The 72,089-nt window shown below is 35.7% G+C and overlaps 1 protein-coding gene across 1 annotated transcript; it reads right to left on the reverse strand.

Annotated features, from left to right (window-relative positions):
- Window positions 1-23,084: 23,084 nt before the first annotated feature.
- Window positions 23,085-54,073, reverse strand: LOC142340120 (calmodulin-like). Its single transcript, XM_075390569.1, has 4 exons — window positions 53,290-54,073; window positions 51,790-51,955; window positions 51,085-51,201; window positions 23,085-23,333 (listed from the first exon to the last, which is right to left on the reverse strand). Exons 1-4 carry the CDS (start codon window positions 53,347-53,349, stop codon window positions 23,185-23,187), a joined length of 492 nt encoding a protein of 163 aa, XP_075246684.1. The 5' UTR covers window positions 53,350-54,073; the 3' UTR covers window positions 23,085-23,184.
- Between the last annotated feature and the right edge of the window lie 18,016 nt (window positions 54,074-72,089).

A 72,089-nucleotide genomic window follows, 5' to 3' on the forward strand; every position in this document is an offset into this window, starting at 1 on the left:
TTTCTCGGTGGAAGGTCAGCAATAGCTAAAAATAGTGGCGAAGCGGATAACACCGGTGACTTAGAAACAACAGCACCGTCTGTATTTACAAGCAGCCTTATTGACAATTTTCCATCAGTAATTTTCAACTCAGGTAACAGAATATCTTCATTAACATCTTTGCTCCTTGCGTACAATAACATATCGGGAAGAGACTTAATAACTATGTCCATCAACAAGGATCGAAAATTCAATAAAATTAGTTCACCATTTGGAGAAACCTTCTTGCTCGATTGGTATTGCTGACATACTTCTTGAAATTGGCTCCTAACTGACCATGGCGTAAGAGCAGAATCGCCAAAAAGGGCTTGATCGCGCTTCAGCAAATCATTAAGCAGAGCATCTGACCCATTATGTTTTGCCACCAAAGCAACCAACGACGCTGCTAAATTAACTGGAAAGACGTCATTCACGTGATTTAACGGTTGAGAGCTTCGTTGATTAAAATTAAAGCTATATTTTTCGCTTGAACCAGAGGATGAGCTGCTGTTCCTGATGAGAGCAGCACTCGCGTCAACCTCACTTTCAAACAAATCCGTATCACACACATCAATATCTGAGAGTTGATCAAACTCAGGTTCAGAAACGACAATTCCTGGTATTTGTTCCCCAATATTGACGGGAAAATTTATTTCAAGGCTGCTTTCCAAGGAGGTAGTGCTTAAATTTGAACATTCGTCATAAAAGTTGATGAAACCCTCTAAAACAGTAGAACGCTCTTGAAATTTGATTCGTGGTAGGACGCGTCTTCGTTTCTTGCTTTCCGAGATTTGACTGCAACACAAAGTATCAGTTTCAACATCATTGACTTTCAGGCCATGCAAATCGTTATGTCCACAGAGGCAGTCAACATTATCTTCACCAAAATAGTTTGAACTGTAAAATGCCATCAACTGGGAACCGTCTGGAATTTCCTGAAGTGCTCGAAGTCGAACACAAGGCCTTCCATTAAAACCTCCACTCATGTAATAGTCGCAATTTGGTCGACAGGAATGGTTTACCCACCTAGCAACTCCAACCATAAGTCTTTCCCCTTCCATTATCGACCATTCATCAATTTCACGATTCGGTGGTTTTTTGGCAAGTAGTCCTACAGTGCTATCAATAACTCCAGATTTGATAGTGCGACCACTTCTATTAACCAGGCAGAACCCACCAAAGCTATCTGGTTCAATACGAAAGCCAGCCTCGTATGCTGCCGTATAAATACTTATCATATCGTTGTATAGTTTCAAGAACTGACGGTCAGATGCTTGGAGACGGCAGAAGTCTTCATCGGAAATCATTGATGTTAATGCATGTGGAACCACAACAGTATCACTGATAAAGCGCTTTGACACAGCGTCTTCGACTAGGCAAAATTTTTCACAAAAGTCCATATCTTAAAAACACTAAAATTAAAATTTGCGTTGAGTCACCCTTAATAGGAACCGTTATAAGAGAAACATTTCAGCTGAGTAACTGGCGACAAAACCAAAAGAAGAACACATTATGATTGAAAACTGCTAGAAAAACAGTCGATAAAACTCTCAATTAGATACTCGTTGATTTCTCCTATCAAAAAATCAGCACATCAACTGAAAAAGTAAATCTAATATCCAAAATTCATAAATACTTTGAACAGGTATATAAATATAAACAGCTCTCTGATTTCTTTATCCAAAAGATTAGCACATCACCTGTAGAATAACATCTAATATCCGAAACACATATACTTTAAACAATTAACTCAATATATACAACTCTGATTTCTCTATCAAAAAATCAGCACATCAACTGAAAATGTAAATCTAATATCCAAAATTCATAAATACTTTGAACAGGTATATCAATAAACAACTCTCTGATTTCTCTATCCAGAAAAATAGCACATCGCCTGAACAGATACATCTAATATCCGAAACACATGAACAGTTTAAACAAGTAAATCTATATAAACAACTCTCTGATTTCTCTATCAAAAAATTTGCACATCAACTGAAAAAGTACAGCTAATATCCAAAACACATAAAAACTTTAAACAAGTAAATCAAAAGATAAACAACCAGAAGGCTAAATCAAACGAAACTTTAAACCCCTATTTCATTCCACTCAAACACGAGATCAAATAACATAATGCAAGATAGATCACATCGTATCAAAAATTCATTTGAAGAGTAAAACCATTGAAACAAAATGTACAGGATTTAAGGAAATGAGGATACTTGAAATAAAGGAGCAAACAAGGTAAGAACATAAACGCTAAATGTCTACAGACAAAGTTTTTCTGCTTTAAAAATTGGAGTAGATAACGTAGTAATTAACTGCAGACGACGTCTAATTCATTATCTTCATCTTCCATCCTCTGTTCAGATTCATCTGCTACCAGATTGTCTTTTCGATTCAAAAAACTTTTTCTCTCCAAACCTGCTTGATTAGCTGCCATTTTTGCTTTCTTGTATGCCAGTCGGGGGGTCAGAGGGTATTTTTGCTCCACTAGATCTAAAAAAAATTAATGTGTGACAGAATTTGCAAAAAATCTTTCAATGGTTGGAGGACATCTAATCGCGAAAACTGGATTATTGTAAAAAAAATTAAAGGGTACAAATCCTTTACCTCTGAAAAGCATGCAGAGCTCTGTTTTCGCTTCTTTGCGATTGGGGGAATTCTCACTTTCTATCATATCTTCGGTCAGTCCGTCCTCTCCAAACAATGTCCTCCTCAAATTTCTACCGAGTGTCGAGGGATGTGCGCCAGCTTTGATGCTTTTGTTTAGATCGACTCCATTATGCTCAACCGATTTGGTAGGGTATAATGCCAGCAAGGCTGGGTTTTCGTCAACACTTTGAAATCCTTTCAGAGTCAGGGATCTGGCTTCGCGGAGGTCTTCTACCTTAATGAACAATAAACCTTTCAAAAAACAGATCGAATCAGAACAAATTCCACAGAATGAAAACATATCAAAACTAGTTTATGTTACTATATATATATACACCATAAAGAATTCTGATCAGAAAGAAAAAGCTATCTTACTAGTTCTTCTATCTCCTTCACAGCCTTGCGTCTCCTTTTGTCTGCGTTGTTTTTGAGGACGTCAGCAATTGCTCTAGAGCGGACCATTCTCTGCTCGTGTCCCACCAAAAACTTTTTGAAGTTGTCGCACACTTCACTGCACTGTGCCCTAGATTCTTCTTGCGTTGCAGTCGGCTCAGGTTCGTTGCTGACACCAGTTGGTGAATCGTCAAACAGAAGAGCTCTACATGGCTTCGAAGCCTTCTGTTTTCCCGAACTTTGTGTTGCCGTGGCCGTTTCACGAGCGCCATCTGCGGTATTCGAAGGCAAGGCAGCTGCACTCTTTTGAACCTGAGTCGGTACGTGAGTTGCGGGAAGCCCTCTTTTCAGTCTGTCCAATGTCTGTTTTTGGTGCTCAGACACGAGTTTTGATGGCCCCTTTCCCAAGAAGATACAATTCTGCGGCTTGGATCGATGCCACATGTCAGTCCTTTCTCCGGCCTTCAAAGACAGTTTGAAATCCGTGGTTGTCTTGGCTGGCCAGTTATCAGCGTTCAGATAGCAAGAGAATAAAGCTTGCGAATAATAGAAGAGGAACTTCGTATCTCTGTTCTCTTCTTGCAAAGATCTTTCAACAACTGTCTCAGGATCAGTTTCGAATTGTGTGCCTTTAATAGGACGGCCAGATGATGACCTTCCGGTATTTGACTTTCTGGTCTGAGACATGGTTCTGAAAAAAAACAAATTCCGTTTTAATTTGATCGGAGAAAAAATTAATTTTGTGAACAATTTTAACACCATGAAAACTAAACATTTGACAAGAACTAAATATGTTAATCTGGAACTACTACGCCTTTGCTGTGATTTGTCATGAAATGGTTTAAGAAAGAGACAAAAACTCTGCACAAGAATCAACTACAGAAAGTTCAAAAAAAATCTGATACAAAACTTAAACAAAACTGGAATTTCAAAGACATGCTTCTAATGGAGTACTTTCACAAGTGACAATATGAATACAAAATCTAAAGCTGTATAAAACAAAAACGTTCACATAATGAAGCTACAATTTAGGCTGCAATCAGGCATCAAGCAAAGTCAAAAATCATCACATGCAAGCTAATCTTGGTTCCCTGCACTTGCATCCTTTCCTTGAGCTCTTTTTGCTTTCTGAGATTTATTTCTCTCAGCTTTACCAGCCTCACTGTATTTGCCCGTCCCCAGCACCCGCTGTCTAGCATTGAGCCCTGTTCTATTAGCAGCGTTCTTTGCTTGCAGTTTTGCTTTTGGATACTTGTCTCTTGGGAACTTTCTTTCAACAGCTCCTAAAATTTAAAATAGCATTTCAACAACATAGAGAAAATATGTTAACTATGGGTTTGTACAGGTTATATTAGGCAAATATAAAAAAAACTAGTGGTCAAATTTTCCATTCATAAGTGCAAAGACATGTTGACTAATAGGTTGCATAACTTATATTTAGGATGCCTAAGATCAGGAAAAAGTAATTTTAAAATATTTGTAAAATCTCACGGAAGAACGTTAGCATGGATTCCTTTGAAGCGCATTTTCGACCTTCTTTAGTATGTTTTGCAGGCATGATCATTTCAAATGCCAGTCCATTAACTCCGAAAATCCATTTTCTAAGAGCAGTTCCATATTGTGAGGGTAAATGGCCATTGTACACCTTGTCCAAATTTTGACCATTTAATCCGTACTGAACCGGTGGATTCCTCTCTACAGCAAGAAACAAATTCGTATCATCGGCGTCTACAGCCGCAATTTCTTCATCCGAATCCCCGTTTTTGTCAGGAACACTTTCGGTTACATCAATGGAATGAAAAACGTCGTTCACCTAGTGAAAACAAAAACACTGAGAATCAGAAATGCGAACTCATACTTAAAACTTGAAATCTGCCTTACAATAGTGGCCACACTTTGCTTCAGGTTCACAAATTCCTCAGATGACTGGTTCGAGGACTTCTGCATCATATCCACGACCTCATAAAAACGTTTTTCGTTTTGTAAGAGTACTTCTGCAATTGCACGATGATCCTGGCAGCACTAAATCGATCAGAAATTGATGGTAAATAAAACAAACAAAAAATGAAAGACCTGCACTGATTAAAACATTTGCGCTCATTTTAAAACCACAATAGAACACGATAGTGACTAAATTACGACGATAATAACCAAATCTTTAGAATAATTTTAAATGACATTAAAATTACCGTTACGGAAACTGTGTCATCATTCAGGGGCAGCTGGGATGACGATGAGGATGAGTGCGGTTGCGGTAACAATTTAGCTCTCTCTTTCTGAGAAGTGGCATCATTAGATTCCATAAGATTCACGTTCGCTGAGGTAGGTTGAATAGACAGATCTTTTTTCAAATTCTCCAAATCCTTATCAAAGTTTGCCATCCCTTGCTTTACTACTATATAGGGAACTTCAGCGCCACCTATGAGAAGGTTTACTACTGTCCCTTCTGATTTCCTCAATTTCTCATAATATGATAGTGAGCCCCACAACGACGAATTTTTGTCAATTATCCTAGCATCATCTTTGTTTGCTGACATTACCAACCACACGAACGAACAATTCAGAGAAGTCATTTCAATGATCTGAAAAAGTCAAAATCAGCGTTAAACAGAATAAAACAAACTTCAGGGCGGATTATATCGAAAAGTGAGGCCAGGAAAAACGAGTTTATATCAGAATAAAATTGATTTGAAAATTGTCTGGATGTAAGTGCTTCTGAAAAAATCTAACATAGACTAATGACTTTAGCTAAATCAACCAATGATAACAAACAACATCAAGGCAAGAATAAGCCACGTTCACAACAAAACAAAAACTATATGTCTGATCTACTTGAATTTAGAGAAATTGACCTTCAAAAGCCATTTTCCACAGGACTCATATCTTCGGAATGAACAGAGACAGTTGTGCTAAAACTGTCGTCTCCAGTAAGATCGACAGTTTCAATGGCAGCTTGCTCGAGTTGTCTTACGCGCCTCGTAAGATCTTCTACTTTAGCCTTTAGTTCTTTCACTTGCTCTTCCAAACTACTGTCCTGAACTAACCCCTCAATTTGACGCAAGTTTGATGCACGAGGTCTTTCTGCAATAATTTCATTTTGCCTGACAACAATAGTTGTTTGTTGCAACATGTTCACTGAAAAGTATTTGAGAAAGTGTAAAAACTCTTCACCAGATAAAAAATAACTAGTTTGGAAAACAAAATAAGCAATGAGTGAAATAATAACTTTCTTCTAGGAACGCTAGGCGGATCATTCTTTCTATTATACAACTACACACTACTGGTATTCTGGGATAACAATTCGGTTCACTTTCAACAACTCTTTGATCCAGTAAAGTTTCTCTTTGAAAAAATAAAAGCGAAAAAGTCGAAGTCGAAATTTCCGAAAGACATATTTTTTGAAATTCAATAATCTAATTTGAAAAATTGCAATATTCCGTATGAAAAACTAACTTTTTTCCTAGGCAAGTAAAAGCAAAAATTCTTTAGGCTTTACACTCTAGGTACACACGGGATACTCTATATTGAGTTTGGTTAGATTTGAACAACTCCTTGACCCGATAAAATTTCTATATTTTTGAAAATATAATAAGCGAATAACTGGATATTTCCGATTGAAATACGAACTTTTTTTCTAGACAAGCTATAGCAAAAACTCTTTTTGTTCTAGACTCTAGGTACACACGGGATACTCTATACCGATTTTCGTTTGATTTGAACAACTCCTTGACCCAATGAAAACGGCCTATTTTTAAAATTCGTTATTTGCGAAATTCGCAAATTTCCGTATGAAAAACTAACTTTTTTCCTAGGCAAGCTATGACAAAAATTCTTTTTGCTTTAGACTCTAGGTACACACGGAATACTCTATACCGAGTTTGATTCGATTTGAACAACTCCTTGATCCGACGAAATAGACCAATTTTTAAAATTCAATAATCTCAAGTTATTCGAAATAATTGCAAAATTCCGTATGAAAAACTAACTTTTTTCCTAGGCAAGCTATAGCCAAAATTCTTTTTGTTTTAGACTCTGCTTGCCCATGGTATACTCCATACCCAGTTTGGTTAGATTTGAACAACTCCTTGACCCGATAAAATTTCTATATTTTTGAAAATATAATAAGCGAATAACTGGATATTTCCGATTGAAATACGAACTTTTTTCTAGACAAGCTATAGCAAAAACTCTTTTTGTTCTAGACTCTAGGTACACACGGGATACTCTATACCGAGTTTGGTTAGATTTGAACAACTCCTTGACCCGATAAAATTTCTATATTTTTTAAAATCGAATAAGCGAATAACTGGACATTTCCGATTGAAATACGAACTTTTTTCCTAGGCAAGCTATAGCAAAAATTCTTTTTGTTCTAGACTCTAGGTACACACGGAATACTCTATACCGAGTTTGGTTTGATTTGAACAACTCCTTGACCCGATAAAAATTCTATATTTTTGAAAATCGAATAAGCGAATAACTGGATATTTCCGATTGAAATACGAACTTTTTTCCTAGGCAAGCTATAGCAAAAATTCTTTTTGCTTTAGACTCTAGGTACACACGGGATACTCTATACCGAGTTTGGTTCACTTTGGACAACTCTAAGACCTAATCAAAAAGACCTATTTTTTAAAATTATTTAAAATAAAATAAGCGAATAACTGGATATTTCCGATTGAAATACGAACTTTTTTCCTAGGCAAGCTATAGCAAAAATTCTTTTTGTTCTAGACTCTAGGTACACACGGGATACTCCATACCCAGTTTGGTTAGATTTGAACAACTCCTTGACCCGATAAAATTTCTATATTTTTGAAAATAAAATAAGCGAATAACTCGATATTTCCGATTGCAAAACTAACTTTTTTCCTAGGCAAGCTAAAGCAACAATTCTTTTTGTTTTACCATCTAGATACCCATGGAAAACTCCATACCGAGTTTGGTTCACTTTGGACAACTCTAAGACCTAATCAAAACGACCTATTTTTTAAAATTATTTAAAATAAAATAAGCGAATAACTGGATATTTCCGATTGAAATACGAACTTTTTTCCTAGGCAAGCTATAGCAAAAACTCTTTTTGTTCTAGACTCTAGGTACACATGGTATACTCCATACCGAGTTTGGTTTGATTTGAACAACTCCTTGACCCGATGAAAAAGACCTATTTTTGAAATTAAATATTCGAAATATTCGCAAGTTTCCGATTGCAAAACTAACTTTTTTCCAAGGCAAGCTATAGCAAAAATTCTTTTTGTTTTAGACTCTACTTGCCCATGGTATACTCCATACCCAGATTGGTTAGATTTGAACAACTCCTTGACCCGATAAAATTTCTATATTTTTGAAAATAGAATAGGCGAATAACTGGATATTTCCGATTGCAAAACTAACTTTTTTCCTAGGCAAGCTATAGCAACAATTCTTTTTGTTTTACCATCTAGATACCCATGGAAAACTCCATACCGAGTTTGGTTCAGTTTGGACAACTCTAAGACCTAATCAAAAAGACCTATTTTTTAAAATTATTTAAAATAAAATAAGCGAATAACTGGATATTTCCGATTGAAATACGAACTTTTTTCCTAGGCAAGCTATAGCAAAAACTCTTTTTGTTCTAGACTCTAGGTACACATGGTATACTCCATACCGAGTTTGGTTTGATTTGAACAACTCCTTGACCCGATGAAAAAGACCTATTTTTGAAATTAAATATTCGAAATATTCGCAAATTTCCGATTGCAAAACTAACTTTTTTCCTAGGCAAGCTATAGCAAAAATTCTTTTTGTTTTAGACTCTACTTGCCCATCGTATACTCCATACCCAGTTTGGTTAGATTTGAACAACTCCTTGACCCGATAAAATTTCTATATTTTTGAAAATAGAATAGGCGAATAACTGGATATTTCCGATTGCAAAACTAACTTTTTTTCCTAGGCAAGCTATAGCAACAATTCTTTTTGTTTTACCATCTAGATACCCATGGAAAACTCCATACCGAGTTTGGTTCACTTTGGACAACTCTAAGACCTAATCAAAAAGACCTATTTTTTAAAATTATTTAAAATAAAATAAGCGAATAACTGGATATTTCCGATTGAAATACGAACTTTTTTCCTAGGCAAGCTATAGCAAAAAGTCTTTTTGTTCTAGACTCTAGGTACACATGGTATACTCCATACCGAGTTTGGTTTGATTTGAACAACTCCTTGACCCGATGAAAAAGACCTATTTTTGAAATTAAATATTCGAAATATTCGCAAATTTCCGATTGCAAAACTAACTTTTTTCCTAGGCAAGCTATAGCAAAAATTCTTTTTGTTTTAGACTCTACTTGCCCATGGTATACTCCATACCCAGTTTGGTTTGATTTGAACAACTCCTTGACTCGATGAAAAAGACCTATTTTTGAAATTAAATATTCGAAATATTAAACTTTTTTCCTAGGCAAGCTATAGCAAAAATTATTGTTGTTTTACACTCTAATTACACTGGTAACCGTACTGTTGGAAAAAAACTCACGTCCCCACAAATGAGGTGCACAAAATCCCAGCGGGGGGGGGGAACCGACTAACCGGCGTCTCAACGAGGCAGGGGGGGGGTGCACCTCAAGCGGCCCCGAGGCCCTCACCTTAGAATAATAGTAAAACTTTTTTGCTAGGCAAGCTATACCAAAAATTCTTTTTGTTTTAGACTCTACTTGCCCATGGTATACTCCATACCCAGTTTGGTTTGATTTGAAGAACTCCTTGACTCGATGAAAAAGACCTATTTTTGAAATTAAATATTCGAAATATTCGCAAATTTCCGATTGCAAAACTAACTTTTTTCCTAGGCAAGCTATAGCAAAAATTCTTTTTGTTTTACCATCTAGATACCCATGGAAAACTCCATACCGAGTTTGGTTCACTTTGGACAACTCTAAGACCTAATCAAAAAGACCTATTTTTTTAAAATTATTTAAAATAAAATAAGCGAATAACTGGATATTTCCGATTGAAATACGAACTTTTTTCCTAGGCAAGCTATAGCAAAAATTCTTTTTGTTCTAGACTCTAGGTACACACGGGATACTCCATACCCAGTTTGGTTAGATTTGAACAACTCCTTGACCCGATAAAATTTCTATATTTTTGAAAATATAATAAGCGAATAACTGGATATTTCCGATTGAAATACGAACTTTTTTTCTAGACAAGCTATAGCAAAAATTCTTTTTGTTTTAGACTCTACCTTCCCATGGTATACTCCATACCCAGTTTGGTTAGAATTGAACAACTCCTTGACCCGATAAAATTTCTATATTTTTGAAAATATATAATAAGCGAATAACTGGATATTTCCGATTGAAATACGAACTTTTTTCCTAGGCAAGCTATAGCCAAAATTCTTTTTGTTCAAGATTCTACATACACAGGGGATACTGCATACCAAGTTTGGTTTGATTTGAACAACTCCTTGACCCGATAAAATTTCTATATTTTTTAAAATAGAATAACCGAATAACTCGATATTTCCGATTGCAAAACTAACTTTTTTTCTAGGCAAGCTATAGCAACAATTCTTTTTGTTTTAGACTCTACTTGCCCATGGTATACTCCATACCCAGTTTGGTTAGATTTGAACAACTCCTTGACCCGATAAAATTTCTATATTTTTGAAAATATATAATAAGCGAATAACTGGATATTTCCGATTGAAATACGAACTTTTTTCCTAGGCAAGCTATAGCCAAAATTCTTTTTGTTCAAGATTTTACATACACAGGGGATACTGCATACCAAGTTTGGTTTGATTTGAACAACTCCTTGACCCGATAAAATTTCTATATTTTTTAAAATAGAATAACCGAATAACTCGATATTTCCGATTGCAAAACTAACTTTTTTTCTAGGCAAGCTATAGCAACAATTCTTTTGGTTTTAGACTCTACTTGCCCATGGTATACTCCATACCCAGTTTGGTTAGATTTGAACAACTCCTTGACCCGATAAAATTTCTATATTTTTGAAAATAGAATAAGCGAATAACTGGATATTTCCGATTGAAATACGAACTTTTTTTCTAGACAAGCTATAGCAAAAATTCTTTTTGTTCTAGACTCTAGGTACACACGGGACACTCCATACCCAGTTTGGTTAGATTTGAACAACTCCTTGACCCGATAAAATTTCTTTATTTTTGAAAATATAATAAGCGAATAACTGGATATTTCCGATTGAAATACGAACTTTTTTTTCTAGACAAGCTATAGCAAAAATTCTTTTTGTTCTAGACTCTAGGTACACACGGGATACTCCATACCCAGTTTGGTTAGATTTGAACAACTCCTTGACCCGATAAAATTTCTATATTTTTGAAAATATAATAAGCGAATAACTGGATATTTCCGATTGAAATACGAACTTTTTTTCTAGACAAGCTATAGCAAAAACTCTTTTTGTTCTAGACTCTAGATACACATGGAAAACTGCATACCGAGTTTGGTTCACTTTGGACAACTCTAAGACCTAATCAAAAAGACCTATTTTTTAAAATTATTAAAAATTAACTATTCGAATTAATCGCAAATTTCCGTATGAAAAACTAACTTTTTTCCTAGGCAAGCTATGACAAAAATTCTTTTTGTTTTAGACTCTAGGTACACACGGGATACTCTATACCGAGTTTGGCTTGATTTGAACAACTCCTTGACCCGATGAAAAAGACCTATTTTTGAAATTAAATATTCGAAATATTCGCAAATTTCCGTATGAAAAACTAACTTTTTTCCTAGGCAAGCTATAGCAAAAATTCTTTTTGTTTTAGACTCTACTTGCCCATGGTATACTCCATACCCAGTTTGGTTAGATTTGAACAACTCCTTGACCCGATAAAATTTCTATATTTTTGAAAATAGAATAGGCGAATAACTGGATATTTCCGATTGCAAAACTAACTTTTTTCCTAGGCAAGCTATAGCAACAATTCTTTTTGTTTTACCATCTAGATACCCATGGAAAACTCCATACCGAGTTTGGTTCACTTTGGACAACTCTAAGACCTAATCAAAAAGACCTATTTTTTAAAACTTTTAAAATAAAATAAGCGAATAACTGGATATTTCCGATTGAAATACGAACTTTTTTCCTAGGCAAGCTATAGCAAAAATTCTTTTTGTTCTAGACTCTAGGTACACACGGGATACTCCATACCCAGTTTGGTTAGATTTGAACAACTCCTTGACCCGATAAAAATTCTATATTTTTGAAAATATAATAAGCGAATAACTGGATATTTCCGATTGAAATACGAACTTTTTTTCTAGACAAGCTATAGCAAAAACTCATTTTGTTCTAGACTCTAGGTACACATGTGATACTCCATACCGAGTTTGGTTTGATTTGAACAACTCCTTGACCCGATAAAATTTCTATATTTTTGAAAATAGAATAAGCGAATAATAAGCGAATATGTCGATATTTCCGATTGAAATACGAACTTTTTTCCTAGGCAAGCTATAGCCAAAATTCTTTTTGTTCTAGACTCTACTTGCCCATGGTATACTCCATACCCAGTTTGGTTAGATTTGAACAACTCCTTGACCCGATAAAATTTCTATATTTTTGAAAATAGAATAGGCGAATAACTGGATATTTCCGATTGCAAAACTAACTTTTTTCCTAGGCAAGCTATAGCAACAATTCTTTTTGTTTTACCATCTAGATACCCATGGAAAACTCCATACCGAGTTTGGTTCACTTTGGACAACTCTAAGACCTAATCAAAAAGACCTATTTTTTAAAATTATTTAAAAGAAAATAAGCGAATAACTGGATATTTCCGATTGAAATACGAACTTTTTTCCTAGGCAAGCTATAGCAAAAATTCTTTTTGTTCTAGACTCTAGGTACACACGGGATACTCCATACCGAGTTTGGTTTGATTTGAACAACTCCTTGACCCGATGAAAAAGACCTATTTTTGAAATTAAATATTCGAAATATTCGCAAATTTCCGATTGCAAAACTAACTTTTTTCCTAGGCAAGCTATAGCAAAAATTCTTTTTGTTCTAGACTCTAGGTACACAGGGGATACTGCATACCAAGTTTGGTTTGATTTGAACAACTCCTTGACCCGATAAAATTTCTATATTTTTGAAAATATATAATAAGCGAATAACTGGATATTTCCGATTGAAATACGAACTTTTTTCCTAGGCAAGCTATAGCCAAAATTCTTTTTGTTCTAGACTCTACTTGCCCATGGTATACTCCATACCCAGTTTGGTTAGATTTGAACAACTCCTTGACCCGATAAAATTTCTATATTTTTGAAAATAGAATAGGCGAATAACTGGATATTTCCGATTGCAAAACTAACTTTTTTCCTAGGCAAGCTATAGCAACAATTCTTTTTGTTTTACCATCTAGATACCCATGGAAAACTCCATACCGAGTTTGGTTCACTTTCGACAACTCTAAGACCTAATCAAAAAGACCTATTTTTTAAAATTATTTAAAATAAAATAAGCGAATAACTGGATATTTCCGATTGAAATACGAACTTTTTTCCTAGGCAAGCTATAGCAAAAATTCTTTTTGTTCTAGACTCTAGGTACACACGGGATACTCCATAACGAGTTTGGTTTGATTTGAACAACTCCTTGACCCGATGAAAAAGACCTATTTTTGAAATTAAATATTCGAAATATTCGCAAATTTCCGATTGCAAAACTAACTTTTTTCCTAGGCAAGCTATAGCAAAAATTCTTTTTGTTCTAGACTCTAGGTACACAGGGGATACTGCATACCAAGTTTGGTTTGATTTGAACAACTCCTTGACCCGATAAAATTTCTATATTTTTGAAAATATATAATAAGCGAATAACTGGATATTTCCGATTGAAATACGAACTTTTTTCCTAGGCAAGCTATAACCAAAATTCTTTTTGTTTTAGACTCTACTTGCCCATGGTATACTCCATACCCAGTTTGGTTAGATTTGAACAACTCCTTGACCCGATAAAATTTCTATATTTTTGAAAATATAATAAGCGAATAACTGGATATTTCCGATTGAAATACGAACTTTTTTTCTAGACAAGCTATAGCAAAAATTCTTTTTGCTTTAGACTCTAGGTACACACGGGATACTCTATACCGAGTTTGGTTTGATTTGAACAACTCCTTGACCCGATGAAAAAGACCTATTTTTGAAATTAAATATTCGAAATATTCGCAAATTTCCGATTGCAAAACTAACTTTTTTCCTAGGCAAGCTATAGCAAAAATTCTTTTTGTTCTAGACTCTAGGTACAGAGGGGATACTGCATACCAAGTTTGGTTTGATTTGAACAACTCCTTGACCCGATAAAATTTCTATATTTTTGAAAATAAAATAAGCGAATAATTCGATATTTCCGATTGCAAAACTAACTTTTTTCCTAGGCAAGCTATAGCAACAATTCTTTTTGTTTTACCATCTAGATACCAATGGAAAACTCCATACCGAGTTTGGTTCACTTTGGACAACTCTAAGACCTAATCAAAAAGACCTATTTTTTAAAATTTAAAATAAAATAAGCGAATAACTGGATATTTCCGATTGAAATACGAACTTTTTTCCTAGGCAAGCTATAGCAAAAATTCTTTTTGTTCTAGACTCTAGGTACACACGGGATACTCCATACCGAGTTTGGTTTGATTTGAACAACTCCTTGACCCGATGAAAAAGACCTATTTTTGAAATTAAATATTCGAAATATTCGCAAATTTCCGATTGCAAAACTAACTTTTTTCCTAGGCAAGCTATAGCAAAAATTCTTTTTGTTCTAGACTCTAGGTACACAGGGGATACTGCATACCAAGTTTGGTTTGATTTGAACAACTCCTTGACCCGATAAAATTTCTATATTTTTGAAAATATATAATAAGCGAATAACTGGATATTTCCGATTGAAATACGAACTTTTTTCCTAGGCAAGCTATAGCCAAAATTCTTTTTGTTCTAGACTCTACTTGCCCATGGTATACTCCATACCCAGTTTGGTTAGATTTGAACAACTCCTTGACCCGATAAAAGTTCTATATTTTTGAAAATATAATAAGCGAATAACTGGATATTTCCGATTGAAATACGAACTTTTTTTCTAGACAAGCTATAGCAAAAATTCTTTTTGCTTTAGACTCTACTTGCCCATGGTATACTCCATACCCAGTTTGGTTAGATTTGAACGTCTCCTTGACCCGATAAAATTTCTATATTTTTGAAAATATATAATAAGCGAATAACTGGATATTTCCGATTGAAATACGAACTTTTTTCCTAGGCAAGCTATAACCAAAATTCTTTTTGTTTTAGACTCTACTTGCCCATGGTATACTCCATACCCAGTTTGGTTAGATTTGAACAACTCCTTGACCCGATAAAATTTCTATATTTTTGAAAATATAATAAGCGAATAACTGGATATTTCCGATTGAAATACGAACTTTTTTCCTAGGCAAGCTATAACCAAAATTCTTTTTGTTTTAGACTCTACTTGCCCATGGTATACTCCATACCCAGTTTGGTTAGATTTGAACAACTCCTTGACCCGATAAAATTTCTATATTTTTGAAAATATAATAAGCGAATAACTGGATATTTCCGATTGAAATACGAACTTTTTTCCTAGGCAAGCTATAGCAAAAATTTTTTTTGTTCTAGATTCTACATACACAGGGGATACTGCATACCAAGTTTGGTTTGATTTGAACAACTCCTTGACCCGATAAAATTTCTATATTTTTGAAAATAAAATAAGCGAATAACTCGATATTTCCGATTGCAAAACTAACTCTTTTCCTAGGCAAGCTATAGCAAAAATTCTTTTTGTTCTAGATTCTACATACACAGGGGATACTGCATACCAAGTTTGGTTTGATTTGAACAACTCCTTGACCCGATAAAATTTCTATATTTTTGAAAATAGAAAAAGCGAATAACTCGATATTTCCGATTGCAAAACTAACTCTTTTCCTAGGCAAGCTATAGCAAAAATTCTTTTTGTTCTAGATTCTACATACACAGGGGATACTGCATACCGAGTTTGGTTTGATTTGAACAACTCCTTGACCCGATGAAAAAGACCTATTTTTGAAATTAAATATTCGAAATATTCGCAAATTTCCGATTGCAAAACTAACTTTTTTCCTAGGCAAGCTATAGCAAAAATTCTTTTTGTTCTAGACTCTAGGTACACAGGGGATACTGCATACCAAGTTTGGTTTGATTTGAACAACTCCTTGACCCGATAAAATTTCTATATTTTTGAAAATATATAATAAGCGAATAACTGGATATTTCCGATTGAAATACGAACTTTTTTCCTAGGCAAGCTATAGCCAAAATTCTTTTTGTTCTAGACTCTACTTGCCCATGGTATACTCCATACCCAGTTTGGTTAGATTTGAACAACTCCTTGACCCGATAAAAGTTCTATATTTTTGAAAATATAATAAGCGAATAACTGGATATTTCCGATTGAAATACGAACTTTTTTTCTAGACAAGCTATAGCAAAAATTCTTTTTGCTTTAGACTCTACTTGCCCATGGTATACTCCATACCCAGTTTGGTTAGATTTGAACGTCTCCTTGACCCGATAAAATTTCTATATTTTTGAAAATATATAATAAGCGAATAACTGGATATTTCCGATTGAAATACGAACTTTTTTCCTAGGCAAGCTATAACCAAAATTCTTTTTGTTTTAGACTCTACTTGCCCATGGTATACTCCATACCCAGTTTGGTTAGATTTGAACAACTCCTTGACCCGATAAAATTTCTATATTTTTGAAAATATAATAAGCGAATAACTGGATATTTCCGATTGAAATACGAACTTTTTTCCTAGGCAAGCTATAACCAAAATTCTTTTTGTTTTAGACTCTACTTGCCCATGGTATACTCCATACCCAGTTTGGTTAGAATTGAACAACTCCTTGACCCGATAAAATTTCTATATTTTTGAAAATATAATAAGCGAATAACTGGATATTTCCGATTGAAATACGAACTTTTTTCCTAGGCAAGCTATAGCAAAAATTTTTTTTGTTCTAGATTCTACATACACAGGGGATACTGCATACCAAGTTTGGTTTGATTTGAACAACTCCTTGACCCGATAAAATTTCTATATTTTTGAAAATAAAATAAGCGAATAACTCGATATTTCCGATTGCAAAACTAACTCTTTTCCTAGGCAAGCTATAGCAAAAATTCTTTTTGTTCTAGATTCTACATACACAGGGGATACTGCATACCAAGTTTGGTTTGATTTGAACAACTCCTTGACCCGATAAAATTTCTATATTTTTGAAAATAGAAAAAGCGAATAAGTGGATCTTTCCGATTGAAATACGAACATATGAGAAAGACGATTTGATAATTTTCCTATAGGCCAGTCTGTTGGTAATCTAGGGTTTCCCCTGCAGACTGGCCTCAAAAATTGAATATAAACATCATAAATCGTAAATCTAGAAAAAGATAAACCGTGGTGAAAGCTGTCAATTAGGGCAAATTTCAATGAATCAAATTCCAAACATCAACAAATTCCAAACATCATCAAATTCCAACTATCAAAACAAACTAACAAATTTCTGATCAAATCTAAAAATTTGGGTGCGGCTTGACAATGGGTTTGTCATTCTTCGCTGGTTTCTTTGAAAATTTAACCATTCTGACCAGTTGTTTGGTTCCATCGCCGTTATAGCAACTCGCAGGTTGCACTCTCTTCTGCTCTTTCTTCTTTTTTGAAAACTCACATACCAGTTCGCGCACTTTTCCAATCTTCACTATCTGCATCCCATTCGTTTTTTCTTCGTTGTTTCGTATAGCCTCCATAGCTCTATGACAATCACCAACAGAAAAAAAATTGATCCACCCGTTATATCGGTACTTTGTCTTGTCGTTTTGCTTATCGTTGGGCCTCAATCTACCCAATTTAACATCCGTTGTTCCCTCGAAAAGATTGAAAATTTTGTCCTGAGCCTCGCCTGGCAAGCAGTTTCCAACATACTTTTGAAACTTGAAAGATAGGGCGTACTTTTCGTCTTTGGGTTTCGGGGGAGTACGCAAGAACTTGCTAGTTGCTTTCTCTTCTTCGCGCTCTTTCATGCGTTTTAACATCAATTGCTTCTTTATGCCTCCAGGGCTTATCACTTCATCACTTCGGGTGGTTTCCTCAAACTCATATTCACGTTCTTCTGCGAATAGAACCTCCATTCTGCTCTGAAACAGGTGTATTTGACTACAAGAACCAATGCTTCTACCCTCACTGCTTCTACTGCGCGCACTAACTGGCTGCGCAACTACCCTCTGGCTGCTCAACTGCTCTTTCGCTGCTCAACTACCCTTAGCTGATGCTAATTTCCTCCACCCCCACTAATCCGAAACTGATAAACTGATGCTATACACAATCTGAACTTCTTATTTCATTTCATGTTTATTTATACCTCCTTTGTTCGCAGTCACCAGTGTACTGTCTTCGCTGTCTTCATACCCCTCTGCTGTCCACCTAATGGGCATGTGAACTGTGGCAGACTGCGGACAGCTTCGAATATTTCACAAGGCGAACGCAGGTGATCTAGGACGAAGGAGGACCAAATTTTAAGTGGTATCAAATATATATCGTTGAAAAGCTCTTGATAAGGCGACTTCAACTAACTGAACGGAATCTATTTTCGAGGCCGGGAACATCATTAAAAACAGCTATAAAGTTTCTGTTATAAATAGTTGCGTTTCGGCAATTTCATATGTATTAGTCCACGTATAAGCCCGAATTTAAGGACACGTTACCAAAATTGTGAAACTCACAAAAAAGGCTATTTCTCCGAAACTACTGAACGAAAATTGATAAAAATTAGTGTTCTGAACTCAGGATGAACCGGGCTTGGATGCCATATAAAAATATAGCACTTTAACAAGGTTTTCATCTTGACGATTTTAGCCCCAGACACCGGAATTTGGTCAAATTGACTACCCCTTGAAAAAGGTTAAAAATTCCCTTTGAAACTAGTTTTAACATATTGAATATATATATATTCAGAAAGACCGTTAAAAATGCAAGAAAATAAGCTATAGTACGCGTCTTAACTCACAAAAACCTAAAAGTTATTAAAGAAAGAAACTTTGAAAATGACCAAAATTTAGCAAAATTTGCAGCTCTTTGTAGCACTACAGAGGCTTCTTAGGGCACGAAAATGGAGAGAACTACATTATTTTTGTTTTGTATTGTGAGAACCAATAGAAATGCTAGATTTTGGTTACAAAAACTTTGCAAAACATTGCCTGAACAAAAAGTTATTAGTGAAAGATTCTTGAAAAAACCGTAATTTTTGTTGACAAAAGTTACTCTTTTACAGAATATTTGGTTCAAACTGAAAAAAAAGTATTTAATATACATATATTCAAAAAGTACGTTAAAAATGCAAGAAAATGAGCTATAATACATGTCTCAACTCTTTCTAAGTGAAAAATTATTGAAGGAAGAATTTTTAAATATGACCAAAATTTCGAAAAATTTGCATACTACAGAGGCTTTCTACGGGACAAAAATGGCGAGAACTACATTATTTTTGTGTTGCATTGTAAGAACCAATAGAAATGCTAAATTTTGGTTATAAAAACTTTGCAAAAGATTGCCTGAACAAAAAGTTATTAGTGAAAGATTCTTGAAACAACCGTACTTTTTGTTGATAAAAGTTACTCTTTACAAAATATTACGTTCAAACTAAAAAAAGTAATTAATATACATATGTATATATATATATATATATATGTTCAGAAAGAACGTTAAAAATGCAAGAAAATGAGCTATAATACGCGTCTCATCTCTTTCTAACTGAAAAATTATTAGAGGAAGAAATTTTTATAAATGACCAAAATTTTGAAAACTTTGCAGCTGTTATTAGCAATACAGAAGATTCTTACTACAGGAAAATTGTTAAAACTACAACGTTTTTTTTCATTGCGGGACCTATCCAAAAGGCTAAATTTTCTTTATAAAAACTCCAATAAACAAAGCTTACTTAAGAAAATATTGGTGAACGATTTAAGAAAAAGATGACTACTAATTACCGTTATTCAAAACAATTTGCATCATAAGCTTTTCAATTCTCTTTTTACATTTTTTTTCGTTTCTTATCAAATACAATTCTTTTTGATTGATAGTACGTCCTCTCTTCTTAGACTTTTTCTGAAAATTGAGTAGGAGTAATTGAAACAAATTACTTTTTGAAAATTTTTGAAAAAATTTCATTATTTTGATCAATATCAGGGGCTGTTTCTGAAGCATTTTTACATCAAATCGTCAGCAAAAAGATATTTTGTTTTCGAGAAAAACTTGCTTAATATTTGATATAGTCCGATGGCGTTAGTGTCTAAAGAAGAACTACAAAAACCAAAAAGAAATATTTACTAAAATTTTACAATGTGTCTTTTTTATGATCTGACCATCAACTCGATTTGCAGAAACAATAGAAACTTTCTGCAGAATTATGAAAAAGGTGCAATTAGTAATATTTTGTCAAAAAAAGTTTGCGATAGTCAAAGATTCATAGCAAAAGGATGCTCAAGACGTTAAAAAATGTTTAAACTTAACAAAACAAATTAGTTAACTTTTTAAAGTTATTCCGATTTAAAATTTAGTTGATTTGTGTTATATGTCTGATTTGGCGTTGAAACTAGCGTTTTGTGCGTATCAGTTAACAGGGAACACGTATATTGTTGGAAAAAATTTGGAAGCCGAAAATGCTTAAAAACTTGAATGTAGTTTTTGTTTTTTTATTCACTTTCCGGGATGATTATTCATATATATCAGTTAGGCAGACCACTCTGATTGTTTAAAAAGTTTTATATTTATGGAAGTCTGGGAATCAATTCGGTTTACTTTAAGCAACTCCTTGACGCGTTTTTTTTTTCATTTTTGAAAGTGAAATTAGGTAAAAATAAAATAAACTTGAATACTTCTTGAGCTTTCATGAAGAAACAGTCATATGTATGAAAAAGCAGTTCACTAAAATAGATACATTGAACAATAAGCATTACGATGATTAAAATAAACTTGAAGAAACAACAAAATTAACAAAAAAAGAACATCTATTTGTGAAGAACAAGTTAAAAGAATTTATAAAGAATAGAGGATAATTCATTTTAAATCCATATAACCATAGATTGTTTTAACATGGATTTTTTCAAAATATATTCATTAATAAATATAAAACAATAAGAACCTTATTTTAAAAAAGGTAAATCAGGTAAAATATACGAATTCTCCGCATATCTCTAAATACTAATGTAAGTCTGGGGCAATAGTACTGTAGGTCAAGGGGCAAGTTTAAAGTTAAACAAATTGTTATCTTAGACTTGCAATAGTATTTAGAGATATTTGGAGAATTCATTTATTTTATCTGTTTTACCACATTAAAATAAGAATCTAAATGCTCTTTTGTATTTATTACTGAATATATCTTGAGAAAATCTATGTTAAAAAAATTTATTGTTACATGGGTTTAAAATCAATTATCCTCTTTTCTTTTTAAATTCATTCAACTTCTTCTTCACAAATAGATGTTCCTTATGTGAATTTTGTTGTTTCTTTATGTTTATTTTAATCATCGTAATGCTTACTGTTCAATGTATCTATTTTTAGTGAGCTGATTTTCCATACGTTGTCTACAATACTATTGTCAATTCACTAAAATTAGATACATTGACCAATAAACATTTCGATGATTAAAATAAACATTAAGAAACAACAAAATTCACATAAAGAACATCTATTTGTGAAGAAGAAGTTAAAAGAATATAAAAAGAAAAAATGATAGTTCATTTTAAATCCATGTAACCATAGATTTTCTTAACATATATTCATTCATTAATTTTTTTTCACAATATATTCAGTAATAAATGTAAAAGAACATTCAGAACCCTTTTTTCCTTTTTTAAAATGGTAAATGAGGTAAAATATATGAATTCTCCGCATATCTCTAAATACTATTGTAAGTCTGGGTTAACAATTTGGTTCACATTAAACTTGCCCCTTGACCCGATCAAATTTCTCCTAGAAACGTGTCTGAATAGTGGCATTCTTCCTTTGGGATAGTCTGATTGGAGATCATCTGACTTAACAACTGTCGGGAAAATGGTCTGGGTTTAGTGGGGGCCATGGTTGCAAAATCGTCTGGACAATGGTCTGGAGGTGGTCAGAAAATCTTGGGAAGATGGTCTGATCAATGGCACTTTTGGTCTGGGGATAGTCTGATCAGAGGTCATCTGACGCGCACAATCGTCTGGGCCATGGTTGCACAATCGTCTGGACAATGGTCTGGAGGTGGTCAGAAAATCTTGGGAAGATGGTCTGATCAATGGCATTTTTGGTCTGGGGATAGTCTGATCAGAGGTCATCTGACGCGCACAATCGTCTGGGCCATGGTTGCACAATCGTCTGGACAATGGTCTGGAGGTGGTCAGAAAATCTTGGGAAGATGGTCTGATCAATGGTATTTTTCGTCTGGGGATAGTCTGATCAGAGGTCATCTGACGCGCACAATCGTCTGGACAATAGTCTGGGTTTCGTCTGGTCCATGGTTGCACAATCGTCTGGCAATGGTCTGAATTGGGTCTGATCAGAGGTCACTTCCGGATGGGAATGGTATGATCAGAGACCATTTTGAGCGCACATTCAGCGCACACGGTGTTTTGAGCGCACATTAGTCTGATCAGAGGTCATCTTCGTCTGGGATGGTCTGATCAGAGGTTACTTTCGTCTGGCACGGTCTGATCAGAGGTCACTTCCGGATGGCACCTCAACCTGGGTATGTTTTGGTTGTCAGCATGTTTTGGTTGATCCCTCAGAAAAGCGACTGGATCTCTCGATGCAGTTTGAGCACATCACTGGATAGATTGCTTTCAGGTGCAGAAAATTACTTGGATGAATCGAACCCGAATACTTACCAGATTCAATCAGATGAACAAAACTGAACAACAAAACAATGCGTCAATTAAAGCTGTGAAAGAATTGCATTACAAATTGAAAGGTCTCCTAGAGTATTGATAGCATCGATAATGAATAGCCAATTCGTGTCATGTCATGAGTTGAACAAATTCCTGGTAGTTGAGTTGACCATCTCCGTCTTTGTCAACTTGTGCCACTAACACGTCCAGATCCTCGTCGTCTATTTCCTCCCCCAAATTCACCATCACAAACTTCAGCTCAGCAGGTGACACCAGACCTGCACAAAACTATTCAATGCATCAAATTGCTAATATGGGAGCCTAATATTTCACAAGTTTATCGCAAATAATCTGTTGAGGAGTATATTTGGAATTACGTGGGTATTGTAAGAGTTGAATTGTGCCAATAGTTGAACTAAGCCAAACATTTGGGCCATATATTACCCAGCTTGCCGGGTAGCTGTACCGGGTAGCTGTTAGCCGGTAGCTCTGTTAGCACGCATGCATAATTTTGCAGGCTACGCGATAAAGGTGAAGGAACTTTTTTTGGACAAATTTTGGTCGTTATTGGCAAAATTCAGTGGATATTTGAGAATTTTGAGCAAACTTTTCCTGACCCACATTGCTCACTTAACTTCCATAAAAAATTTTATGACCTTGCAATACCTCGGTTCTTAAAATGTTTTGAATCATATAGCCCAAAAGCAGTTTAAACAATTTAACAGATTAGTTTCGAACAAAAACATTTTCAGCAATTCAACAGATTGATTTCAAACTGAGAAAAGTTTTAAGATTTCAACAAAAATTTCAGGTGGGTTCTTACTGCCCAACATTTTCTTCTTGCGAACAGATTTTTTCTAAATGCAGTTTTTAAGTTTTTCATTCTTGCGAGGCGGCAAAAGAAAGGTTCTTTGCATGGACGACTGCATGCACTTTCTTTTTCGCAACTGAAAACTGAACATTTGTGACAGGAGGAGGAAAACTAATCAATTTATCGAGTTGAATAGTATTTGCTTATAACAATTGGGATTATCGTTTCAATTTTGAGCTGAGAAACGTTACATGGTTGCTTTTTTAAAGACCCAAGTCAATATTATAGAATCGTTTTCAAGAGTTTGCAGAAGAGAACTAAGCAGTATTATTATGCGTGAAAACAAATGTTTATTTTGCAACTAGCTTCAAAAAATCATCGCCATAAACCATACAGTTAATCAATAGTTACGTTTTTATTACAGGATTACGAATTTGCGAATTAATGATGGTATATCTGACAGTCCCTGCGTTGTGTTAAAGTGATTTAAGTATACTAGTACTAGTTGGCAATAGTCGACAGATTTTGGGGCTCCACACGTGAGTATATGATAAATTAGAAAAAGGGATTCGAAAAAAACTCAAACTGCTTTCTCCAATGACTTTCTAGAGTACATAAAGTTCTATTTCGATCGGATGTTGTTCGCTTTTGCTGAGCTAGAAATGTACTCAAATTTTTTTCTGGAATTGTTTGCTCGTGTATGAGGTTTCGTAACTGAATAAGTAACACTTTTGTTAACATTGTGTTTTTGTTTAATACAAAAAGTCAGACTGCGCCAAATATTTTTTTCCTGAGGATTGGATCACGAGCATTGAAATTCTACATGGGTGATTCGATTATATGTTATTGTTCTTTTTTAAATAGATTACCAACTATTTCAATGGGCAATTTCTTGAGATGAGAAAATGTTCTTGCTAATCGTGTAGCGTCGTTTTAGCAGTGAAAATGCATTTCCCGCTCTAGTCAGATTCACTTGGGTTATAAACACTTTGGTTGAAAAACGAAAATGGAGATTGGAGTGCTGCAGGTCCGGAGCAATTAAAGGTAAGGGGTTACTATCAGGGAGCAATTTTTCCTTACCCGGTTCGAGGTTTGGCAGTGAATTTTCGTAAGAAATGCGGTGAAAAAAATAATTTTCACCGCGTATTTTTTACATCTTTTTGCGGTGAATGCGGTAAATTGCGGTGAACTATTCATTTTCACCGCGTTCTCAGTATTCTTACAAAAAAGAATCCTCCCCACACTGGTTCGAACCTCTGACCTCTTGCATGCCTTCAACTGCTTAGTCCACTGCGCCCACTGTCACTTACATCTTTGAAATTTCTTGTGAATTTAAATCAAATTGAGTGAATTTTGGAAATCATATGCGGTGAATTTTTGTAAGAAATGCGGTGAATTTTGCGGCGAATTTTTGTAAGAAATGCGGTGAAATGTGGTGAATTATTTTTTTCTCCGCTTTCACCGCATTTCTTACATTAATTTGCCACAAAAGTTGATGCGGTGAATTTTTGTAAGAAATACGGTGAATTTTGCGGTGAATTTATGTAAGAAATGCGGTGAAATTTTTATTTTCACCGCAATCACCTCATTTCCTACAAAAATTCACCGCATTTCGTACAAAAATTTACCCAAAAACCTCGACCCGGGTATGCATTGGCAGATCTTAAATAATTTTTGCTACTCGGAAAACAGCTTGACGTCTTGACGTCATATTGAAATTTACAAAATAGAGTTTTGTATTTTTTCGCATGGACAGGGGATGCGAAACATGATACGCGTTTGCCATGACGTCCCTAACAAAATTTTTTATTGGTTTTTATAGCCAAAATCTGTTATAATCCTCAAATGTTTGTAGGACAACAACTAAAACATAGCAGGACAAGTCCTGACGCATAATTCAAAGAATTTTCTTTGACTAAACGAAAAACTAGACCTAGAACCGACTATGAATGAGTTGAGAAAACCATTTCTAAAAAATCAGATAAAAAATAATAAAAAACAGAAAATCAAAGTAAATATGCCGCATGTGAACAAAAAAACCATTAGCGAGAAATGGAATTTTAGTTCAAACAAAAAACTAGGTCTAGAATGAACTACGAATGGATTGGGAAAACCACTTAGAAAAAAATCTGATCCAAAAAATCGAAAAAACAGTAAGAAATCGAAGTGAAATTGCCGCATGTGAACAAAAACCACTACCGAGAAAGCGAATAATGGTTCAAACACCGTTTTATCACTCTACTTCAAATTTAGGGCAAAAAAATTTCACGCCGCAAAACCACTCGCTTTTTCGCTCCATTTCCTGTTTCGGCGTGACCCAAATCACTAATCAAATTTGACTTCAAAAATCATGAAAATGTGTTAACAGATCTTAAAAATTAACATAGCTGGAAGAATTCCAGAAACGACTCGAAAGAGAAAATTACCCATACTTATGACTAAAAAACTAGATCAACTATTGTGAACCCTGAACCTCCACAAATGCCATAAAAAGTTTAAGGAGAAACGAAACGGCATTCAAAAACCCATTGAACAAAGTAAAGTTACTTTGCAATTAGAGCAATAAGAAGCTCGCAAAACAACGGGCAAGTCATAATAGGCTATGAAACTTGTCTAAGATTTTTTTTTTAAAAAAAGAAAAACTGCAAAAAATAAGAGAAGTTGTTTGAAATTTCTCAATTTCTCTGTCAATTTTCCTAAGGAAAAAATAATTTATACCAAGAAAGCTTCAATTGGTATCTGAATATTCCTTAAGTAACAAGCTTCTATTCAAATCCCACTTATAGCAATAAAACAAAAAAACGCAAAAAAAATCATTAAAATTCGTCTAAAAAACAGCAAAACTGATCAAAAACCTTCAAATTAGCATAAAACTCAAATTAACTATTTGAAATCTTCAATTCATATCAAAACAAGCCTAAAACTAATACAATGTTGTAATCAAACCTCATAACCATCAAAAGTTAGTAAAAAACTGCTTTTAAATTTTTAAAAGCCGCACGTGAACAAGAAAATTCCGCTCGCTTAGAGAAAATTTTTTCACACATCAATTTCTTGCTCTCTCAAAAACAGCGGTATGAACAAAAAACCACTCTCTTGTCGCTCCGCTTTTCACTTTTTCTCAGCACCAAAATCACTCCAATTGTTTTCACGCGTTTCATTTCCCGCTTCAAAAATCACTCCAATAAATTGATTAAAAAAACATAGCCTGAAGAATTCCGGAAAGACTCGAAGCAGAAAATTGTCCCTAATTACGACAAAACACCTAGAACAACTATTTTGAAGCCTAAGCCTCCACAAATGCCATTTAAAAAATAAGGAATAATAGAAAGGGCAATCAAAAACAAATTTAACAAAAAAACTAGAAAAACTTAATGAGTTTTTGTTAATAGTATAAGGAAACATAAAGCCGAATAAATTTGGCTGAATAAGAGCAAAGAAAAACTCGCAAAACAATGGGCAAATCATAATAGTCTAAGAAAATTGTCTAAGATTAAAAAATAAGAAAAACTCCAAAAAAAGTAAGAAAAAAGTTTAAAATTTATCAATTTTTCTGTCATTTTTCCTAAGCAAAAAAATCTTCATACCAACAAAACTTTGATCAATTGGTATCTGAAAATACATAACGTAACAAGCTTCTATTTAAATCCCACATAAGCAGTAAAACAAAAACAACAGGCAAAAAATCCTTAAATTTCCTCTAAAAATCAGCAAAGTTGATCAAAAACCACCAAACTACCGTTAAACTCAAATTAACAACTTGAAACATTCAATTCCTATCAAAACAAGCCTAAAACTAATACAACATCATAATCAAACCTCATAACGATCAAAACTTGCAAAAAAAAACTGCGTTTAAAAGCCGCATGTGAACAAAAGAAACTTCGATCGCTTAGAGAAAATTTTTTCACACATCAAATTCTCGCTCTCCCAAAAACAGCGGTATGAACAAAAACCACTCTCTTTTCGCTCCGCTCTTCGCTTTTGTTCAGCACCAAAATCACTCCAAATTTTTTCTTGCGTTTCATATCCCGCTTCAAAAATCACTCCAATAAAATTGATTAAAAAAAGGACTTCTCCAATACTCCTCTTCGAGTCGTAATAAAAAAGACGTCTCCAATACTCCTCTTCGAGTCTTAATAAAAAGGACGTCTCCAATACTCCTCTTCGAGTCTTAATGAAAAGGACGTCTCCAATACTCCTCTTCGAGTCTTAATAAAAAGGACGTCTCCAATACTCCTCTTCGAGTCTTAATAAAAAGGACGTCTCCAATACTCCTCTTCGAGTCTTAATAAAAAGGACGTCTCCAATACTCCTCTTCGAGTCTTAATAAAAAGGACGTCTCCAATACTCCTCTTCGAGTCTTAATAAAAAGGACGTCTCCAATACTCCTCTTCGAGTCTTAATGAAAAGGACGTCTCCAATACTCCTCTTCGAGTCGTAATAAAAAGGACGTCTCCAATACTCCTCTTCGAGTCTTAATAAAAAGGACGTCTCCAATACTCCTCTTCGAGTCTTAATGAAAAGGACGTCTCCAATACTCCTCTTCGAGTCTTAATAAAAAGGACGTCTCCAATACTCCTCTTCGAGTCTTAATAAAAAGGACGTCTCCAATACTCCTCTTCGAGTCTTAATGAAAAGGACGTCTCCAATACTCCTCTTCGAGTCTTAATAAAAAGGACGTCTCCAATACTCCTCTTCGAGTCTTAATGAAAAGGACGTCTCCAATACTCCTCTTCGAGTCTTAATAAAAAGGACGTCTCCAATACTCCTCTTCGAGTCGTAAAAAGACAGCGTCGTAAAAGAGTCGTAAAAAGACCCAATACAATTCAAGTTCTTTGAATTGTAAAAAACGAGACATTTAACATAAGTGATAGTAAATAGTTAACTCCAATGAACTCTGAGGAACGCATAGTTGAAAAAAGAATGAAAACTAGGGTCAGATAGAGGATTTAGTTGATGTGGCTGCAGTAGTTTATCTCAAATTCTGCAAATTCTGTTTTTAATAGCTCTCTTGATTATCCCCGTGGTCCGAGAACAAACTTGTTCTCGGAGCAGTTCTCGTTGCAGTTATTTTGGTCTTTGTCTTTGTCCCTCATCTAGGTTTTTGAACCTCATTTAATGTTTGTTCATACTTGTAAAAGTTAACATTATTGATTTGTTCAGGTCCTTGACTGAGCCATATTCATATTTCTCATTTTGAGTCTTCGCAAGTCGTGCACACAAGTCGTGCAAATAAATTTTGCATTTTTCTCTCCTTAAATTCTAATTTTGGTCAGGCATTTCAGTAAGCGATTTAGATTAGTTTTTTTTTCGGATTCGCAATGGAAAAACCAATCTCTATATTCAACTCTACTTTTTGCAACGCGAACATGATATCAAAATTCCTCCCGGACTACATAAAGCAGTCAGTAGTGCGTGATTTTTGAAGTCACCCCTCGGAATAGAACCCTTTCGGGAAGAAGTCAAGGATGGAACCTTCCATGCTGTAGGAACGCTGAAAAAGTTACTTGAAGATGACAATACTTTTCAATGATGATATCTCCATCGACTCACTTTCAAATCCTTGTACAGAACGGGTGATATTACCTACCAAACCCATATAAGAAAAAAATCGTCATTTCTACTGCTCAAATAGAACGTTGTTACTAGAACTTCATACTCCTCAAGTAAAAGTTGCCTAGAAAGTTTTTTTAAAGAATGAGGCGCAATGCATCCTGTGGACATAAGCCATCTCGAAAGGGTGTGATCACAAACCACATTTTTTGATCGGGGGAGGGAAAAAATGTGGTTTCCACGAAAATTAAAAATGTTTATGGTAGTTTGGATAGCAAAATAACACGAGACATGTTGAATACTGTGTTTGAAATATTTGCAAACAAAGCAACAAAACTTGACAGAGAAACAACAATAAAAAAGTCAATTCATTTTTTTGTAAGCTCAAAAGGATTGCAGGTAAATTTGATATCTGAGATATAGGGGACTCTCCTTATGGAGCAAATGAGTGCAAATATGTTTTATGAAAAAAGGCAAAAACAATTAATGAGAAAAACTTGATTGTAAAGAAGTTCATCACTAGAAATCGCAAACAATTACAAAATGGGAAAACAGCACCTGATTGGAATATCAAATACTCACCCAACACGCAGTGGAAAATAGAAAAGATGAACTACAGTTTTTTGTCACTCCAACCCGCAATGAAAATACAAGAATTTTTGCTGCTATGAATACTGAAGATCGAGAGCAAGCAAACCTTATGAGAGCTTTTGAAAACTGTACAATTTGCCCAGAAAACTACTCTTAACGTGGCGTGATCAATCTCTTTGCAAAGTTTAAGCAAACCAAAGATTTGCTCAAATATAAAGATCTCGTAAAAAAAGTCAAAAATATTGATAAAAGAGAACCCCTAGAAAAAAAAACGAAAGCCCGAAATACAGATGTTGCGCCAGAAATTTTTGCGACATGGATTCGCAATTTGAAAGCTAAAGAACTCAAGGTCTATTTAAATGATAATATACAAACAATTAGTAAAATACAATAGTCAACCTCGATTAATAGTTGAAAATGAGATCCACTCAATCGTAGTTAAGAGGGGGTTTTAACAATTTTGGGATATGATTTTGATCGACTCGGACTTTCAATCTTGAAGACATCAGTGCATTTGCTAGTTGATTCGAGAAACAAATCTTTTCACTGAAGCCATACTTAAAGACATTCAGCTATTAGTGTCATTTATCTGTAAGATTAAAACATTTGCTGTTCAATCAAATTTTGATAATACCTATACGCCCACGCAATAAAAGGGCGGAATTCCACGAAGAGTCTTTAATAGGTAATTAATTTTTATCTTCAAATTTGTTTCAAAAATGGAGTTATTTTAAAACTTTAATAATGTTTATTCCAATTGTTCATCGCAATTATTTTTGTTGCTGTAATAAGATCAATATGTAAAGTTAGACTTCTACTCGCAATTTCTAAATCATTTGTTCCACAAAAGCGCTTATCAAATGTCTAATATTGACATCATAATCGACTCAGTTTTGCAAAATATAAATGATTTTGAGACAAAAAACGAACTCCTCGGCATTTGATTTGCAGTACACATACAACCAATTAAATATAAAGAAACGGCTTTTCATTGTAAATTCAATATTAATAGTGGGGTTGTAATCAAACCATATAGAATTGAAATTCGTTTCTATCGTCTCATTGATGCCTGAAGAATTTCAAAAAGCATTGGACTGTAAACTAATGGACTTCAGAATACTCATTGTTTTCTTGATGATATAAAGTTTGGAGTCGTAAAATAATTGAGGATAATATGAGATTTGTAAATGTTTGCCTTAGATGCTGACAATTTGAGAATGCACATATTCATTTGTAACACCGAAATAGAGTGGCTTAAGGATCAGATCAATCAAGCAGGCATTTCTTTCTTTGAGTGCAAAGCAGTTGCATTTTTATTTTTCGGCTTTTCACCAATTCCTGGCAAATGAAATTCGGACCTCTAAACATGAGACTCATTTCAAAAATACTAAAAAGCGGATAAAACATGCAACATGAAGCGCAGTCAAAATCTAATTTGAATAAGCTCAACCAAAACGATGCTTCTGGAGCAGGACCTGGAGGAGAATTAAAGGACAGAGCAGTAGAAGGTAGGAAAACAAATGCATTTGCATTGCACTTACTCATCTCAAACGAAGAAGCATATTTGTTAGAGGAATTTGGAGTCTTAGAAGAGCTTAGCCCTGTTGAATATTTTGAATAATTTTTTAAGGGAAAACCATTCGCTGCCATACCTGATCAGCGAGCACATCTTTGCTTTATGAAAAAACACCGTAATAAACAAAAAAATATAACAATAGGTTGACATGTTGAACTGACAGAATTATGCCGTTTGACTTTAATCTTAAAGCGAAAAATTAGTTTTATTTAATTATAATTCACGCCACCCAAATGAAAAAAGAAAAAAGAACAAAAACAATGTAGAATAAATTTCGGTAGCCGTATTTTCCGGCCCTCGTGTCTTCAATATAACTATTTCCTTTAATGCCATTCATAAGACAATTTAATTTAGTATCTGAATAGCACTAATCCAAATTGAAATTAGTCCGTCAAATAACAATTCTATATAATAATTACGGGTTGTTTCTGTCGAAATAATAAAACGGATAATAAAAGAATTTTTTTCTGCATTCAACCACAATGCAAAGCAGTTATCTAATTTAAATAAATTCCGTAAATGCACTGCAAAATCAATTTCAACACTGTGCAGGCAGCTCAGACACAAACAATTGTAAAAGACCCCAATATCTCGTGTAACTTTTCAGTCAACATCTTCTGCATTTGCTCAAATAACCCTTTACGTTATACAGGGTTGAGGCGTGCAAATAATTCAACAGAGATCAAACTCTCTTGTTAGAAGATATTGGAATACAAATTAGCATAATTTTCATTAAAAAAACTTTCCTTCATTCTCACAAAAAATGCTTTGTTTACCGAGATCAGGGAACGCTACTGACATAGTTTTTTGCGGGAAGTTTGGGAAAATGGCATAGCAATGCTACGCACAATACGCGAAGCAGTAATGGAGTTAAAAACAATTGTTTCAAGCTACCAATCGAGACAGTTTGGAATATAACATCCTCATCGAAAAGGGCATGGTGGCCAAACATGCACTTCAAAATCTTCTCTCATTTTCTTCAAAGCCAACGTTGCACTGAAGTTGGTTAAAATCTAGAATCAATTATCCCTAAGTTAAAGTAGCAACCTCATACAAAATGTGTTGCACCAAATAAGAAAACAGAAATTAAATTTTGTGATCAAATTTTAAAGGTTTAGCATGTATTGATACTCCTCATATAATCTTTTATCAGAATTGTTTGAAAAAGCGATTGCTGGCAAAGTAGTATCAGTTTTATACGGTAAAATTACTATACATAGTGTCACACGTGTTTTACACTTAGATCAAAGAAGTTGGCGAACAAGTAACGTCTGTCTCTATTCAAAAAAATAGTAAAAGTATCGCTGCAAGAGCTAATGATCATGAAGCCATTGGATTAGCGGAGGGATTGATACAAACAGTTGAAAGACATCTTTCTCGTTTCAAAATAGCTACTTTAAATCGGGTTAATAATTTTTACCGTCAACGCATGTGTCAGCAACGTAAAGCTAAAGTTTGTCCATATGAAGCAAACCATGATGGTTGGGTTGACCTTGAAACGAACGACGACAAGATTAAGACAAGCATGTTTCAGGCACAGTTAGAATTGCCAGCAAACAACTCAAATGAACAAGAAAATTGGCTGAAAATAAGCGTTCGAAAAAAGTTAGATCAAACTTACGAGTCTTATGCAGCACCAGGATGCACAATTGGACAGAATTATCGGACCACCTTCACGATAAGAGAATCGGGTAAGCAATGAGTTCGTGTTTACAATAGAGATTTGGTGCAGTTTGCAACACCCGCGAAGTGATGGACATTTTTTGGCCTACGCGCAAAGGTGTTTCCACTGCCCTAAAAGAAATCCACGGAGGAGCAATTTTCCAAACAATTGAAAAAGAACAAAAATGGAGAGCGGACAACGAAATGGACCAAAAAAGAATGGAAATCGTTTCAATGGCATCCTCGCTGGTCCCAATGTCCAACGAGCTCTCACATCCGAAAAACATAAGAAGCAACAATTCAATTGAGATTCATCAACGCATCCGAACTAACAACCACCATAAAATTCGCAAACTCTCCACCATAAAATCCGCAAAATCCGCGAGAGTCTGAAGATAGTTCATCATATGTGTAATGTTCAAAACGGGAAGCGAAAAACCTCAAAGTTTTATTGATATAAAAATGAGAAACATTTTCTTAGAAACAACCTGTTAAACGACATCAATTGATGAGCAACAAACGCCAGTAAAGATCATTGATGAGCAAGGAACATCACTAAGCCACCAATTGGAACCCACCCATCAAATGGGGACACAAAATCTCACAACAGTGGAACAGCATCAGAGCATCAGATTGAAGACCCAGAAAAAAGCACCGAGCTGTTGATTGGTTCTCTGTTTCTCCTTCGGATCCTCGAGTACATAACATTATTTGAACTATGGCTGTCTTTGTTATGAATCGTGACGCAAACAAACAGTTCGGGATCGACGGAGAAAAAATAAATCAAGAAATTTGCAGTACAAGGGTAATACCTGCGTTCATACTTGTAAAAGTTAACCTTTATTCATTTTTTAGGTCTCTTACTGAGCCACGTTCTTTTTCTTAATTTCTGTGATCGCAAAAAATCATGCAACTCAGTTTTGCAATTTTTTAAAATCTAAACAGGCCTTTTGCTCAGCAATTAAGATTAACATTTTGAGTTCGATTTTTAACCTCTACTATCTGATCGCGATCACACTATGAGATTTCATCAATCACTACAATTTAATTTTGGAGAGTTGAGTAGATGAAAGATTTCAACTCTATTCCTACTATACTAGTGGGTAGGGGGGTGCGAAGGTTCAAACTTCTGACTCGATGGTCTTACTCCTAGTATACGCTATCTTTCTAAGCCTGATAAGTCTCATGAAATTACTTAAGGATTTAAATATGTAAATTTGACTAATTATTCTAGTTATAAGATTTGTATATGATTTGTAAAAGTTTAACATAGATAATTTACAGCACTAATGGTATAGTTATAAGAGTTGCACTTAGAGTTATTAAATCTAACTTGTAAAAAGAGAAAGGGTCGGAATATTTGTAAGAACGTTATTAACTTATCAGTAACTTATTATTCTCTTTTGAATAAAGTCCTGAATTGAAGATATCTCTAACTATTCGTTAATCGATAGAGTTGAGAAAGAGTTTGGCAATTCCGATTCGAATAACTTTTATTTTGAGATTACTTTTCTCAATTTGGAGATATTACATTCTCAGTTTCTCTGAGTTGTTAATTCTTAATTTCTCAAAGTTGTGATTCTTTCTTTGCTATATATAGTTCTCAGAACGGGATAGTTCCCGTCCTACTGGATGGCAAAATGTCCGTTTGGCTGGACGGACATTTTGTGCAATATGAATGGTTCAGCTAATTACATCATTCTATTTTTAGAATGATGTAATTTGAATACTTAGCTTAGTTAAGTAAGTATTCAACATAAACATTACTTCAGTACATCCCGACCCGGTCCTTAGTGGGGGTAAAATGAAAATCATAGCATCATACACATATAAATTTTTAGAGTTTACAGATAAAAAAAAGACAAGTTATAAATTTTAAGGTTTACAGATTATGTAAAAAAAGTTTTTGTGCCTTCTCCCCGGCTCAGAGATTCGAAAAATTGTCGTTACCTCGAAAGTCTCCATGTCGATAGTCTCTTAGTTCTCTCAGCAGGCTTTCGTTGCGCTGCTGGAGCTGGAAATTCTTGTAACGTTCCTTGAGGAAACTTTGCTCGAGGTTTCGAATGTAGTTGTCTTCTGAGCTGTCGAGGTTTGCGGTTAGGAAATGAAATGGAACAGAGATGATTTGTTTATCGATGCCTAAGTTCTTCGCTCTGTAAGTTTTTGCTTTGGGGTTATAAGAGATCAGTTTGTATAGGTTAGCGTGGTTTTGCAATTTATAGTTCAAGCTCATGTCATATTTCGGGTGCCCCTTGAAGCTTGGGTTGCACACTAGTTGTTCGGTTTTGATTTGGCGGTTGATTTTGTCCTGCACAGTAAGTGTCTTTGGCATGACTGCTGCCACTGGTTGTTGGAGTTGTGATGGTCCTGGTTGTTGAGGCTGTTCTGACAGTTGTTGGGTATCTTGTTGCTCATATGATTGGGGCTCCTCGGTTGTTGTGAGATATTGTGTGACAATGTCAATGGGAAGTTCTGATGGAGGTGCATCGTCTAGTAATTCCTCGAATGCTGGCAGCAGAAAGTCATTGTCGTCCAGTGTTATGTTCTAAAAAAATCTTTATATAAAGGGTTATTTATAGTTGTAATTAATTAGATTTAATTACACTGGAGAGGTTGGGAAATCATCATTGCTAGAGTGATTTTCCCTCTCTTGTCTAATTGATTGTAGCTCACTTTGTATTGGAGGGTATATGTTTATAGTCGGCTCTTTATAAGTTGGGGCTTGTACTAAGTGTTCTGAGTCGTCTCTTTCTTCAGTAGGACGAAATACTGAAGTTACTATAGACTGAAAAAGTATATTGAAAGTAGCTGATAGTATTACTTTCCCAAAACTCACTGAGGCTCCAGTAATTTTGTGTATTTGTAGTGCTCGAATGATGCAAACTACAATGTCGATCATAAATTTCACAAAAAGGAATACAGCGAAAGTAATTCCGCATTGTTCCAAATAATAGTGTATTCGGCCGAAGGCTTTTATATACCGGTTGTGTAAGAATTGTGACGAGATTAGAGAATCTAAATATATTGTTTTTGTAGTGTAGTAGTTGCTATAACCACTAGGCTGGCTTTTATTATGTTGAATCTCAACTAATCCACGAGAAAACTCTTGCGCTGCGTCTTTCATTTCGGAATTTAAAGTTACATCGTTCCAAAATGCAATCATGTCTTCTTCGACATGAAAAGAAACTCCCTGTCTGTTTTTGAATTTCATCGAAACCATTTTGTGTTTCTGATTGCTGGGGGCAAATAATGCTGGCCCGGTGACTTGTGTTATACTTGGAGTTAGCTCGATCCAAGAGTTATCATTTTCAATATCTAGTTGAAAAAGATTCTTTTGTTTGTTGTTACATGGTTGTTGTTTAGCGGTAGTGAAAATTTGTCTGCTAACTGGATCGATAAAGCGAACTTTGTTTTTATATAACACCGGTAATCGATCGTAGCAAGTATCCATTACTTGTAAAGGCGAAAAAAATTTTGGACAGTGATAGAGCCAGGCTGTATTGCCGTTTGTCTCTAAAAACATAGATCTGTTATTAGTTAACAGAAAACCAGCCAGCTTAGGGCTGAGACGCGAATATGCAAGTTGTGTATTTTTAAGTGAACGTTCTAGTTCACAAATTTGTTGTATAGTATTTATTTCAGAGAGTTGTAGCCTTCGGAAATTAGTGTACTGATAGTAGTCAAATTTAGTATTCAAATGTGCCTCGTAATCTATCTCTGTTCGGGAGATATTAAGCGAACTAGTGAATTGTTCGGAAGTCTAGTAATTCTATTTATATTAGGTAGAGGTTCGAGTGCCTCTCCTGTATTCATATTAAATCCGCCTGTAAATTCAACATATATTGTGTCGTATGGTGACGGATAAACTATATTATTGCTATTGCATAGCGATTGAGGCTTATTGTACACTTGAAATAGAAAGCTTTGTTCTTTCTCTGATTCTTCAGAGATATAGTAATTATCTCCTATTTTTATCATTTTGCCTTCAAATTGTTCTTTTAAAGCGAACAAACAATTATCTTGTTTCTCCCAGCTATAAGCATGGGGGTCGGTTGACGTGCTTTGACAACCGCCTTCTGATAATGTGCAAGGCAGGGGAATATTTTGCCAGTTATTTACTGATCCTCCGCGCAGGTTAACATTTAAAGTTGTATCCTGCATATAAGTTTCAAATGTATCGTGAATTATTCAGCCAGAATCGTCACATTCGTTTGGATTTTCTCCAATATTTGGACCGGAATTTTTTATATAAGTTGTTCTTACGTTTAATTTAATCGGAATTTCTTTTCGTTAATACTTAACTTATTAGTTAATCTAGCTTGCCTACACTGTTCTGGAGTTAAATCTACGTCCGTGGTAATTGTGCTACGTTTTGCATCAATTCCACTAGCGTCGAAAAGGCCGCAATACCACCTAATGCTTTGGTGGCTTGCTCTACACATAGTAGCTTCTAATTTTCCTCTAAAGAAACGGTTGAAAATTTGTCCTTTGACTTTTGAAATTTCAACATTTTGTGGTTCAATTTTACAAGGAGCGACTTTGTTTAGTGAGTACATTTTATTAGAGTCCATAAGTGAACAATCGTAGTGAGCGACTTTTAGTGATGTTGCAGTTTTTGCGTATAAGTGATGGTGAGCAGTTTTTAAATCTGTGAAAATTTCAGAGTCTGGGTTTTCACAATTTGTGAAATTAGATAAAATTAAGGTTGCGGTCACAAATAATTTTGTGACATTTTCTATGTATCTGTTTTTGCAAAATAGAAATAGACGAAACAGAAAAAGAATAAGCAAAAGATTTACCTCAGTGAAGTTTCTTCTGGAGTTTTCAGTTTCGATAACCTCTCCCTCCTCGGGGAACAGAGATTCGATTTCGGGATTCATTTTTAAAAATGAATTTTTGTAGGATTTGTCAACGAGAGTTTGTGGTTGTAGTCTTTAAGCGAGAGATTCAGAAGAATGAATCTATTCAGTTAAGTTGAGAATTTATAGTTTTCTCAATGGCAATTTGGCCGTCCGTGCGGATGGCAAAATAGTGAGCCCTGATTGGCTAACTGTTCCAACTGTATTTTATCAATTTGTATATTTACATAAATTATTGAGAGCGGATTTCTATCCGCGCAACTGGCAGAATACTCAATTCTGATTGGTTGATTGAGGGTTGTCCGTGAAGACAGAGTGAATAAGAAATTTAACTGGTTGGGGTATATTTCTTTTCCTGTATATATAGAGAAATTTGCTGAGTGTAATTCTAGTCTAACTTTGAAGAATAATGAACAGAACTATTTTAAATTTGTTTAAAGAGGCAAATTATTCTGCCTTCGAACACTTAGATTTGGAGTTGGATGCCAGAGAGATGAAATTTTTCCTCTCTGAGCAGTATATATCAACTCAAATTGTCCTCTCTGAAGAGGAGTTTTATTCGCTGCGGGTTGCGCAGGAGTATTGTGTAAATAATAAGGATAGGAATTTATTGAAATACGCGAAGATATGTCCTGCTACAGTGCAGTACCTCAAATGTTGGTTGGGGGAAGAGATAAATTTTTGAAGTTACAAATATTTTTCTGGGATATGTCGGGGTAGACTATGAAATTTTTGAATTTTTTAGTTCGAGCAAAAATTAACAGCACCCAACCCCGAGTGCCATGAAGAATTTATGAATTTTGTGTTCGAGCTTTGGCGAGTGTGGTGGACCCCTGAGACAGCAAGAGCTGCTCAGCAACTGTATGGGTTGGCTGTTGTTCTGGGGTGCGGGCTTCTCTTTCGAGACTGTGCTTTTGTCCGCGAATACATTAAACTAATTAAACTTGCTAGAGCTCGACTGTTATAATTTTTGTAAATATTTGTTTTAAATATTTTTATAATTTGTATATTTTATTTTTATAATTTCGTATCTTTTAATAACAACTTTGTACAAAAGAATTATTTCTTTTGGACTTTTGGAATTAAATCTGATGGAATTGTATTTCCATAGCGTTTAGGTTCAGTCCGTGTTCTCTGCGGTCTGACATCAGAATGAATTGGGTTAGGATTAGGTTTTATTTTTACTGGGTGGGGGGTTGAACTAATGATAGGGCTAAATGTATGGGAATTGGACGTAGTACTTTGTGAACTACTTTGGGGGCTAAACAAATTTCTGATATGTAGTGTGCTATCATTTCTATTTGTTTTGTATGGGCTGTTAGGCGCACTCCGGCACGTGTTAACAGTAGTTGAGTACTCAACTGATTGCGGTGATGTTATTTGCTCAGCCTGATTATTTGCGTTGTTAATAATAGGCCACGGCATATATTCCGGGTTATCAATTGTTTGGTGATTGAATCTATTTATTGAGTACTGGTTGAACCTATCATAGTAGGCCTGTGAATCATCATAGTTAGTACTATAGTCCTGTACTAACTTGTCTATTTCCTGTTCTTTAGGAAAGTATTCTACTAAGTGATTTCTATGCACTACTTTCTTTTGTTCAGTTGTGTCGTGAACAATTTCATACGTAGTGTTAGTAATTTGTTTAGTAACAGTATATGGTCCAGAGCGTAACTCTAGTAGTTCTTTGGATTTCAATAAACCTTTAGCGTGATTCTCTAGTAGAACTTTACGACCGATTTTGATTGGTCTACCTAATTTAAATCTATTCCTATACTCGTGTGCTTTGTTTGTAATTTGCCGACAGCGAGTATACGTTTTACTATATATTTTTTTAAATTCATTTTCGCGTTGTAGTATAGTACTAGACAATCTATTCTGTAATAGTTTGTCTACTTTCTCGTTTTTACAGGAATTTTCTCAGTGAGTATGTAAGGGAAGGTCTTTACAATACTCTGAAATACAATTCCGTCTATTATCCCGTAGTAAGCCTAGCTTAAGGGAAATTGGAATTTGCGGTTTAATGCCGAATACTATCTCGTACGGAGTATATCCTGTACTGTAATTTATTGCAGTATTATGCGCAAAGGCAAACTTATTAGTAAGGCTGGCCCAGTTCGATCCGGTGTCGTTAATAAAACTGCGCAAATAATTTGCTAAGTTTTTATTTTGTACTTCAACCTTGCCATTTGTCCAAGGTGAGTATGAGGTTCGTGGTTTTAAGGTAATTCCGAATTCATGCGTCCAGTGCACAAAATCATTACTCAAAAACGCAGTACCGTTGTCATGTACTATTTGCTGGAGGATTCCGAATCGGGTAATATATTTTTCTATTAACTTAACAGTTTCTGGTGCATCGGCTGTTTTTGATGGATAAACTTGTATAAAGCGAGAGAAAATATCTACTATAACTAGACAAAATTTCTTTTGGTTACTACAAGGCCTAAATGGGCCTTTGTGGTCTATGTGTATAGTATGAAATGGGGTGGTTTCTAGTTGTCCCCACTGTTCTAAGGGTGCTTCGTTTAGATCATGTCTTTGTGGTTTATTCTTCTGACAATCTAGGCAATCATGTATTAGCATTGTAACCCATTTGTACATTCCGGGCCAGTAAAAGAATCTACTAATGTTGTTAAATGTACATGCGTCTCCACGATGCCCACTTAGCGGATTATTTTGTGCTAACTCAAAACACTTCATAAATAGCGATAGTGGAACACATATTTTGGTATCGTATAAACCGTTTTCGTCTGGTTTATTGTAGCATAGTAAGTCATATTGTTCCTCGAGTAGTAGAAGGTTAAATATATTTTTGTATGCACGTAATCCTTTACAATGCTTAATTGTACTTGTGCTCGGCGGTTCTTTGCCTGCCTTTAGCCACTGGCAAACGGTTTGTAAAACCGGATCATTTATTTGTTCGCGCAGAATTGTATCTGTGTCTAGTTGAGCTTGTTTGGTGAACTCTGTTAATTTTAGTAGTAAGTCCTTACAAGATACTTTTACTACTTCTGTATGTAGAGTCGTCGGTTCTACAATATCACACTTGTGTGTGCGTTGTTTGTATTCCTCCTTCGCTTGTTCTAGTTCTTGTATTAACGATATATCTACATTCCCTTTTTGCAGTTGTAACCAGTGTTCATCATCAAGACCGTCATCTACTGCATGTACCTCTTAAGTTATTTCTTCGTATGTGTGGTCATTAAGGCTTTCTGTAGATACATTTTCCGAAGACATCTTTCTGATCTGATTTATTTGTCGTCCATATCTGAACGAGTCGGCAATATTGTATATTGCACTACATATCTGCTCTATATCGTCGCTTGCGTCGTTAATACTAAAATCTTCGTCGGTTATATTTAGTATTTTATTTTTCTGACCGGGTATATGTGCAATTACCGGATAGCTAGTATTTGGGGGTGCTTTCTTTTCGTCACAGTGTAGTATTGAATAGTTTATTGGTTTATAATCCGATGTGTAGAGGCGAATGTCCTTTGGGACTGTTTTGTGTTCAATTTGGAACTTTTTCGCTTCTTATTGCGGGACTTGTCTACTAAGTAAGTCGGGGAAAGCAAGGTTTTTACCTTCAGTGTATATTATCTTTAGATTCTGAAATTTAGTAAGCACGACTTGATATTTAAAGAATCTATGTGATAATTGTCCGCGGCGAGACCAGAGGAATAGTATAGGTCTGTGATCGCAGAATAGATATATTGGATAGGGGGAGCCTATAATGTAGAAGTCGTAAGTTTGTAATGCTGATATTATTCCGCACAGTTCTCTATGCTGTGGGGACATTTTCTGTTCTGCTTTATCGAATACACGGGAGTTTGCAGAAACAATTCTTTTCCCTTCGGGGAACTGTTGTATTAGTATACTACCAGTTCCTAAGTTGGAAGAGTCAGCATGTATATGAAAGGGGGTATTTTGGGTTGGGGATAGCGACGGAAATATCGTGTGCAAATTTTGCTTTCAACTTATCGAATACCTGCTGGTGGCTATCCAGCCATTCGAAATTCGTTTCATTCTTAACTAAATCATATAGCGGTTTTGCGTCTATATGATAGTTTATAACATAATTTGCATAAAATCCCATCGCCCCTAATACGCTGAGGACATCGGTTTTCGATTCTGGCGTTTTTAAGTTTTGTATGTCTGCAATGCGCGAAGTGATTGGGCTAAGTGTCCCTTTCGATATTACATGCCCGAGTAATTTCACTTTTCGTAAAAAGAATTTGGTTTTATCCGGCGCAGCTTTTAAGTTAGCTTCACGCAGTAGTGCATGATATTCACGTATTACTGTAAACATTTCCTGTTTATCTTGTGCTTGTAGCAGTGTATTGTCAATATAAGTGATGGCTTGCTTTTTCTTTATTAGCGGTCCAAATGCATAACGTATAAGTTTACTAAAGAATTTCGGAAGGGGCTTTAAGCCATAAAATCCGACTTGATAGGTATATTGACGTCCACCTACAATAAAACTAGTTAATTTCTGAGTTTCTTCTGTAAGGGGCACTTGATGATAAGCGCACGACAAATCACCACTTGTAAAATATGCTCCATTTACTCGTGTCATTAGAACTTGTAGTGGCTCGAGTGGCTAACATGAGTTACTTGTATCTGTAATTGAGTTTAGGTAGCGAGCGTCAATTACAAGTTTTACATAGTCGTTCTTAGGCAGTATAATAATTGGATTTACAAACCAGCTATTTAAATCGTCGTGCTCATTTAGCTCGCGTATTATTCCGGCTTGTATTAATTCGTCCATTAATGCCTCTAACTTGTAACGCAAATGTAGGGGAACTTTGCTGGGATGTTGCTTTTTAAATTCGCAGTCCTTTTTTAGAGGTATGTGAAATTTCTGTTTCGTTCGGCCGATATCATACTTGTGATGGGAGTATACGTCCTCAACATCTAGAAGAACTTCTAGAAGTGCTCTGAATTCATCGTCCGTTAAATCACTCTGCGTGAAGTCAAATTTTTAGGTACTCGATATAGTGTGCATAGTTTTTACTTGCATCTTTTGGTCGTGTATCGAGTCCTTCTTGTACAACTTCATGAATAATGAAGTGGTTTTGTTCAGTTGTTCTGAACTTGGGGAATTGTTCAGTATTATTGGGCTTGCATAAGGTTTTTGCATCATTTGAGAAATCAGTTGCTACTTCAGCATTTTTGCATTTGTTTACAATTTCATTGCCTACAATTCCGAATATCTTTTCAATGTTTTCATCTGTGTATTGTGTAAAGGACGGCATTTGATTAATTTCGGCTTTACTCACATAAACATATATTTTAATTCCCGAAGAATTAAATACATTGTATAGCAATGCAGATATCTCAGACCAGTTCATTTTGTCTAATCCACATGCGATTTTTGGCATAGCTATGCATCTAATGTTTTGCATTAGAAGTATATTGCGAAGTTCGAATAGTGCAGTTGTAATACTTTCAATAGTCGGTTTACTATTGTATTTTTTTTAGTTATTAGACTAAAGATTTGGTGTCCGAGACTAGGAGCAATGTATTGTAATATATTTTGGTTTATTGTATTTCCGTCACGATCGTTCACTTCTACTTGCCACTTACAATGTTCTCTCAAGTCGGGGAACCTTTTACACAGCATGAGTGCAAAGCCTTTGCTCATAGCGCAGTCCTTAGAAATTGTGTGCACAATAGCCATACTACTATTGAATATTGACTGTTCTTCGTGGTTAATATAATTTATGCCACTATCGGATTCGTTCGACTCAGCCTCTTGTACTGAGTTAACAACTGTACTATGCATGAAACAATTATCCAATTCTTCATACTTATTTAGTATTGAGTATGCGAACTCACTACAATCGCGCATGTTGAATTTGCGCGTATCACGACTCAATACTAGATCACATACAGCATACCCAATAATTCCTTTATTAAGTGTAATAGGGTGATTTTTGTGGTTTTCTATTAGTATAGGTAGTGTTTTCTCTTTTTGTGTACAGACTGTGTTAATAAACACTAGTTCTGTTTTTACTGTATTTTTGTGCGGTAGAAAAGAAGTGCCTTTGGGGTAACAAAAATCAGTGTTTTGGTGTTTGTACAGGTAGGTTGATCTTGCTTGTATATAAAGTGGCTGAGACAAGATTATTGCTTCTATCTCTGATACTTGTGGATACTGTTTTTCGTTATTCAGTGTTCCATAACTGATTACTCCTGTGTGTTCTTTTAACTCTACAGCAGGAATATCGAAATACAGAGCTTTAAAGAAAATATGGCAGAAATCAACACCAATCAGGTTAGACGTTCCTTCTTGTGTAACCCATACTTTATAGTTTGCTTCATACTTTCCGTCAGTGTCAAAGTATGATGTTACTGTAGTATGGCCTAACATACGAATTTGTGATCCATTATAGGATTTTGTGATATTGATAGCTGAGAAGATTCTCATGCTAGGGTTCAACTTTTGCATTTCTAGAAATGTGGGGTAATTTATTATCGTACATGTCGAGCCTGGGTCAATCAGATACTCAATCTCAAGTCCACTATTTTTATTTATGTCTCCGGTGGTGAAATAATACATGTTTAGGTAAAATCCTGGATTTTGGATTACTGTTTGTACTAACTTTCAGAGACTTTAGAAGTTTAAAGGGAAGAAATCTGTGATAGCATCGGTGTAATTATTCTGATCGTAATATTCTGTTTGTTGGTTTTGGTCCTCTACCCAGTGAACAGAGTGGGACGAGCGGGGTTGTTTATCATAATATCTACTGCTTGATGCTTGGAATTGATTATTATGCGCGTGGGGGGATAAGAACGTTGAAAATTTTGATTCTCACGTTCGTAATATTGCCTAGCTTCAGTTTCATGGGGACTAAATTGGTTGTTTTGGGGAAAATTTTGTTCATAGGAGTTGTTATTATTATTATTATAGTGTTTATTTCCGTATCTGCGGTTGTCATATCCACTGTTAGTATTATTTGGGCGATTCTGGTTATTAAAATACGGCTTACTGTTAGTCTGCTTTTTGTAGTCAGTACTGAGGGATGTCTTTTTCTCCTTTTCCTCAGTGAGTTCTCTTTTCATCTTTTTAAATCCTTCATCAATCCTGTGCTTAGAGCAGTTAGAAATGGAATGCCCATGATTACGGCAATAGTTGCAAAAGCGTGTGTTATTTGGTCGTCCTTTTACATTGGGGTCTTTAAAAGAACCTTAGTTAATAGCGCTGACTTCGTTATTTCTTATTGGGCTAGTAAGCTCTTTAATTTGTGCTTCAAGGCTACTGATTTTATCATTTGTTTGTTTTACTGTGCCGTCAGTGCTAACAGTAAATGTTAAGTCCTTTGTTATTAAGTGATTTTGTATTTCGTCCCATGTTTTATCCGGATTTTCTATTCTGTATTCATGAGCTTTGCGCTTTAAAGATGGGGGTTGCAGACCTCTAATAGCAAAGTCAATATACTTTTGCTCTCTTTGTCGCTGCTGTATTGTTCGTTCAGTAGCGATTTGGCCAGGATCAGTTAATCTTGCGGGTATTTTTTCAGGCCATCCTCTATCAACAGCATGCTTAATTCGGTGGAAATAATTTTTAATTAATTCCCCTTCCTGTCTGGTTGCTCCCTCAACTTCAAGTCGATATTTGAATTGGTCACGACTATCTGTGAACCGGTTTATGAAATCTCCTTTTATTTGATCCAGAGTTTTTGTGGGGTCAATAGTATTGAACCACTCTAATGCGGTTTCTGTCAGTAAGGATCTAAATAGCGCTTTGCGTCTATTTTGGTGATTTGCTAAAGCGGCAGCATCTGTAGGTAACGTTGTGCCCAAAGAGAAGTTTATTTTTGTTCTACAGAACTCCAAAATTCATTAACTTGGTTTACTTTTTAAAAGTACTTAGAAGATAGAATATTTATACGAGCCTCACTGGTCGCACCAGTTTATACTAGTGGGTAGGGGGGTGCGAAGGTTCAAACTTCTGACTCGATGGTCTTAGTCCTAGTATACGCTATCTTTCTAAGCCTGATAAGTCTCATGAAATTACTTAAGGATTTAAATATGTAAATTTGACTAATTATTCTAGTTATAAGATTTGTATATGATTTGTAAAAGTTTAACATAGATAATTTACAGCACTAATGGTATAGTTATAAGAGTTGCACTTAGAGTTATTAAATCTAACTTGTAAAAAGAGAAAGGGTCGGAATATTTGTAAGAACGTTATTAACTTATCAGTAACTTATTATTCTCTTTTGAATAAAGTCCTGAATTGAAGATATCTCTAACTATTCGTTAATCGATAGAGTTGAGAAAGAGTTTGGCAATTCCGATTCGAATAACTTTTATTTTGAGATTACTTTTCTCAATTTGGAGATATTAAATTCTCAGTTTCTCTGAGTTGTTAATTCTTAATTTCTCAAAGTTGTGATTCTTTCTTTGCTATATATAGTTCTCAGAACGGGATAGTTCCCGTCCTGCTGGATGGCAAAATGTCCGTTTGGCTGGACGGACATTTTGTGCAATATGAATGGTTCAGCTAATTACATCATTCTATTTTTAGAATGATGTAATTTGAATACTTAGCTTAGTTAAGCTAAGTATTCAACATAAACATTACTTCAGTACACTACCACAAAACTAATTTGAGGATAAAGGAATCAAATCTGATGGTTTATTGAATCAAGATATTTGTTTAGTGGATTTTTGCGTGGGACGTTTTCCAACAAGTAATTTAAAAATGGATGGTTTCGGGGAAATGTTGTTTGTTCATTTATCTGCAATGGTAACAATGAGATGACAAAGCTTTAAAAAAGCTGGGTACTTTAAATTTGCTCAGATGATTAACAATTTTAAAGAACGAGATATCGAGAAAAATAGATAGAAAAACTTGGTATTTCGAATTGAAATCAAAGCATTCTTCAAGTTTCTTTCAACTACTCTATGCACTTTTTGTAAAAAATGTACAAAAGTTCAAAAGAATGCTGCTGAAAAACGTTTTAAAATGGAATTTTTAAAAAGAAAGGTCGCTTTTCGCCGTGCAAATCAAAAATACCCTGAAAAAGGAAAAAAATGGTTTTTTGTTTGAAAAAAATGCCTTTGAAGCGTGGTTATTTGTTTAACAAAAAATTGTGGAGCCTACTCTGCAGATTTTACAATTGTTCAAGCTCTCGATTTTGATGAGATATGGAGATAGTTTTAGGAACGTACTATCTCTATTCTGAATGAAGCAAAAAGACAAAAAATACAGCTCAAGGTTCACAGTTTTGCATTTTAAAGCTAGTTATTGGAGTATATAACCAATCAGGTTAAAAAAAATTGTAACAAAAAATAAGATTAAACAAAAATTCTGCTATAAATCAATTACCTAAATTTAAGTTATTTACTGTTTGTGATTTGGAATAATATTTTATTTTTTGAAACATCAATTTCTATGTTTTCTTCATAGAAACAAGAGGAATTTTTAAAAGTTTCCGTCTCACTGCTTAAAAGAGTAAGGAGCCTTGGTAAGGAGGCGTTCGCACATGATGTTCCGACCCCACTCATCCATCTCTGATGTAATTGTCTGCCAAATGAGGAAGAGAACTAAAACGTTCAAAAAATCACATCTTTCCACAAACAATTTAGTGAAAACATAATGCTGGATTAGAGAGCCGATGAGACTTGCCATGAATGAGAGTACTGGACATGGTGGACACAAAAATAAATATAAGCAAACATTAATGAAGACCAAAACTCGGTGACTATATTTAAAAAATCCATTGAAAACAAAATTAAAAAGAATCAGATAAAAACTGATTTAAAAAAATCAATCTTTACTTCATTAGATGTTCATTGGATAGAATATAAGACCTCTCAATAATGTGACTCAGTGATAGGCCAACAAAGAACTGAACAAAGTTCGAAAACATTTTCAATTTGGTTGAAACCTTTTGCATCAACTCGGCTCATTAAGAAGGCTAGTTCACACGTCGTAGGAAGCAATTGAGGCTTGCCCTTATCCGTAATATGTCGGAAAAACGCCAAACTATCGGCAAAAACAAAACAAAAAACAAATGAATTTAACAAGAACGCAATGCAGCAACCGATCAAACCATAGGCTATTGATGGATAATTTTAAACATGGTTATCTCTACATTTCCTTAACTCGAACTAGGCCACTCCATTAGTGTGATAACGTGGAAAGGAACAAAACTCAGAATTGCCAAATATCCGAAAATCAACACTTTTCTTATGGAAAAGCGTAGTACCAAAACCAAAAAGACATGAGTTGAAAATAAAACTACTTTAAAGATTGTATCTTGGTTTTCTCGAAAAGGTATACGACCTGTCTCTACAGAGACCGAGCTACAAAATTGAAGGAAATAAAATAAACGACAAAGCTAAAAATCCACTAATTTTTTAAGAGAAATATTTCTTTGAAGAATTCCAACGAACCTTAAGAATTCAACTTCAAACAAAACAGATCGATTTGCATCTGCTGAGGAAGCCACTTATGCTTATCATTTTTGAGATCAATTCATACGACGACAACAACAGCAAATACGGACAGAACACAAAATCGCACTGAATTTATTGAAGGCACAGTGCTGAATCCATTCAAAACTATGAAATGACGATAGAATAGAATGATTTGCTTGGATGTTTTTCATTTCAACTGGGTCTTCTAGGTAAAGGGTGTTTGTGGAAAAGACGACAAGGGAATCAAAAGTTTTTGACCAGCATCGAAACCTCACGAAATTTTTATTAAAACACAGCTCTATAGACATCTGCTAAAACATAATCAACAGGAAAATTTTTGCCTAGAGCAACAGAAAATTGACGAGCTCTGTCAATAATAAATTTAATTGAAAATATTCAAAATTGTTAGCTATAAACTGAATTCGGGAAAAGAATTCAGTTAAACAGTCCTGGAAGCAATCAAGTCGGCCTTTGATTGTTTTGAATATGCCGAAAGAAAACAAAAAGATGACAATTAGAGGCAAAAACAAAAACTCCTAATAATTTTTGGGAGAGCACGGTTGCGCAGCCGTTATAACAATAGGCTTTTCAATGAAACCTTTAAACAGGGTTCTTTGACTTATTCCCTCAATGCCAGTTGGAGCTATCTTTAGCTTTGGGATAAGTTGGAAAGAGAACGATTAAGAACTCCAAATACAAGAAAATTTGCAAAAATTGAAATGTACCAGAATTATTTTCCTAAAAAAACTTACTGAAAGTCATGAAAACAGTTAGCTCAAATCTGAAATCAGTGAACAGATTCTTTTAAACATTGGTGGAAGCATTTAAGCCTTTGATTGACAGGAATATGCTTTACGAAAACAAAAAGAACCACAATTACAGGCCAAGACAAAACTCCAGTATGTTTTGTGAGAGAAGGAGTTCGCAGTCGTTAAAACTATCAACTTTTCACGGAAGTCATTAAAAAAATTTTTTTTGCGCATTTTTTCAATAAAAATTGAGCTATCTTTAATATGATTACTTGAGAAGGGGACAAATAACTACCTCACAAACAGCAATTTATTGAAATTTTCACAAAACTTTTATGAAATTGCGTAGTGAGAAAGCCAAAAAACCAACACTTAAAACTAAAACCATTATAGAGTATTTTTTTCCTTCCCTTGAAATATTTGTTGCCCCGGTATACATTGACACTCATCAACATGTTGACAGAAATAAGTTTAAAAAATGACAAATATGAAAACTTCACTGACATTTTCCTAAAACAAACAAATTCAAAACCATGAGAGGCATTAGATAACAAATGAAGGCGTTGTACAGGCTCAACTGCAGCTATTTAAGAACCCAATTGAATATTTTTTTTTAATAAAACGAAGTCACGAAACGATCGACAAATGAATGCAAAACGAAAGAAATCATTTTACAATTCAAGTTTACAAAAATAAATTGTCCAAGCCATAAAAACTATGAGCTTTTCTTTGAACACACACACTATTTTTTCATATGGCCTTGTTTTGCTTTAATTAGGGTCTGTCACTGATTCGGCCGTGATTTGGAATCATTCTCGTCTGTAATCAACATAAAAACAAAATTGCAAAAAAAAATTTGAAAACTGCGCCCTTATGTAGTCCGAATAATCATTGATTTTAAGAATCCAGGATTAGCCCATTCTTAACCTTGGTTTTTTCCACGCTTCTAACAAAAAATAGTTATTCCATCTGTTTGCAAAATAGATCAGTTTGCAAATGATATATTTCAATACACTTCAAATAAATCATTCATTTTGTATAATTATTAGGTTTATTTCTCGAAAAACCTGCAAAAATTTAATTCCAGAAAACTCAAATAGAATGCAAAGGTGCGAACGTTTTTGGAGTTCTCAAGGATTGTGGCAGCAGATGTTAGGTCTCTACGTCCCGCAAATTTAAACGAAGTAGGATACAAATGCTTATTTGGAGCCTTTTTCGGAACTCGGTAACAACGGAACTCATTCGACTTTTCTCAAGTTTAAACCCCGATAACTCCCTGTAAAAAACGAAAATAAAAACTGTTTAATTTCATATTCTACGCTGGATGAGCTTTCTAATGACTAATGATACTAGTCTCAACTCTCTACGATGAGTATATTGATCGGAAAAAATTGTCTGAACAAAAGAACCCATTTGAGTATATAGTTCCCCCCACAAGTGTGTCGGAACAATTAAAAACTGTTCAGTCTTTCCTTAAAAGTTTCATCGTTTCTTGATAACCGAGTATCGTGTGGCAACTTGCTCCATTTTTTCATATACCGACGAAAAATTGAGCTAATGCCGAAGCTCATTTTGCCAACTTGTCTAACTTCTGTTTAGTTCGAGCGTTTTGCCGAACGCTTAAAAAACCGTAATTTTTTCCGTATTTGTTTTTCTGAAATATATCACGTCGAAGTTTTATCAAGGATATGTTTTGTTATAGAAAGCTGTGCTGCAAATAGCTTTGTCTCTGTATGAAGATCTCTTATCGCACTTTTTCATCAGAACGTTTTCATAAAGGGAATTTACCATCTCCATTCTGGTCAAATATCCTGAATGCCTCCTGCAGATCATCCTCCAATTTCCTCTCTTTCAACTTGCCTGCCATCATCTGCAGGAATTCTGGAAAGTCTATTTCTCCGTTGCCTAGAATGCGCACATCCGTAGTTCAAACAGAAAAGATCTAATTTATAAAGGGATCAATTCTCAACCTACCCCCCCAACCCCATTAAAATTAATAGATTGCTGGATCTAATGGTACTATGTAAAAAATAGCACTCGCAGTCTTGGGGGTAGAGGGAATTCCTTAAAAGTTGGTTTCGGCCAAATGCTGTAAACGTATGAGTGTTTAATTATGAGGTCAATTGTGAATTAAAACTATCAATTGGGAATCTTAAAAGTTTGTAAATCAAGCTATTGGATATATTTCTTACAAATTGGATCGTTTTACGTTTATGCCCCCCTCCCCCAGTACGCTTTGCTCCCCCGTTACAGAACACGTGCCACTACATAGTAAATCATTGTAAAAGTATGGCACGTGCGTCTGGGGGATGCAAAGAATAAATATTAGTCAGCAGTGAGAATTATTTCAAAAAGATATCATCTGTAGATCATATGTGCCACCATTTGAACCAATTAATTGCAAATCTCACTAAGTTGGGTTTGCGAAGAACTAAAGGCAGTGATCAATCAATATCTAAGTAGATGAATGTTCCCTAGCTGTTGGTATCTCACCATCTTTGTCGACTTCTGCGATGATGGTGGCCAGTTCCTCCTCAGTGGCTGGCTCCCCCAGAGTGGCCAGCACTTCCCCCAACTCCAGAGTTGATATGGATCCACTGCCGTCTGTGTCGAACAGGTTGAACGCCTCTCTCAACTCAGCCACTTGGTCTGGAGTCAACTGTCAAGAATTGTATTTAAAAGGTTCAGAAATACAACACGTGCGAGTATTAAAAATTTCAATGCCCGTAGTTCCTATATGGTTTTCTTGAGAACCGCGCAACAGAGTATCATAACGTTGCATGAAACGCGCAATTTACACCCAGGTTGAGGTCGCGCTCGAAATTGCCTCTGATCAGACCGTCCATGACAAGTGTGACCTCTGATCAGACCGTCTCAGACTGAAGTGACCTCTGATCAGACTAGTGTGCGCTCGAAGTTCTTTGTGCTCTCGAAGTGCGCTCGAAGCCGCTTCTGATCAGACAAGTATCAGACCATTGTCCAGACGAGTTCCAGACCATTGTCCAGACTAAAGTGCGCTCGAAGCCTTTTCCAGACCATGTAATTCGAGCTCACCGAGAACATGTGTGCGCTCGAAGATCGTCTGATCAGGGGTTACTTCGGTCTGGCCACCTCGACTTGGACACCTTTAAAAACGCCGAAAGTCAACTTCTAGCCATGTATATAGCAACTTCTGGCATTTTAACTTCGGGTTCTGCAAATTCTCGGCATTTTAAAACTTACACGTGGGTCTTTTAAGTTAGATAGCAAAACACGTATTTTAAAATCATTAAATGACTTTGCGGAAGTCATTGCGAAGCTCTCGCTAATATCGCGAACAACAACGGCGTTCGCGATCAATGCCTGAAATGTTCAGTTACTTGAAAGCCTCGCGTAACTTAAACCTCCCCCTTTTCTGGATTTCCGATTCACAGTCGAACCACTCAAAGATATGATTTGTCAATGCAGGATATTGAAAATTCTCTACTTCGCTATTAATTGCTGCAGACATTATGGTGATTGTTTGCTAGATTCTTTATTAAAAGAGAATTATGTTTGAGGATTCTGGTGTGGGTTTGTCAATATTTATAGACCAGAGACGCAAAGTTTCACAATTTAGGCTTGACAGTACTAAATCGGAGGCTTCTCTGACCCAACATAATCAAAATTTCCGTTAGCGCAGTTTTCATACATGCTTAGATACGTACAGAAGCTCGAACGGGCTCCTCATTAATGATTGGAGACAAGATCTTGTAAGAATCTTGCAAGAGTCTTACAAGATAGCCGTTCTCTTGGAAGATCTTGCAAGATAACTGTCTTTTGCAATATCTTGCAAGATGACCGTCATTTGCAAGAATCTTGCAATATCTTATCTTGCGGAGATCGCCTAGGGAGGTTTAAAAATATAAAATTCAAGATTGCTCATAAAGAACTTAAGGAGACTTAGCCTAGATAGCCTTTTGATACTCGCATATAATAGATTAATTCAAAAACGAGATACTTCAGCTGACTAACATTCTTTGCCTTGACTGGTTTTGGTGACTCTTGCTCAATTGATTGGTTGGGGTCGTCCATTGGCTATGCCAATCCAAAGGGACTTCAGTTTCTTGTTGGAAGCACTGTTTCACTTTCTGACGTCACCCAATTTATGAGAGTTTCTGTCGAAAGTCTTAATAAATTTGGTGTAAATTTTTGTGCTAAACTATAATAGTACTTCAACTACAAAAATTTTTAATTGACTCACAAAAAACCATGCAATTGCATATATATTTTTAAACAAATCCTGATGTTTTCAAAGCAGAAAAATCATCTTTTTGAATCGAAATAGATGGAACAGTGGAAACAGTCCTTCATTGAGAACTTCTAGAACTCAAATAATCAAATCGAAGTAACTAAAGGTCTTGAAATCTTTTTATAACGGTATCTTACGCTTAGTAACCGAACATAACGACAATGCCAAAGAGAAAACGTACGGGTTTTCGTCGTTTATGTTTAACTAAAAGATTAATTTCTTACGTTTCAAATAGAAAATGTCTGGAGTAGGGCAAGAATGGAATGAACTCTGCGTGGAGGATGAGTAAGCTTCTTAGTAATATAATGTATGGGATATAATCGGGGACGTTTTGGTAACTGTGATGGTATTCATCTTAGAGGGAATGAAACGCAGTAGAGTGTGACAATAGACAGGTGGAAAACAAACAGCACTCTCAGTACACTTAACGATTTTTCTACATTGATCATTTAGTTGAAGTAAATTCTAAACACAATAATGCTAATAAAATTGAAAGCTAAAATGAAGAAAAAATGAGAATGAAGTTAATCTAGAATTAAAAAATCTAGAACTAAAAATCGAAATTAATCAAACCAGAACTGATCAAAAAATTATGCCGCTTGATATTCTTAAAACTATTGCAATCATACATCATAATTCAGAAAATCATAGCAAATGTTTTTAAGGCATCAAGCACCTGTTGGGTCACAGAGCAGATTATTTGAGAACCTAGCATTTTATGCAGCAGTTATGGCTAAAATTGTGTCCGAGAAACAGATTTTAGACATTTTGCAGGCTAAATACTGTCACTTATTGCGTTAATCCTTAATGATAGATTTAACTGACATCAAGTGGGTAGTAGGTTTTGTCAAAATAGTGCTCAACAATGCACCCAATTCCAATCCTCTTAACTGTGTTTTAATTCTTTTTTCGTATATGCATAGAGCTGCTTAGGAAGCAAACAGCATTAAAAAGTGACGCAATCCTATTTTTTTATTGATCTTTTCTCAATGAAATTTAATCAAATGTTTATTGTTTCGTGATCAGCAATTTAACAGTAAAACTAAACCTGAACTTTTACACTGTGATGTCATTTGAAAGATTCAGACAGTTGTCGAAAAACAGTAAGAAAAAATAGTCTAGTTAAAACTCCTTAAAATGTGAAAGCAGTTGTTCAAATTAAAGACTAACAACATGCGTTTGAGAGCTAGATAGTACCCAGTTTTAGATGTCTTATCTTCTAATGATCAGTTATGGCAAAATTAACCTCTTCAGCTCTCTAAAAATGTCATGTCAATAGTCCAGAAGGACACATTCCTTCAATAAAAATTTCCGTTTTGACTTTCTTTTCGGTTTTATCCAATACTTACAAAAGTTAACAATTTTGCGCAATTTTGCATATGTATGCGTACTCAGTTTTGTGACATCAAAATGAGCTTAAACGTTTGGAACGTCACCAGGAAAAAAAACTTAAAAAATCATGAAATCTATCTATCTATGCTTCGACTTTTTTTAGCGCAATTTTTTTTCAAATTTTCGATTGAGCATGTTTTTTTTTCATAAGCATTTGATTTTTTCATAAGAATTTCCATTGAGCAGTTTTTTGCTATAAAAATTTTTGAAAACAACATTAAGTCATCGTTGATTGGGCAATAGTTCCTACAAGCCCAGTTCATTGTTTCAGGCGCCGATTGAATAAGACACTAATATAAACTTTTTACCCTGCCAATAATTGATTTCTAGTCCAATCAAGGTTAAATTCACAGTAGTTCTAGGTGATAGTTAACTTTCCTGCTTAATCGGGTCAATTTTACCCCTTTCATCAGATCTTTTGAAATAAATGACGTACGTTCCTCCTGTTCAGGAATTGACCCCTATCATTGGTTGAGAATGAAAGAAACAAGTGTTGCCCTCTACACACTAAATAAAGTTTAGGTAATTTTAACTTAAAAAACTTTCCTTAAATCACCTTAACTAACTTTACCTGAACTTTACTGAAAAGTTAAGGCCTCATTACCTTAGAAAAACCTTAAATTTTACTCTCATTTGCCTTAAAATTACCTTAAAAATTCCCTTAACTTTGCCTTAACGAAGCCAGAAATTTACCTTAAAATTAGGGTAAGTTAGGGTAAACAATTAAGGTAAGCTAGGGTAAAGTTAGGGAAAACTTAACACCACAGTTAGGGTTATTATTTAAGGTAATTTGAAGGGAAGTTAGGGTAAAATAAAGTTCTTTGTTAAGGTAGTGAGGCCTTAACTTTTCAGGTAAAGTGGAGGTAAAAACTGCTGAGTTAAGGCAATTATACAAAGTTAAGGTAAATTTTTACCTGAACTCAAGTGAAGGCAAAGTTAAGGCAAGCTTTACCTTAACTTTACCTTATCAAAGGTTTACCTTAACTGCGTTATGGTAAAATAGCCTTAACTTTATTTTGTGTGTAGTTACGCGATGACTTTTTTTTCAATCGAGAGCCACTAGTACTTCAGAGAGATCATACAAGGTTGTCATCAAAAACTCTCATCATAGAACAACGACTGGGCCAAATCGGTTGCACGCTATTTTGAAACCGTGGGCCTGATAATTTAGGCAAGCAGCCAGCTATGCCATTGCAATGGCATTGCTAAGAACAGTAGATAACGGACCACTTAAGCTGCAAGTGAAACGAACATAATTCCGTGTTGAGAACAGTTTCGTTCTTTGTTGACCTCCAGCTAATTGTTAGCATAACTTTGAACTCCCTTATAATAATAAGGGCCACCATTTCATCTGGATCCCCTCGACGACCAAATTTCTAAGATGGCGAAAAACTATCGCCCTGCCTAATATTAATTACTGCTGCTAAAAATCGCTTTTCAAGAGCTGTTGATAATTTGGCTGCTGAACAGGCGTTTATAATTGGATTACGGAATCTGTTGCCTTTATATGTCATCACCTGTCTTAGACAGACATCAGCGTTGTAATCATATACATCAAGTGCGGTGGATGTACAATGAGGGCATCTCTTTTCTCTGTATACCTTGCATGACTATGCCTATACTTGGGACTCAATCGCATTTCAATTGGAGTGAGACGTAGACGCATGGATGGGATCGGTCACACAGCCAACCAAGCTCTCAATGGAGGCAGAAGCAATAGCTGCAGTCTTATTTTTTTCCTGGCGAAGTATGAATCGTTTCTAAATCCTTGAATTTTTGCCTACCTAGAGTTTCCTGACCATTTCTCTGAGTGCATTCCTTTAGTTGATATTGTTCAAGGCTGTGGTTAGGGTCTCCAGAAGTTGTTTCTGCTAATGGGCTTTGACTCATTATTTTAGTAACCAAATGACTTTGTTATTACTGATCGCAAGAACGCTACCATAAATGTCTCAGGATATCATTTTAGACCTAAACTATGAATGCTAATGGGTAAGAAATCCTAAGTCCCAAAGTCGCTGGTGACTCATTAGTGACTCATAAGATAGTTTAACCGTCTACCTTTGATTTTTGTTAAAATATTTTGGGATTCCAGCATTTGAGAGAGAAATTGCAAGATTCTAAACAGCAACCAGAAGTGCTTAGAGCACATTGAAGGTCTTTCAATTAACTCAATCTTTCAAGACGCATTTAAAATTTGTCATTACGTTTTTTAGACATAAGGCAACAAATTTCCGTCCGTAATGTGCTCTCGTTTCTACTTCTAAAATGAGAAAACCACCAGTTGGTCGAAATGAAGCAGTTCTGATGTTGGCCCTTTTAGACCTTTTAGAAAAAATTCTCACTGGTCCACATTTCATAAGAAAAATCCAGCAGTCATCTTGTTTTTTATACCCACCGCAAAACAGTCATCTAGGTATCAAGTATGTTGGACGATGTCAAATCAGAGCCTATTGTCTAATGTTATAAACAATCAACCAACAACTCTATGAGAAAAGAAAAGGTCCCAATTGTACATAGTAAACAAATCTCCATTTTGTGCAGTAAAATTCATACACGATGTACTTATTTTAATGTTGCAATTATTTTGAACGACGATTATTAGAAGTCAGGTTAGGTTTATTTTAGTTCCCAAATTAGTTATATTTTCACGTGTAAGTCTGTTGCCCTCATTCCCAAATGGGGAACTTATTTGTTGAGGTATTTTGTGACTCTTGTTATTTGAGTAATTAATCTAGTACTGTATTTACTATCAAGTTTAGTAAACGAGTGAGTGGTTGGTAATTCGCTAAGCGAATGCTACTTTAAAATTTTGTTAACTGCACGCGCCGTGCGAAACAACAAAATCAATAGACTGACAGTGATTCCGACCTCAGGTAAAGTACACAATTTTGATAGTGTACGACATGGCGCAGTAAGCTGCTCAAAAGGAACTCCATTTGCATAGAGCCGTTTTGGGAGAAACCAAGCTCGGACTCCCTCTCACATAGGAGAAGTGGCAGATACAGTCAAATTTGGCCATCCTAGCCAATGAGAACATCACTTTAGACATGCTACTTGGTCATCAACCAGAACAAGTACAACTCCCAGTGGAACCGATCTACGAAAACACAATTCAAGAATCGTCTGCTTAATCAGAACGAGAAACACTGGCTAGGAACACGCAGTTAAAAACGAATTGGGAAAACCGCTGTCAACTACAACTAGAAATTGGAATCGTGTGTGGTGAGAAACTTTGGAACAAAGCAGATCAAAGCTCCGTCTCTATGGTATACCTCAGCCTTGGAACATAAGGAAGGAGGATTGCATGTAGCCACAATTCGCACCTCAAGTTGGACTCGATGATTACTATAGAATTTTGGCCAATCAAGGAGGAGGCATTCATTAGACCAAGAAATATCAAATATGATAGGTGTATGCTTCTTACAACAAAACAAATAAAAGGAGAACCATTGATTACTTCTTTGCAAAATTGATGAAATGCTCAGAAAATTGTGAACTTGGAAGCCAGGAGGACACTTTAATATAGAGATCTTTATATTGCCAACATGCAAGATTCTGAAATTTAGAAAGACTTTTTGAAAGAAACAGTCGAGTCTGTGCTAGCTTTACGTTTAGCAATTAATATGAATCTTGTTCAACGAAACCAATTACAAATCACTAACAGTCAGTCTAATCTACAAGTGAAATCTACAACACCACAAGGTCAATTTCGTAACTCGAATTAACGTCAAAATTTTCAAGTACAAACTGGTCCGTCGAATCAACTGTGTCGAATCTGCAATTTCACTTGGTCAGCTTATCATAAGAACAAATGTATTGCTAAAGGCAAAAGTTCTGTCAACCGTGGTCTCGAAAAAAACCTTTTTGTTCCTGTGTGTTTTAAACCGAAATCCACCTCTATAAAAACTTCACGCCCTAATGTGAACTCTACTGATGATAAAACAACTGACAACTCTGTTAATGCTGCTTTAAGCAAGAATAATAACCTAGATTTCGAATCTGGTTGCCAGCATTGCTTGAATCTGGTTGCCAGCATTGCGAGTAACATCCTTCATATTGAACCGAAAAATACGATCGATTAACAACCGAGTTAACACGAAAATTAAAAAATTACTTAAAGTGGGACATATAGAAAAACCTAATAACTGTTCCGACCATTTCTTTCTCCGATTATTATAACAGTCAAACAAGACCAAACTATAAAATTATCTCCTAACCACAATTCGCAACAAGTATATCCACAAAAACAAGTACCAGATGCCCAATTTTGAAATACTGATCGGTTCTATATCTCAAATAATTACAGATTACAAAACGAAACCATCTGATAAAAATTTATTCTCTACCATAATTCCTAATTATGCCTATAGTAAGTTCAATCTTCACCACGACACTGCGAAACACTGCAATTTCAATTTTGTAATTGGTGACTAGACGTTGCGTATCGATTCAAAACTGGTTTTTATGGACTCATCGGTATAACTGTCGGGTTCCAAAAAACATGGATTATACTCTCATAGGCCTCAAGAACACTTTCTATTATCTTGACTACAAACTAATTGTATGCAAAGGTTCCGAAGAAGAGCATTTTAAATTGACGAAGAAAAGCATTTTAAATTGTCTTAAAAAATTCGATGCAGATAAATTTTGCATAAATTAACCAGTTTCGCCAATTAAGAAGTTTTGTGGTTAGTTGACAAAATTACGCAATCAAGAATATCCCCTCTCAAATCTACAACATCTACCATTCTTGAACTTCAACTACCTATTACTTCGTTCTTTTTTCGGCTCCGTACATTATATTAGTAACTTTATTCCCAACCTCGCTCAACTCTGCCACCATTTAAGACAATAACATCGAAAATCCGCTAAAAATAATTGGACTGAAGAACATAATGTTCATTTTAATGCTTAAAACTCGCATCGCAAATCACACTGAGAATACTTAATACAACCCGCAACTTGAAACACGTGTCGGATGTTAAGCTTCCTGTTCCGGCCTCGGAGCAGCACTGGAACAACTGACAGTTGATGGGTGGAAACTAATATCTTTTGCTTCTGTTTTTTAATTAGTAGTGAAGAACGACACAGTATTAATGAGCTAGAAATAATCGGAGTAGTCTGGTCTATAAAATATTATTAAAATTATTTTTACGGAAATTTTCAGTTTTAGCCGACCATCCAGCTCTTCTTTCAATTTTAAAAGAACATCGTTCTAACAAATCTTATAATAGTCGTTTATCACGATGGATTGATCGTCTTGTACCTTTTCAATTTAAAATTGAACTTTTACCGGGAGCTTTGATGGTTTTAGTAGATTATATGACTCGTAACCCATATCAACCAAAAAAATGTCTTTCATAAATTGATGAAGAATTTTTAAAGGCCAGCTTGACAGAAACACAGTCGGATGCTAAACTGATACAAAAAAATTTTTCCGCTTTTCATCTCAATAAATTTAATTTGGACAAAATACCTGATTCGCAAACTAACAGTACAAAACAGCCTACTCATGTTGATAAAAAGTTAAACTTTGATCCTCAACCGCCCGTACATTTAACTCAAAGTTTTATAGTACCGGCAAAGCCAATCACTACTCATGAAATGTCCATAAAATTTTCTCCTCATTCAAAAGTTGTTTTTGCTCCGTAAGTATGCTTGCATCAAAAAATTTCAAACTCACCCTGCGTTAATGCTAATTCGAAATAAACTCCGTCTATTGACTCCATTTTTGATACCAATCATGCACAGCGAGTACAATTAGCTCAAAGTTAATTAGCACTTGCCCAGCAAAACTCTAGTTAAAATCCAAAAGCGGACAATACCTATGCCACAAATACTAAATTTGTGTTTCACACTTATTTATAATCCAACTCGTCACTTACAGCGCATACTACAATTAATATTGATCATACACTACCAAATAATCCTCAAATACAAAATTTTGCATCGCGAAACAATAATAAAGCGTCTCTCGCTTATCAAAGTCCTTTTTAATTTAGCGAAATAAGAAACTCTGATCTGTCAATCAAGCTCAAGTCTAACGTTCATTTCCTAATTAACAGTAAGAACTCAGATTTTTTAAATGTTTCACGTTCTCAATTGGTTAAAAAAAAATTGCGTTTTGCCCATTCTCCCATTCTAATTCTACAAACCAGTCGGACAATAGTTCAAAAAATCTCAAAATCCTCAACAATGAGCCAAAGCTCAGCAAAGAAAGGAAAATCTGCACCCGGACTGCGCTTTGTGTATTCTTTACAAGAGGCACCACACCAAGTACGCCCCGCCAATGAACCACAAATTCTAATCTAAGCACCCCTCTGGCAGATAGACCTCAAGTTCTGTCATTCGAGAAAGTAGTCGGCAAAGTATCTAACAAGAATCTGATATCATCCTTGACGAAAAAAGACGCAGTGCTCAAGGAAGTCAGAGACTGTACTATACAATCAGACGAGGACAGGTTGAAACAATTAAACCCCTACCTACACAGCTGTTGGCGTAATCTTCACGTTAGTAGAGGTTGTGTATGTATGTACGAGAAGATTGTCATCCCTAGCGCACTCAAGGAAGCCCTCATTTAGGATCTACATACCAGTCCCCCGGGCAGCTGTACTGGATAAACAATATCCATCTCATAAATTTTGTATAGTCCCTAACCAAGAAAAACAGATAGATTTTGCAACACCTTTTAATAAAGGAAAAGAACAAGAAATTGATAATAACGAAAAAGAACAAAACTTTTCAACGTGTATTGACAGATTTTTTAAATTTTCATCCGCTGAATTTTTTGAAAATGCAAGCGTATCAAATGTAATAAAGTTTTTTGACAACGTTATACAATTTCACGGAGTTCCTCGTTCTCTAAAAATTGACCAAGCTCGCTAGCTCATAGGTAACCGAGTATAAAAGTTTTGTATCAAAAACAGTATAGTTTTTTCCAGCCCCAGCAAATGATCACTGGGCATTTGGTTTAGTAGAAAGACTTATCAGTACTATAAATCACCGCTTTGCATTTATAAAAGAAGCACAAAAAGAAACAAATTCCTTAAAAGCACCACTTAAAATAATACTATAAGAGCTTTGCATATGCAAACACAAAATTACTGGGATTTCGCCCTTCGAATCCAACTTTGATCGTCGTTCTAACACTCCACGTAGCAATTTTAGCACAACACATAAATAATCTGATTTAAGCTAAGATATAATCTAAAATTACTATTTAGACGTGGAAACGATAACCCCCAATGAACTTCTTCTCGAATAGCACTTGGGAGCATACCGCAGTGACGAAGAGGTTGAACGTAATAAGTAAAAGTCTACACAAGATGCAAAAACGAGAGACAAAAATTCCACAGACAATGAACCTCTTTTACTACGCTCGTCAAAACTTCCCCTTGCCATTCTGCTGAAAGAATCTTCATTGCAAATCAACGTAGACCGGAAACTTCACCCTAACAAAAGATCAAAAAAGAACTTAGATGGACTCTAGGAGGTATTGGCTCCCCAATCTGTAGTACAGAAAAGAGGTCAAAACACCTCCGTCATTCGTGATCTCGGAAATCTAGATGTAACGGTCTGCAATAGCGATAATCCAAAATTTGGTATTAGAGATGAACAAAAGACAAAGATCCAAGATTATATAAACAGCCGAGGTCTTCGTCTTCTTGAAAATTCCAACGAAGCAAAGTTATTAAGCCATACGAAAGAAGTTACACGTATCCAGGAAGGAGATTGATGAATCACCGTAAACGGGTTACTTCAAGTGGAGTGTCATTGACTAAGTCTAATATCGCTTGCGCAATGCGGTTTCGTATGCCGAAAGTTCTGCTCCGCAAGTTACAGTATTTCAACCGATTATTATAGCGCCACCCATCAGAACCACCCAAAAATTGCCGCCTACGTCACATGAATTGCAAATCCCGTCGACTTCAGCTCCTAGAGAGGCTCTTCAAGAAGTGCTACCAAAAGCTGGCAAAGGAGCCAGAGAAAGTCCCAAAAACTATGGGTTCGATCAAGATGATTCGTCTGGCGTCTCCACGAATTCGTGCCCCCCAAATTGGTTGCAACCCAGACGAAAACGACAAGTGGGCAATATCGAATCTATACAGCCTTCAGTAGTACCATCCATCATTGATACTGCAGCCCAAAGTGAACCGATACCCAACCCATATCCTTCATCAGTCAATGGAATAGTATCACCTACAATCCCACAAATTGGACCAGCGGATCACCTTCGATGATAAATTTATTATTGATGGGGAAGATTCACATGTGGAATAAAACTTTAAATACTTAGAATTTCTTCAATGCAAAAATTATCGCTAGCTATAGCAACCAGTAGTTACACCGTTATTCATATGTAACCGGTGAATAAGTTGTAATATGTTATCATTATTGTTAATTAAAATTTTTCACAGTGCAATTTTAAATTTCCAAAAAGGGGAAAATGTTGTACATAGTACACTCATTTTAATTTAGTGAAGTAAAATTCATATACCATGTACTTTTTTTAAAATGTTTTACTTATTTTGAAGGGCGATTATCAGAAGTCAGGTTACGTTATTTTTAGTTCCCAGGTTAGTTATGTTTTCACGTGTATGTCTGTTGCCTTCATTCCCGTTTCGAGAACTTATTTGTTCAGGTATTATGTGACTCTTGTTATTTGATATTCATTTTGGTTCATTCTCCTTATTTTGCATCTCGCTCTCAGTTTCCAAATTCAATAAATAATCTACATTTCTATTTACTATGAAGTTTAGTAAACGAGTGAGAGATATGTAATTCGCTTAGCGAATCCTACTTCAATATTGTGTTAAGTGTACGCGCTGTGAGAAACTACAAAATAAATAGGCTGACAATGATTCGGACAATATTGATTGTGCACTTTAGTCCCTGTGGATCACCTTCCTCATTAGCTTTACCTTAAGTTTTAAAAGGAGGATGTTTGATGGGACAAAAAATCTGAAGTGGAAATACTTACTATGTTCCCTTTCTGTTGTCAAAAGATGAGAACAGTCAAATTTTGAATTAAAATTAAAAGTGATCTTTGCGGGTAAAAAATATATTTAATCTGCAGTATTTTGTAGTTGCAATGAGAAATCAAGATTTTCCCACATGTCAGTTCAGAGTTGAATGTTGGCGAAGAAACTTTTATCCTTAAGTTTAGCTACCTTCAATAAGAAGTTAGCCGCTTAATGCTGTACCTCCTAGCAGTACCTCCTTAATTGCAAGGGGCGCTCGACATTTTTTTGACGAAGAACTGAGTCGAGCGCTACATTAAATTTGGGAAACAAATAGCGGGTACACTGATCGACTACATGAACAAAGTATCTCGGTTAGCCGTTTTTGTGCTTTTCCCCAATTGCCAGGTGTTGTGCATTGCATAAGAACACTTTCTTAAAGCCTATATCAGTAAGGTCATAAAAATTTTCAGTTGCTCCCATATTAATTCCTCAGATAAATGAACACTTTTGCAGCTTAACGACAGCGATTAAAATTGTAGCTAAATATTTATTTCGAGTGCTCTTAAAGCAGCTTTTTTCAGAAGCAGGACAATCAGATGATAAAACTTTTGCGGCTGTTCAATTTTTGCCCTGGTATACAATGTTATTAAATCTCATTTTGCAATATCACCAAAACCAATGCGTCTTTGTTTTTTTTAACGGAATGCGAGAAATGTCGGAAGGTCTCCAACAACCTTTGTTCTTGATTTTTACCGTCTGCTGTAGCTCTTCAGCTGTTAGTTGCTGACATATAGTTTGACAGTATCAATACTTTCAGTTTTAACTCTCTGCTAAGTCTTCAGCGTTCACATAGTAGAATCTATAGCTGTTGGTACCTTTTATATCTATTCTAAATGGGAACGAAACGATATACTGATACATGTCTGCTCAGGGTCTTCAGTATTTATGTTAAGGTTTTGATGTCCGCTTTTATTGACACTTCATTTTCACAGTAGATTTTTTTGTCATCACTTTTGTTGTGCTCGCATGTAACAAGCTCGTCAATTTTTTTCTGACAATTCTCTTTTGTTTTGTAAAGGATTCTGGAATGATGTTTGTTTTTGGTACATGCACCGATTGATTTTGAGTTTAACTAGGAGTTATATTGTAAAAGCCAAGTAAAAATCTAACATTGTTTTCACCTCAACACAATTCTTTTTACGGTACTTTCCAAACTTTGTTGATTGTGTGGAAGAAAAACAATTCTCTTCCAGAAACTTTTTAAACGTTCATCGGAAGTTAATATTTGATCTAAACTTGTTCGTCTATGTAAGTCTCAATTGACATCACACTTCAAATTGTTTCTGGTTCAACAATTTTTTATGTTCTTTTTTTAAAATGTACTTCCTGCCGCAAGGTGGGGGAATTTAGCAGATTAAATCGCTCCGGGAAGCGTACGCTTCGCTAGAATGAGAAGAAACACTTCAGATCAAACTAGTTATTGAATAATCTTCTGAACTACAAAAATGAACATAGCTTTAACCCGGGCCGAGGCGTCAACGCTAAAAAACGCAAAATTATGTAAGATTGGCGTTGAATGCGTTGAATTTATGTAACATCAACGCCTGAGCGTAGATCTTACATAAATTCAACGCTTTCAACGCCACTCTTACAAATTTTGCGTTGAATATGAAGTAGAACTTACATATTTTGCGCTGAATTTAACGTAGATCTTACATATTTTGCGTTGAACTTAGCGTAGATCTTATATATTTGGCGTTGAATTTAGCGTAGATCTTACATATTTTGCGTTGAATTTAGCGTAGATCTCACATGATTGCGTTGAATTTAGCGCAGATCTTACATAAATTCAACGCATTCAACACCGACCTTACATATCTTACATTGAATTAAGCATAGATCTTGCATGTTTTGCGTTGAATATGGCGTAGATGTTACATATATTGCGTTGAATAAAGCGTAGATCTTACATATTTTGCGTTGACATTAGTGTAGATCTTACATTAAATCAACGCATTCAACGCCGACCTTGCATATCTTGCATTGAATTAAGCATAAATCTTACATAATTTTGCGTTGAATTCAGCGTATATCTTTTTCATTTAGCCTTGAATTTAGCGTAGATCTTACAATAATTCCACGCATTCACCGCCAATCTTACATATTTTTCATTGATTTTTGCGTAGATCTTACATATTTTGCGTTGAATTTAGGGTAGACCTTACATAATTTTGCGTTGCCTTAATTGTTGATCTTGCTTAGTTTGCGTTGAATTTAGCGCAGATCTTACATAGTTTTGCTTTCAAATTAGCGTTGACCTTACAATTTTGCTTTTTGATTTTTCGTGGTGGGGGTTACGTGGTGGAAGGGGGATGATATATTTGGGGTGGAGGTTGGGGGAGCGTGTGGGGTTGGGAGGAGGTGTGAGGGGAACTTGGGTGAGGGGGGGGGGGGCGTTGAGTGGGATACGTGTGGGGGGATACGTTTGTAGTGGGGGGTTCGTGTGAGGGGAACATGGGGGTACGTGCGGGGGGGAAGGGGGGAGGGGGTAAGTGGGGGTGGGGGTGGTAAGTGGGGGTGGGGGTAATTGGGGGGGGGGGCAAGTGGATGGGGGAGTGGGATACGTGTGGGGATACATTGGGGATATGTGGGATGGATGTACGTGTGGGGGATACGGGGGGGGGGGTACGTGGTGGTGGGGTTAGTGTACTTGAGGGTGGGGGTTGGGGAACGTGGGGCGGGGCTTGGTTGGGTTAAATGGGGTTACGTGGGATGGGGGTGCGTGTGAGGGGATAGGTGGGGGGGGGGTACGTGAGGGGGGATGGGGTTCGGGTACGTAGGTTTGGGTTTGGGGGTACGTGGGGGCGGGGGTTGCGTTGGGTATGAGGGGGTGTGGCACATGGGGGGTTTACGTGTGAGAGGGGGTGTGGTACATGGAGGGGTATGTGGGGGATACACGTGGGGCGGTTTGGGTGGGTCACATTGGGTGGGGTAAATGGGAATTTTATGTTGGGGAAGGGGGGTCGGGTGGTACGTGGAAGGGGGTAGTTGGATGATGGAATTAGGAAGGATGGCACCATTTTTTGCGATGCTTTCATAAAATCAGAAGCCAGTTGCGTGCTAGAGAAACTGGATTGTGTTGAAAGGAGAGAAAAGTAGAACAAAAAACGAACGCCAAATTAAGTAAGGTCAACGCTGAAATCAACGCAAAAATATGTAAGATCTACGCTCAGAAGCGCCAAATTTATGTGAAACGTGATGCTGTAAGATCTACGCTACATTCAACGCAAAATTGTAAGATCTACGCTAAATTCAACGCATTCAACTGAAAATTTTGTAAGAAAATTGCGGTGAATTTTCGGATTTGTCAAGGCTAGTTACCGCTGATCTTACATAAGTTTGGTTACAATTCCTTGGCCCGGGAAACCAAACTGTAAAAAACAGGGGCGGGAGTGGGCGATTAAGAGATAGGTCCATCGTTTTGACATATTTCTGATTAATTAGTGCGGATTTTTATCGACGGTTGCTAATTAAATCTTGGATCTTTTCCGTTTGTGCACCCCAGTTTTACGTTATGCCTCCCAGTTACAGAGCACGCGCCATTACAGAGTAAATGGCTATGTAGAAAAATGAAACGTTGGTCTGGGATGCAAATAATATGCACTCAGTAAGCTTGGGGGGGGGGGGGGGTTGATTGGCACAAACGGAAAAGATCCAAAACGTCATTTGAATTCGTTGTAGAAACTTTTGTTTGTAGTAAACTGCTTCCAAATAACAAGCAGAATTGCAACTTGCAGCCGTAAAATGTGCAAGGGCGTAAAAGTGATAACTGTTGTTTTGATCAACATTGTCCAATAATTCCCGATCAGTTTAAGAAAAAAAGCTTAATATAGCGGTCACAGTGACGAATATGGATGCGAACAAGACTGCTCAATGTATGCGATGAAAATTAGAGAGATACAAAAGTCATTTGTTAATCAACGCTGATCATTGAATTATGAGAAAATCTTTTAGTGATAAATTATTATTGCCGGTTCACGTTCATTCTACAGAACCGTTGTCATTAGGGATCTTCATCGCACATATGGGTTTCTTAGAAAAATCTTCTTTTGATGAGAACAATAACATAATTCTCGCACGATCAAATCTGTTCATGTAAATAACTTCAAAACTGTTTAGAGAAGGAAACACGGGTTGAGATTATGTCGAAAAAATGTAAGAATTGCGGTGAATAGCGGTGAAAAAAAATTTTCACCGCAGAGACCCCGCATATTTAGCGATGAATGCGATGAGAGCGGTGAAATTTTGTAAGATTAGCGGTTTTTAGCAGTGAAATTTTTGCAATTAGAAACCGCCGTACACGCGTTCGAACCTCACACCGTCTTCATGTCAATAACTTTTTATTCTACGGCGTCATCTGTCACTTACTTCTATAATATTTCTTGCGAATTTTAATCAGATTAATTATAAGTTACAGAAAACAAATGCATTAAAAATTTGATTTTTAGCGGTGCATTTTTTGTTTTCACAGCTTCAGCGGTGAAAAAAATACACTGCCACCAACAGAAAGTGGTGAAGAAAATCATCACTAAAGAGCACGAATCTTAACAAACTGCACCGCACCGCGGAAAAATTTAACTTGATTTTTAGCAGTAAATTGACGTGACATGTGCTATTTTTAGGGGTAAATTTTTTCTCACCACTTTCATCGATGACAATAAAATTTTCTCTAAAAACGACTACAAAAATCCTCGAAGTTTTAGACTTGCAACACATGTGTCATACATCATAAACTAATTTAGTGCAGTAAATTTATTATACGATGTACTTAATTTATTTAGTGTACTTTTTCCTGAGGGGCATGTGTACAAGTCGATGTTATTTCACATGCTAGTCTGTTGTTCCCATCTCCCATAGCGGGAAATTATTGTTCACGTTTGTTATGACTTCTGGAATATCAGTTGCCTTAATTTTCATTCTCTTAGTTTTGCACTTCGCGTACAGTTGCTCAATTTAACTTATTCTTCATTAACTGTCTTTACTAATCAAGTAAAGTAGACGAATAAACACCAAGCGATTTGCTAAGCGGATTCATTTAGAAATTGTGTAAAGCGCACTCGCCGCGCAAGTAGGACATAAAGTACAGTAAAACAAGACGCAAGTAAAACATAAATGCAACTCGCGACTCAAGATCAAGTACGCAATCTCATTTGAGTACGGCATGGCGCAGTCAGCAACTCAGAAGCGGACCCCACTTGGCATTGAGCCATTTTGGGATAAACCTAGTGTAGACCCTCCACTGAAATGGGACAAGTGGCAGATGCAGGCCAAGTTAGCTCTTCTTGCGAAGGAAAATATTACACTAGACACTTTATTGGAACCAAAACCCGAAACAGTGCAACTACCACTTGAACCGATCTATGAGAATACGATAACAGGATCATCGGCACAGTCGGAGAGGGAAAGATTGGCGAGGAACGCTCAATCAAAAATGAACTGGGAAAATCGGGGTCAGAGACAACTGGAAATAGGAATAATGTGCGGAGACAAACCATGGGCACAGGCCGATCGAAAGACTGTGTCAATGCTATATCTCAGTTTGGGCACCGAAGGACGTCGAATTGTTTGTAGCCAAAACCCACACCTCAAGATGGACATTCTATCAACAGCAGAACATTGGACAATCATTGAAGCAGCATTTATTCGTCAGCGCAATATCACATTTGATAGGTACGTACTTCTCACCACAAAACAGACAAGAGGAGAGTCTATCGAACATTTCTTTGGAAAATTGAAAGAACTTTCTGAAAATTGTGAGCTCGGGAGTCAAGAAGATACTGTTATCAGAGACTTATTTATTGCAAATATGTTAGATCCAGAAATTCAACGGGAATTGTTGCGAGAAACTCTAGAACCAGCCCAAGCATTACGTTTGGCCATAAATATGGAATTAGGTCAAAGAAACCAACTACAAATTACAAACTCACAATCTGCTCCGCAAGTTAATGCAGTAATTCCTCAACGATCTTTTCGACCACCGAATCAACGGCCGACTACATCTAGTTTTACTCGATCACCAAATCAACTCTGCAGAAACTGTGGTTTAACTTGGTCAGCTAATCATAAAGTCAAGTGTATTGCGAGAGGCAAGACTTGCAATAACTGTGGTCTCCAAAACCATTTTTTACGAGTGTGCAGGAAGCCGAAGTCATCATCAATTAAACCCATCCGATCTAATGTTAACTCTGTTGAAGAAACTTCAACTGACCAAACGGTAAACGCCATACAAAATATGAATTATAACCCGCAATGCAAATCAGACTACGATAGCTCAGATGACAATATGGTCGCCAGCATCGCAAGTAACGCAATACAGATCGAACCAAAGAACACCATCTTACAAATTGGTAATACCCACGTTGGACTTCTCATTGATTCAGGCAGTGTATGCAGTATTTTACCCGAGTCTCTTGCTTCGAAGATTGTGGAAAATTCCCCTCTTGCTCGTTGGCTGATGATAGCGCCTTCCCAGGAACTCAAAACTTTTTCAAACGAACCCATAAACGTGACGGGTATGATACAGGCACCAATTGCGAGCAATGGATGGCGACTTGAAGAAGCTGAATTTGTGGTAGTCCGTGACGAGCTAAAACCACTAGTGGGTAGCGATCTATTTGACGCTCTCGGAATATCAGTAACTCAAATCCCAAAAAATGAAGGTAGTATGGTCAACACTATCACATCTCAATGTCCAATTAAAACACGTATTGCAAAACAATTTCCTCAACTTATTACACGTATTGGTCGCTCAAAAATACACATTGTTAAATCTAAATTCCATCGAAATTTTCAGCCAAAACACCAAAAGGGTAGAAGAGTACCAATTAATTTACAAGAACGAGTAAATAATGAAATTAAAAAACTTTTTGAAGAGGGACATATAGAAAAACTGAATAACTGTTCTGACCAATACTTTATTTCACCTATTGTAATCACAGTCAAACGAGATCAAACCACAAAGTTAGCATTAGATTCTAAAACTCTTAATAAAGCAATACACAAGAACAAATATCAGATGCCAAATATTGAAACACTTATGGATTCCATATCACAAATAATAACAAACTACAAAACAGAACCAGCGGAACAAATATATTTCTCTACTATAGATCTTAAATATGCATACAGCCAACTAAACCTACACCCCGAAACTGCTAAACACTGTAAATTTAATATTGTAAGTGGTGACATGACAGGCACATATCGATTCAAAACGGGATTTTACGGTCTTACAGACATGCCTGCCGACTTTCAGAAGGCAATGGATTACACCTTGATTGGTCTTAAAAATACATTTTGTTTCTTAGACGACATCTTAATTGTAAGTAAAGGTTCTGAAGATGATCACTTCCAACTTGTATTAGATTGTCTTAAAAAACTGGACGCAGATAGTCTTCGAATTTACCTTCCTAAATGCCACTTTGCGAAGCAAAAATTTTCCTGGTTAGGATATAATATAACTCAATCTGGGATATCGCCACTCGAATCCAAAACATCTTCTATTATGTCATCGCAACCACCTAATAAACTTAAAAAATTACGCTCATTTCTCGGTTCAGTCCATTATATTAGTAAATTTATTCCCAATCTAGCTCAACTCTGCCATCCTTTAGGACCTCTACTTCGTAAGTCAACTAAATACATTTGGACTGACGCTCATACGCTACATTTTAATGCCATAAAAACCCGCATAGCAAATCATACAGAAAACATTCACTATAACCCCCAACTCGAAACACGAACCAAATGTGATGCTTCTCGCTCCGGATTGGGAGCAGCACTAGAACAACTAACAGTTGACGGTTGGAAGCCGAACTCTTTTGCATCAAGATTCTTAAACAGTAGTGAAGAACGTTATAGTATTAACGAATTAGAAGTTCTTGGTGTAGTATTGTTCATAGAATATTTTAAAAATTATTTGTATGGTAAAAAATTCACTATTATCACTGATCACCGCGCATTACTTTCCATTTTAAAAGAACATCGATCAAATAAAAGTTACAATAGTAGGTTATCACGATGGGTTGATCGTCTTTTGCCTTATCAATTCTCCATAGAGCATCTACGTGGTGCGAAGATGGGACTAGTTGATTATATATCTCGAAATC

This window comes from Convolutriloba macropyga, chromosome 5 (assembly GCF_964194025.1).
Source record: "Convolutriloba macropyga chromosome 5, txConMacr16.3, whole genome shotgun sequence".
In the NCBI taxonomy this organism is placed as follows: Eukaryota; Metazoa; Xenacoelomorpha; order Acoela; family Convolutidae; genus Convolutriloba; species Convolutriloba macropyga.

Excerpts from the sequence above, each read along its gene's own strand:
- LOC142340120 (XM_075390569.1), bottom strand. The coding sequence starts at position 53,349 with ATGGACGACCCCAACCAATCAATTGAGCAAGAGTCACCAAAACCAGTC. Across the intron at positions 51,956-53,289 it reads AACCAGTCAAGGCAAAGAAT|TTGACTCCAGACCAAGTGGC; the intron begins GTTAGTCAGCTG and ends AATTCTTGACAG. Across the intron at positions 23,334-51,084 it reads ATTTGACCAGAATGGAGATG|GTCTGGTGTCACCTGCTGAG; the intron begins GTAAATTCCCTT and ends AGTTTTGTGCAG.